Below are 72,089 nucleotides of genomic sequence, written 5' to 3' on the forward strand. Positions count from 1 at the left end.
TCCCAGTTTGAGCCAAGTTAGTTTCACAGCTTAGGAAATCCCAGGGCTGTGGCACACTAGGACAGCCAGTGTTCAAGGTCAGTATTTACATTAATCATTGAGTTGCCTGCTGATTGTTGTCATTGAGTGTGAATACCTTGAAGGTTGAAATTGTGTAAACTCAAAAAAAAAATGAGTTGCTGAAAAAAAATGAGAGTTTGAGTAAGTGAGTGAATAAACAGACCAAGATAATAAATAAATAGGGTTAATTAGTTTTCTAAAGCTATGATTTTAAAAGGTTAATTCATTTTTTTTTCTGTGAGGGAGAAGCAAGAGCCTTGTTCTTAAGTTTACTTAAATTAATTCCTCAGACCTAAAACAATAACCAGATTGAATGCTTGAAGATCAGACTGGAGGATGGTACTGGGATCACTACTGAAAAGTGAAAACTCCTACGGGAAAAAGATGTTGGAAGAGGTCAAGCAACCAGAGATGAATACAGAACGTTCCTTCCCCCTAAGCCAGAAGGATCAATGTTGTAGTTTCAGTCTATCATTTCAAGCCTGGGTCATGGAGACTCTGCCCTCACAAATGGATTAATGCTACCATGTCTCTCACCCTTACCTTGTCTTCCACCATGAGATATGAGAAGACACTCCTGACATACACTACATCACAGCTCCTGAATCTTGGATTTCCAAGTCTTTGGAACTGTGAGAAAGTGCATTTCAAATCATTTTAAATTATCTAGTCTGTGATAACTGTATTACTACAAGAGATCAGAATGCTGTTCCTGTAGAGCCCACCCACCCTCCTTTATTGCAGATTAGCCCACTGCATCATCAGAGAACTCTGATTAGTTAACCAGTGAATGCAAGAGGAAAATAAAGAGCATCTGGCATACTGTAGGAGGTATGGAGATCTGTTTAGTATAAGAGTCTTGACGACTAATGGCCTGAGTTTGAAATCTAGCACTTTCTCTGTGTCCAACTCTGTGTCATCGGGCAGGTTACAGAGTATCACTAATCCTCCACTGTCTCACCTATGGAATAACTGTCACATCATCTAGGTGACATCATTCTTTCAAGATAAATGAGATGCAGTATTTGGCTCAGCATGTGACTCATGCACAGTTCTTCATAAACAGTGGCTGCTGGCATTGCTTTGATTATTGCCAGAATAGAGTCTTTGGCATGCAAGAGCCATGCTGACATCTCATTGAAGAGTTTGATGCAAATGTAAATACTTTAACAAGCACCTAAATGCTACCGGCAATTTAGAAGACACAAAGAGATCTTATTCTGACCTAGGAAAATGTTTCGGCTAATTCAGACATTGGAACATTCAGATCATAAAACTAGGAATCAGCAAGGACTGGTGATGTAGAGATAATAAGTATGTTTCTGACTTTGTGAACTTGTAATTCCTTTAGTGTAGGGACATCTTAGACCTTCTTATACTCAACTCATTAGTGTGTGTGTGTGTGTGTGTGTGTGTGTGTGTGTGTAGAGGTACATCACAGAAAATTGAAATACAGCCATTAAAATATATCAGTGACCATAAATATTTTTTACTATTGGGTAAAGATCAAAGGAGGTTTGAGTGTGTCAACCCAAGTTCACATGCTGAGAACCAGGGCCTGAGGGAAGGTGTTTGATCCTGACTATCCAAGTTTCATTTTTTTATTGTCAGAATCTAGCATTATATAAACAGAGAGAATGTCTTTAAATTGTCCATATACATTTAATAATAAAGATAATCATATGAGAAACTCTGGAAATTATAATATACTACACTAAACAATTAGGCCTCTATTAGTTATAAATCTTCAGATTTTATAAGACCATATTTAATTGGAAAAAAAAACCACAAAATTTTATTAGGTTTACAAAGGCTTATCACTGACACTGAAATTATCCCAAGGACTATAGAGGGGTTCCTTTTAAATGAGGGTCACTTAAGAGATTCTTTTGCCAGGCCCAATAGTGCTCCCAGAGCATGCCCTCATACAATCTAGAAACCTGAAGCCCTTTTAGCAGCTAAAGTCTGGGTTGAAACTAGATTCAGCAGTTCTGCGTCTCCAGCAGTTCAGTTCCTTTGCCCTTGGGAAGCCTAGAGCAACAGCATACTAAATGACTGCTATGTTTAACATCCTTCAACTTCTATCAGTAAAACCAAGCGATATTTCCGGAGTTTGTTGAGACGAGTATGTGAGAATAGCTTAGATGGTCTCAGGCTCCCAGTCCTTCTGCCTCCCCCTTTTAAGTACTAAGATTATTGATGTGTACCCCAACTCCTACTCTTACTTTGATCCCTCAAAATATCTGCATTTCAGGGTATTAATGTTTTCTCTAGGCACAACCAGTTATTTTTCTAGAATTTTGGTAGAAAAGCTTTGGCATTATATTTAAACAAACACACATGTGCATTGTCATTTTCTTATAATAAATCTGGAAGCTAAAAATACATGGACCTCTTTTAGGCTATACCCAGCGCCCTAGTGTTCTGTGTTTACACTTCTCTTCTGCAACGTGGGTGGGATGTTTTGAGTACTCAATGTGATGACATTTTCCAATCGGCCAAACACACATACAAGTTCCATGACTTTGTGTTCTGAATTTGCACACATTTCTCTTGCCCTGCCAGCACATGGTCACACACAAAAGCAAACTCTAGCTATAACAAATGCAGGGCTCGCCCTCCCTTTCTCTCCACCCCCAGGTTCCAGACGTTTGCATTTCCTTCAGAGGGAATAAGATTGGGTCCTTATGCTTTTTCTTTTCCCTAGAGGCCCTGGAGCCTCCCGCAGTTATACAGAACAGCTGGTGATACTCTTAAGATTTTCTACAAGGCAAAATGCAGATGGTGATAACCAACCACACATTGTCATTTTTTCCCCAGACACTACCCTCCAGAGATAAAATTGGCACCAGTGAAATGAGCACATTTTCATGCCAGTAAAGAAGAGCCTGCTAAAAGGCATGGTGTTCTCTGAACTCTTTCTGTCTACCAAACTCACCCCCCAACATTGACACAGGTGACTAAGGCTTAAGGCCAAGTCTCAGAAATTTTTGATTACTAGGATGGAAAAAGACTTTTCTGGGTATTCAAGGTGACTGTAGCTCAGTAGAGGACACTGTTGAGACCACAAACTCTCAGAAAGCCCAGACATCTATCACTATGGTCCATACCAGGGAAGTATTAAGATTGAATTGAGCATCATAAGGGTGAAGACCCAATAAGTGAAAGGCTGGTGGACATTCTAGGAAGAGAGGTGGGACCTCAGGAAAGATACAATAGACATTTGTCACAATATGGTGTTCAGGGTTCCAGCACTCTCACCTGACTTATGTAACTCTATTAGCTTCTTCAGTTCCTCCATATACAAATTGGCATAACATTCATCTCAGAGGTGTTATGAGACCTAAACCATATTGTGTGGAAAATGTACAGCAAGTGCTACAGTGGTTTCTCACAAGTGGACTCCTGAAGAGAAGCTGAGCAACCCTGCCTTCCCTGAGTTACAGTGCTCAGGTTGAACGAAAGGAATGACATGGAAACAGGACTCTTCTCTGCATGAGATAACAACTCAACTGAAGCAATGCACATTAGTGACCCATTTGCTTGCCTTGACCTCACCCACTAGAAAGCTCTATGGAATAGATAAACCTGCTATTATTGTAGCAGCTCAGCTTCAGGTTATATCTAGAAAACAGTCAAGAATTGGTACAAAATATACTCCAGTGGGGTAAGATTATTTTCCAGTTGCTAATGAAAGAGCAATGTGCCAAAAACATAGTCTGAAAGATTAAGTGTGAGTTTACTTACCATAAGGAAGGTAAAACCATCCTTCTAAGGTCAAGGGAAAGTCAGAGTCCCTAACTTAAGAATCATTGGCCTCTTATATCTTACCTTGCAAACCTGAATAACAAATTTCAGGAGAACTGTAAGGATATGCAAGGATCCACCCAAAGAGATTTAACCCTTTTGGTTAAATCCTGACTGCTAGGGATTCAAGGAGTAGGTGTGAATCAGCATCCACACTGTGAATCTTCCACCCTAACACTCCCAAAATATTGCTGACAACAAGTCATTCCTGAGATCCTCTGTTCTCTGACCGTTGAATTGCTTTGTCTGGCATGCATTTTTTTCTTTGCTTCCCTTTATCTGTGTTTATATTCTTGCTCCCCCTAGATTAGTGGTTCTCAACCCCCCTGATGCTGTAACCCCTTAATGCAGTTCCTCATATTGTGCTGACCGCCAACCAAAAAATCATTTTGTTGCTACTTCATAACTGTAATTTTGCTATGGTTATGAACCCTAATGTAAATATCTGATATGCAGAATATCTGATATGTGACCCCCAAACTTGTCACAACTCACATGCTGAGAACTACTGCCCTACATTTATTACCATGGGCTCCTACTACCTGCATACATTTTTTGCTGCAACCACCTTAGTTTGACACTGCTAAAATGTTATGGCAACATTCTTCTATTCCTGTCACTAAAGTAAACACCTTTTTTCTCCTGATAGTCCATTTCTCCTTAGAGTGTGTTTTTATAGAAAGACTAATATGATTCAAAGGTACTCTGCTACCTGGGAGGAAATTAAAAGATTTTCCTTATTTGCTGAGATGAACCACATTTCAGAGGTTCATGAACCTGTGGTGCCTTCTTCTCCTGAGTGTTACCAACACCATCCAGTGGGTCTTACTGAACAGAATCATGAACTTTGTTGTCCCCATTCACAGGACTAGGACCTTCTAGGACACCATTTATGGCTAGTATCTTCTTGAATGAAAAGTAAATATTATGGACTTAAAGCAAAAAACAAAGAAGGCAAAGGGAAATATCAATGATCATACATTATGTTTGAACAAAGTAGTTTTTATAAATGTAAGTCAGTATGTTTAATTTGCCACCAGATAGTTATACATGAGAAGGGGGAAACAGGAACCACTCACACACCACAAGAGGGACAACTTTCTGCCTGGGTGACTTTCTAAACTGTGTGTGATAGGGAAGAGGAACCAGGCAGAGACTCCTGGTCTGCATCATTAAAGGAATCTAGAATAGTCAGGGCAGGGAGAGAGAAGAGAGAGAGAGAGAGAGAGAGAGAGAGAGAGAGAGAGAGAGAGAGAGAAAGACAGACATAATGAATGCACTCCAAATGTCTGCAGACTGTCCAACCTGAGCATTCATAAGGAAAGGAATAATGTATGAGTGTGAAGAAAGAAAGTCTCTGAGCTTATGAGCAAACAAAAAATGACAATAACTAAAAATGTCTACATATTACTGAGGAAAAAGAATATTTTTTTGCTCTAATCAGTTGAAATGGAAGGTAACATTCCCCAAGGGGTCACCTTCTGTGAGATAAATCCACCACATTGACACCATTGAAGACTTTATCGATGGCTGATAGCAGCATGGTGAACTTGCTCAAATTATGTTCCCCCAAGCCTTTACAGCCCTTTGTCTTCTATGCATAAGAACTACAGTTAGCTAGATAGAAACAGAAATACAGAAGCCAAAAACAAAGGTTAGTACATTTGGGGTCTTTCCTAGAACCATAGACGAGTTCTTCGGTCTTACTATGACTGCTGGTGGGGTGTGCTCGGTTTTAAATTCAGAATAATTCCTTTAACATGATATCAATTGTGTGAAGATCTGGTGAAGGAGGCTGTTACATGCTGATCATAGTACTCAGGGTGGAAATTCCTCAGTGGGGGAAAATTAACCTCAGATGTAGCTCAAATCTTGTCTAATAAAGTCTAAAAGTCATACCCAAAAGACTGAAGTGATCCAAATAACTAAATCACATTAAGAGAGAGCAATGATCAAAAGTAATTCCAAGAATAAAGGAAACCTAGTACCAAACAAGATAAAACTCATTTTTACCTGCCTCTCATAAAATTAAAATTCCCAGGCTTACAGAAAGTACAAAAACAAAAACAAACAATAACAACAACAAAACCAACCTACATGGGGATGAAAAGACATCAGTCAGCAGCAGAAAGCAACCCAGATGTGACCACACACCTGATAGAACTGGTAGGTGGGAAACTGGTTAACTCCAAGAGGTCCAATCAAGCACGTGTTAAATAGTAACACTGAAACTGTTACAGGGACCCAAACCGAAGATCTAAAAATGAAATCACACTTAATAAAATTTAAACTATATTATACAGTAGAGGGTAGATAGGAAAATTGAAACACAACAATAAAAAATTATACAAAGTACAGAGAAAAATGACTCCATTAAAAGAAAGGAACACAGAATCTGAATTCTGACTCAATTTCAAGTAGCTAAATACACATGAAATTCTGTCATCAGATGCATGAGGAAGGGATGGGGACCAAAAAACAATATTTAAACATATGCTAAGAGATGGCTCAGCAGTAACAAGCATTGGCCACTCTTGCATAGAACCCAAGTTTGATTCCCAGCACCCACATGGCTCACAGGCATTGGCAACTCCAGTTCTAAGGGATTTGACTCCCTTGTCTGTCCTCCGAGGATACCCATCATGCATGTTGTATATATAGGAGCAGGCAAAACACGCGCACAAACTTTACATATTTATACCAAGTTTAAAGAAAACAAACATTTTTTGTTTTCTGGCTACCACTACCTCATTCCCAGATACACACTGCAGCTGCTAGAGCCAGTTTCCATTGCAGCACCACACATGACCATAGACGTTTGCTCTAGGGGTCTTTAGAAGTAGCAAAATATCATTAGTGAGACACAAGAAAATATTCACAGCCACTAACCCATTTATGGTACTAGCCACATAGTACCTCTAGCACTCTGACTGTTGTCTTCATAACACACATCTGAGCCTCTGTTATCATCATTCTTTCATTGCCTTCAACTCTACTACAGTGTGTACTGTGACAGGTCATTTGCCATGACCTGAGAAGGGATGGGAGAGGGAGACAATACTGTGGTATCGGCTAGAAATAGAACCAACACTGAAAAATAAACTCCTGCTAAGTTAGGTCCTTTTATGACGGTCTCCCCAGAAAACAGTAAAGTTATAGGAGCCAACACAGGCACTGATTAATATGGTGAAAAGGTAATGTAGGAATTCCAAAAGAATATAAGAATGAAGAGAACATTCAAGGCCCAGGGGACATGATTAATTGAATGAATTTCCCAGTTTTTGAATACTCAAAAGGGAAAAGTCAAAGTACAGAAAAATGGAATAATAGTATAAATATTCTCTAATCTTCAGAAAGATATGCATATCAAGGTACATGAAACTTATGGGATCCTAAATTGATATAACTAAAAAAGATCTATGCCACAGCATATCATGGATTAACAATAGAAACAACACAGAAAAAAAAAAAAACCTTCTATTTTGTTTTTGATATCAGAGCCACAAACATTTTATTTATTTATTTATTTTGGATTTGAATTATTTTTAGTAGATATTTTCTTTATTTACATTTCAAATGTTATCCCCTTTCCTGGTTTCCCCTCTGAAAACCCCTATCCCATCTCCCCTTCCTCTGTTCCCCAACCCACCCACTCCTGCTTCCCTGTCCTGGCATTCCCCTACAATATGGCATTGAGCCTTCACATGACCAAAGGCCTCTCCTTCCATTGATGCATGACAAGGCCATCCTCTGCTACATATGCGGCTAAAGCCATGGGTCCCTACGTGTGTACTTTTTGGTTGATGGTTTAGTCCCTGGGAGCTCTGGGGGTAATGTTTGGTTGATGTTGTTCCTCCTATGGGACTGCAAGTCCCTTCAGCTCCTTCAGTCCTTTCTCTAGCTCCTCCACTTGGAACCTTGTGCTCAGTCCAATAGTTGGCTGAGAGCATCCACCTCTGTATTTGTCAGATACTGGCAGAGCAGAGACTGAAGGAAAGGCCATCCAGAGACTGCCCCACCTGGAAATCCATCTCTTATACAACCACCAAACCCAGAAACTAATGCATATGCCAGAAAGATTTTACTGACAGGACCCTGACATAGCTCTCTCTTGTGAGACTATGCCAATGCCTGGCAAATCCAGAAGTGGATGCTCGCAGTCATGTATTGGATAGAACACAGGGCCCCTAATGAAGGATCTAGAGAAAGTACCCAAGGAGCTGAAGGGGTCTGCAACCTATAGGAGGAATAACAATATGAACTAACCAGTACCCCCTAGAGCTATGTCTCTAGTTGCATATGTAGCAGAGGATGGCCTAGTCGGCTATCAATGGGAAGAGAGGCCCTTGGTCTTGCGAAGATCATATGCCCCAGTACAGGGGAATGGCAGGGCCAGGAAGCTGTAGTGGGTGGTTTGGGGAGCAGGGCGGGGGGAGGGAATAGAGGGCTTTAGGGATAGCATTTGAAATGTAAATGAAGAAAATATCTAATAAAAATGCCTTAAAAAAAAAAAGCAAAGGAAACAATCCACAATTTACTGAGAAGGAGAAGATGTGTGTATGTTCTACTCATCAGATATAGGGTTAACATCTAAAATGTGTAAAACACTTAAAAATAAATTTTAAAAATAAATAATGCAATGAAATGGACAAATGATCTGGATAGACACCTCTTAAAGAATAAATATAAATGACTGATGAATATGAAAACCCTGAATCAAAACTACAATGAAGGTTTCTGAAAGTGGAGGTAGGGTAAAGACAAGCAGCACTTTCCTACAACCTCACAAATCTAGAAGAAAACTTGCCCTTTTGGCTTGAAAGAGAATTAGGCTGTGTGGAAAGGCAAAAAAAAAAAAAAAAAAAAAAAAAAAAAAAAAAACAGGGTCACCATAAACAGCAGCCTGTGAGACAACTCATAACAATGACTATTTGATGTATAAAGAAAAGAACTGGACTGTAACATAGAATCTCAAGTAGAAGCCATAGGGAAAGATGAGATCTCTTCTCCTATATCTGACCCACAAACAATCTTTTCAAAAATGTAAAACTTCTAGAAGCATAGAAAAAAGAAAAGCCTGGATACCAGTCTAAGCAGCTGAATGAGTACTTTTCTGTGTCACTAATTACATTAGGCATGGGTACCATAGAGAGGATGTGGACCCTTAGAGAGGCTGAACAGTTAAACCACTCGCCCCAGAAGAGTGCGGAACACTGCACATTTGTGTTTTCCCCAAACTCCAGAGCCTCTATTCCATGATACAATCAGAGAACTATAGAACTACATGAACACCCTACAGAAGTATCATGTACTGTCACTCAAGGAAGCAAGCAGTCTCAGGTTGAGAACACAGTCTCAGACTTGGTGAGAAGTTTCCATTTGGGAAGGCAAATATTAACAGGGATGGAACCCAGGACATTGAAATCCAAGGAGAGCAATCTAGACACTTCAGAACACTCATAAAATCCCCATATATCCAGGTGGCAAGTTTCCTGAAGTAATGTCCCAATCTGTGGCTGGGTTGATGCCAAGGCAGCCATTCAACCTTACAGCACAACCATCTGATTTACACTGACATGATATCAGCCAGTCTATCAGTTTGGTCAAGCTGTTTTGAACTGCAGACACAGATGGCTGCTTTAGCACTTACAAAGTTAAATTCAGAAAAAAAAAAAAAAAGGAAAAATAAAAAACTCAGGAGGCAATATTTTCTGCCACTATAAAAAAAAAGAGATTTAATTCATGGTATATTTTATTGTATTTCACATTTAAAACAGAATTTACATTGCTCAATTAGGTAATATGGTTGTTTTATTTTTGTATCTATAGTTATATTTATTCTATGTAGTATCTGGGCCACTTTTCTTACCAAGAACATATATACTTCCTCTCATTTCTGGTTCATTTTCTTTTGCTTTATCCCACCTCCTCCATGTACTTAATTTATAATTTTCTATATTTTAATAATCCTTAATCTTATCCCAACTCCATAATCTATTTAACTATACTTGATCTATTATTTCTCTATTGTTCTTTTAATACTTTCTTTCCATTCTAACAATGTCACAGCATTACTTCATAGGACGTATAATAATGCTATGCCACTCATATTCCTGTGTTCCCTCATGGTTACTTAAAACATAGGTGAAACTGTTTCTAACTATTACTATATTTTCACAGTAGGTCCATCAATCATCTCTGGTTATTTCTACAGATAATAATCATGGGTTAGTGCTGTAGATTGTATCCAGTGTTCAGAGCATCTTGGTTCTCCCAGGATTATATACTGAACTACATACCCAGCCCAGAGGAAAAGAACAGTATCTTAACCCTATTACAGACTAGTGCGAGCAGACTACTGTAAAAACCTCAACTGAAAAAAATATGGGTCTTAAAAAGCCAGACAATCCCAAACACACATGCAAAAATACAAGAGATATTCCTAAGGCAACAGACTGTCAAAAATTACCAAAGTCATGGTAATTAATTATAAGGAAAGTGCATTAGGTGAATTATCAGCAGAGAATGACTATGACTTCAACAAAAAGGACAGAAATTAGTGGAATGAATTATAAAAGAATTCAAATAATAACTAAATTAAACAAAGACACCAATATAGCAGTGGTACCCAACCTTCCTAATGCTGTGACACTTTAATGGAGCTCCTCATGTTGTTGTGATTCCAACCAGAAAATTACATTCATTGATACTTTACAACTGTAATTTTGCTACAGTTATGAATTGTAATGCAAATCTCTGGTATACAGGATATCTGATATGTGACCCCTGTGAAAGGGTTATTCAACCCTCAAAGGAACATCTGCAATACAGGCTAAGAAAAAATTAATAAGGAGATAGAAATACTGAAAAAAATCCAAATGGATAATTCAAAGTGGAAAGCCCAATAAGATAAAGAAAAAGTTCAGTGAACTTCCATACCAATAGAACTTCCACATCAATTGAGGAGAAAACTGGATAAGGGTGCTTAAAAGAAAGTAGGCTAATTAGAACTCATACAACAAAAATAACAAAGTATGAACAAAACAACCAAGATCTGTGGGACACTGCTGAAGCAACAGATTTATGAATGAATTATGGATACAGAAGTATAATTAAAGCCATAAAGAGTATGTTTAATAAACACAGAGTAGAAAATTACTTCATAAAGAAATAGGCATTAGATACAGGACACAATCAAAATTCCAAACAGACAAAAACTACTAAAATAAAAAAGCCTACTCATGTCATTATATTCAAAACACTAAAATAAACAGAAAAAGTAACATTGAGCATCACATTGAGAGAAGCTTCAAGTCACATACAATGGCAAATCCATCAGAATTACAACAGATTTCACAGCAGAACCAGAAATCCAGGAGGGCAAGGAATAGTGTATTTCAAGCTTTTAAAGACAGTAACTGTCAGACAAAACGGCTATAGATCACAAAGCTATTCAAGATTGAGGAAGAAAAGTTCCCATTGTAGGCACAAACTAAAGAAATATATAACCTAAAGGGATCCTTCAAGCTTAATTAAACAAACAAACAAACAAACAAACAAGCAAAAAGGCTTCACAAGAATAACAAACAAATTGTAAAAAAGCTCCAACTCTTAAAACTACAAGACAGAATTCATTATACACTTCTCAATAACAACTATGAACAATTTGTTGCCTATAGGAAATGTAGCTCTTTGGCAAAAAAAAAAAAAAAAAAATAGGACTACCGGAGGATCCAGCAATACCTCTCCTGGGCATATATCCAGAAGATGCCCCAACAGGTAAGAAGGACACATGCTCCACTATGTTCATAGCAGCCTTATTTATAATAGCCAGAAGCTGGAAAGAACCTAGATGCCCCTCAACAGAGGAATGGATACAGAAAATGTGGTACATCTACACAATGGAGTACTACTCAGCTATTAAAAACAATGAATTTATGAAATTCCTAGCCAAATGGATGGACCTGGAGGGCATCATCCTGAGTGAGGTAACACATTCACAAAGAAACTCACACAATATGTATTCACTGATAAGTGGATATTAGCCCCAAACCTAGGATACCCAAGATATAAGATATAATTTGCTAAACACATGAAACTCAAGGAGAATGAAGACTGAAGTGTGGACACTATGCCCCTCCTTAGATTTGGGAACAAAACACCCATGGAAGGAGTTACAAAGACGGAGTTTGGAGCTGAGATGAAAGGATGGACCATGTAGAGACTGCCATAGCCAGGGATCCACCCCATAATCAGCATCCAAACGCTGACACCATTGCATACACTAGCAAGATTTTATTGAAAGGACGCAGATGTAGCTGTCTCTTGTGAGACTATGCCGGGGCCCAGCAAACACAGAAGTGGATGCTCACAGTCAGCTAATGGATGGATCACAGGGCTCCCAATGGAGGAGCTAGAGAAAGTAGCCAAGGAGCTAAAGGGATCTGCAACCCTATAGGTGGAACAACATTATGAGCTAACCAGTACCCCGGAGCTCTTGACTCTAGCTGCATATATATCAAAAGATGGCCTAGTCGGCCATCACTGGAAAGAGAGGCCCATTGGACTTGCAAACTTTATATGCCCCAGTACAGGGGAATACCAGGGCCAAAAAGGGGGAGTGGGTGGGCAGGGGAGTGGGGGTGGGTGGATATGGGGAACTTTTGGTATAGCATTGGAAATGTAAATGAGTTAAATACCTAATAAAAAATGGAAAAAAAAAAATAGGAAAGGGCACACCAGCAGTGATGGTTTGAATAAGAATGATCCCCTGCCCCACCCCCACCCCCAAACAGGTTTCTGTATTGAAATGTTTAGTCAGCAAGGAATGGCACTATTTGAGGAGAATTAGGAGGTATATCCTTGTTAGAAGTGTGTCCACACTTTGGTCTTCCTTCTTTAGTTTCATGTGTTTTTCAACTTGTATCTCAGGTATTCTCAGTTTCTGGGCTAATATCCACTTATCAATGAGTATATATTATGTGTGTTCTTTTGTGATTGGATTACCTCACTCAGGATGATATCCTCCAGATACATCCATTTGCCCAAGAATTTCATAAATTCATTGTTTTTAATAGCTGAGTAATACTCCATTGTGTAAATGTACCATATTTTCTGTATCCATTCCTCTGTTGAGGGCATCTGGGCTCATTCCAGCTTCTGGCTATTATAAATAAGGCTGTTATGAACATAGTGGAGCATATGTCCTTATTACAAGTTGTAACATCTTCTGGGTATATGCCTGCCACAGACCCTCAGGTTCCCTTTGTCTGCGTGGAATGTGTCTCCGGGGCAGGTGGGCAAAGTATCGGCAGGTGACAGACAGACCAACACGCGAGATTGTGTAGAATCTGAATGCATTGTCACAAAGTGTACCCCAGTCTTATATAGTACAGAAAATACAAGGGTCGGAAGTCACAGCAGGCAAGGTACATTGAAGTTACCAGGTACAAAACAAAGGAATGACTTCAAAGGGATTTACAGGAACCAGGTAAATGTTTACAGTAAGGATAAAGCAGTCCTGCCTAGGGTCAGCTTAGAGATAGTTAAGGATTTCACACTCTAGTGCTATACCTTTGAACCTTGTAAAGGCTAGCACCAGGGGGTTCTGCTCTTGGCAGGTCTCATGAATAATGCAATATCATAACCCCCCTAATTCCTAGGCCTTGCTAAATTCTTATATGAGTGTAACTTTTAAGTATCTGGAGAATCTCCATTTGTCAGAAGAATTTACCAACTTGCTTCCAATATGCAATGTAGCCTGTACTGAAGATTTCTATCTCAGTCAGATTCCCTGGCTCTATTTTGGTATTTTCTTGATTGGGTGCTATTAGCTACTGTCTTTGGTAGACCAGCTCTGAGCTACTGGCTCCGTCTTTTGTAATGCTTAATTAGTTATTGAATAGGTTAACTTCCTTATTGCATTTTTACAGGATTCTAAGCTCATAGGCTTCTGGGACCTTGGAACACTGGGGAGACATAACTATAACAGAATTTTTCCATACACTAGACTAACACAGGAATAGAGTATGAGTATATGGGTAAAGGAGAATACCAAAACTCCAGGAGGTGAGTTCCTGTGAAACTCTGCCTCACAAGTGGCTTTTAGGCTTCTCAGCCTATCAAGCAGACTTCACTGGAGTGTGTGTGTGTGTGTGGCATATGCCCAGGACAGGTATTGCGGGATCCTCTGGTAGGACTATGTCCAATTTTCTGAGGAACCGCCAGACTGATTTCCAGACTGAATTTTTGATCTTAGTCATTCTGACTGGTGTGAGGTGGAATCTCAGGGTTGTTTTGATTTGCATTTCTCTGATGATTAAGGATGTTGAACATGCCCTGAGTGGTCACCACTCCCTTTATTTCACTTAAACTTTCCTTTAAACTTTTTTATTTCCTCAAAGAGTGGACTTTGCTACCACTGTACATTTCGTGGTGCTCCTTTTATCCTCAAACTGTAAATTTTTGTATTTTTCCTTGCTCAGTTTGTTCCTTTTCATTATAGATCTCCATAAGAGTGACCACTATAATGATACAATGCAGTCATCATAATCTAGATTGTTCTCAGTACTACTGTCTTCCATGTTCCAACTTACGTGGCCCATTAAAGCGTTCAGCTACTTTTCTAACCTAAAAATCCTTAAATTCACTTTCTGCCAATGAGCAGCATGGTCAGGTCTATCAAAACAATACTCCAGTCCCTAATACCAACTTCTGTCTTATCCAGTGTTCTATTGTTGTGAAGAGACACCATGACCAAGGCAACTCTAATGAAAGAAAGCATTTAATTGGGTCTTGCTTGTAGTTTTAGATGTTTAGTCCTTTCTCATCATGGTTGGGAGCATGCTAATATACAGGCAGATATGGCGATGAAATGTAGCTGTAAGTTCTATATTTGGATCCATAGGCAGGAGGAAAAAAGAACCACTAGGCCTTGGCTGAGCTTTGGAAACTTCAAAGCTCATATGCAGTGACACACTTCTTCTTCTTCTTCTTCTTCTTCTTCTTCTTCTTCTTCTTCTTCTTCTTCTTCTTCTTCTTCTTCTTCTTCTTCTTCTTCTTCTTCTTCTTCTTCGATATTTTCTTCATTTACATTTCAAATTCCAAAAGTTCCCTATACCCTCCCCCTGCCCTGCTCCCCTACCCACCCACCCCCACTTCTTGGCCCTGGCGTTCCCCTGTACTGGGGCATATAAAGTTTGCAAGACCAAAGGGCCTCTCTTCCCAATGATGGCCAACTAGGCCATCTTCTGCTACATATGCAGCTAGAGACACGAGCTCTGGGGATACTGGTTAGTTCATATTGTTCTTCTACCTATAGGGTTGCAGACCCCTTCAACTCCTTGGATACTTTCTCTAGCTCCTCCATTGGGGGCCCTGTGTTCCATCCAATAGATGACTGTGAGCATCCACTTCTGGATTTGCCAGATACTGGCATAGCCTCACAAGAGACAGCTATATCATGGTCCTGTCAGCAAAATCTTTCTGGCATATGCAATAGTGTCTGGGTTTGGGAGTGGTTTATGTGATGAATCCCTGGGTGGTCCTTCCTTCTGTCTCAGCTATGAACTTTGTCTCTGTAACTCCTTCCATGGGTATTTTGTTCCCCATTCTAGTCTCTGAAGAAAGAAATTGAAGAAGTTCTCAGAAAATGGAAAGATCTACCATGCTCATGGAGTGGCAGGATTAATATAGTAAAAATGGCTATCTTGCCTAAAGCAATCTACAAATTCAATGCAATCCCCATCAAAATTCCAACTCAATTTTTTTACTGAGATAGAAAGGGCAATTTGCAAATTCATCTGGAAAAATAAAAAAAAAAAACCTAGGATAGCAAAAACTATTCTCAACAATAAAAGAATCAGGGCACGACCACACCCAGGTCAGCTTCTGACTTGTGAAAATAAATTTTTAAAAAAGCTTAAGCAGTGAAGGAAACCATCAAAGGAAACCATCAAAACTAGAAAGCTGATGCAAATAGAATTAGACAAGGGAGCAAAGTTCCACCCCCACCAAGCAGCAGAACTTGGCAGACTTGTCCACGTGGTTCTGATTTTAGAGTCAAGAATACAATAAAGGGGTTGTAGAAACTCCCTTTGTGGCTAAGAAAAGCCACTGAGGCCATGTGTATATCAGGGGTGTCCTTGAATGAAGGCCCAGAGAAGCAATTGCATGAAACTATGAAGGAAAAGCTTGGATGACCTTGGAAAGCCCAAGATGTCAAAGATTCCAGAGTTGTGGGCTACCTGCCAGGGAAAGTTACAGACCAAGTGTGGAACTATCACAAGAGAGAGAAGAGTATTGCTTTAGGACGAAATTTAATTAAAAGGGGCAGATTTTTTTCTCGCTCCCAAATAATTGAATTGGAGACCTATAGATTTCTACAACAAGCTTTAAGCACATTAACTGAGAAGTTATTCCTAACCCTCTATGTTATCTTAGCTATTTCTCAGCCACATGTTCCAAGCTACTTGCATTCAGTTCCTCTCACCTGTCTCTTGGCAAACTCCTACCTGGTTCTTCTAGGAACCTCTGGCTGGACCACTGGCTGCGATCAGAAGTCCAACCTTTCTATTTCCTCTGCTCAGTCACTGACTGTCCAAATTTTTATTCACTAATCAGAGATAATTCTTCATATCACACTGATACAGGAGATTCTTCAATATTTATGACAATGCCCATGCTCCGACTGTAATTAGATTTTGAGGCACAGAAATCAACATCTGAATATATAGAGCACAGGACCAACCCCCAACATATTGCAGTCAACAAAGCAGAAAAGAATTGGAGATCTGAAAAGCATCAGAGATTAAGATGCAGAAGTTGGAGTATTCCCTTCTGGTTTTTATTCTGGTTTTGGTCCAATATTTCCTCACAGTGCTCTCTTTTGGGATGATAATGAATATTCTGGGCCATTGTGTGTTGGAAGCATGTGATCTGCTTTATTTTGATTTTACAGGCTATTATAGTTAAAGGATCACTTTGGACTTTTTTGAAACAGTGTTGAGACTGTGATTGAAAATGAGGGCTTTTGAAGTTGAACTGAATGCAATGTTGCATTATGAAATAATAAGGCTATTAACCTATGGTAACCAGGGAGTGAAATGTGATCATTTGAATGTGAATGGCTCACGTATTTGAATGCTTAGTCATCAGGGAAAGGCACTAGAGAAGAACTAGTAGATGTGGCTTGTTAGAGGAAGTGTGTCACTGGGGAGGGGTGTTTGGGGGAGCTTTGAGGTTTCAAAAGCCCAAGCCAGGCCCAGTGGCTCTCCTTCTCTTTCTGCTACTTGTAGTTCTGTTAGTATAACTCTCAACTACTTTACAATATTATGTCTGCCTGTGTGCCTCCATGTTTCTACCCATGATAATAATGGACTAAACCTTGTATTAGAAATGCCTTGGTCATGGTATCACTTCACAGCAATAGAATACTGATTTAGACATCAACCAAATGAAATTAGACAAAAGGTTATAGCCATGCTTATAATTGACAAATTAGTCTTAGAATCAAAATAAAGAGATAAATTCAACTTATTTCATATTATTTTAGAAAATAACCCATAAAGAAGATACATGTGTATTGTTGAGCATCATTACACAAAGCTCATAAATGATTCTGGGCAGAAAATCAAACACCAACCTCAACACAATAATGGTACATATCTTTGGCACTTGACTCTCACCAACCACCTCAACAAAATATCATCAGAGAAACTACAGATTTAAGTGACATTATATAGCTATAGAATATTCTACTTAAATCCTGCAGAATACACATTCTCCTCAGCAACTCATGGTACATTCTCTGAAATACTTCATATTATCAAACACAGAGCAAGTTTTAACAACTACAAGAAAATTCAAATGATTTCCTGTATTCTATCTCGTTATAATGGAGTAAAGCTAGAATTCAAGAGAAGAAAGTTGACATGACATATGTAATTTCATTGAGATAGAACGATATACTACTGATTTATCAGTATGTCATCAAGAAACAGCAAGGAAATAGAAAAGTTCCTAGCACTGAATGATAAGGAAAATATAATATACCAGATACTGTGGGAAACAATGAATGCACTTATAAAAGTTTATACTTATAAAATGAATGCACTGAAATTTTAGTGTGATATTGTGGCTGGAGAGATAGCTCAGTCAGTCAGTTTGTGTTCCGCAAACACAAGGATCTGAGCTCAGATCTCTAGTACCACACAAAACCCAGGCATGGCAGCATGCATCTGAAACCCTCCCCCACCTCCCGCCAGTCTAAGGATGAAAAGACAGGAAGAATGGTATCTGGAATTTACTGTCCAGACAGTCTAGTGAATCAATGTGCTCTGGGTTCAGTAAAAGACCTTATCTCAGAATGTTAGGTGAAGAGTGATTGAGGGAGAGACTGAACATCAACCTCTGCCTCACGTGTATACATTGATAGAAGAGGTCCCAAATAACTTGATGGTGCATCTCAGGTTCCAAGGAAAAAAACAGAACAAGCCAAGTTCAAAACCAGTAGATGGGTGGGTAGTATGGTGCTTTGAAGAAAAGGAACCCAATCAGCACTATTAGGAGATAAAGCCTTCTTGGAGAAAGTGTGTCGCTATCTCTTCCTGCTGCCTGTGAATCCAAATGTAGACTTCTCAGCTCCTTTCCAGCACCAAGTTTGCCTGCATGCTCCCTACCATGGTGATAATGGACTACCCCACAAACTGTAAGCCAGCCCCAATTAAATGCTTTCCTTTATAAGAGTCAACATGGTCATGGTGTCTCTTCACAGCAATAGAACCCAAGCTAAGTCAGGGGTGTAATAAAAAGCAGGGCAAACAGATCAATGAAATTGAAACAAGTAAACACACAAAAACAAACAAGAAAACAGAGTTAGTTGATTTAAAAAAAAAAACCTGACAAACATGTGAACTAAGCAAAATAAAGGGTGAGAAGTCAACCAGTTAAATTCTAGATTACAGCCCATCACTGTGGGGAAGCCAAAGGGGTGAGCCTTTAAAGCAGCTAGTCATAGCCATGCTCAAAGAATGACTGCATACACGTCACACCAATACTCAGCTTGCTCTTTCCATTCAGTCCAAACCCTAGCCCATGAAATGGAAGTATCTTTCCACTTCAGTTAACCCAATTAAGAAAATCCCTCACAGACCTGCCTGCCTGCAAACCCCTGGCAGTCAAGCTCTCATCTAGTCAACTCTACAATGAGACTGTCTTCCCAGGTGATTCTACATGGTGTCAGGTTGACAACTAAAACCAATAATCCGAGAAATCTTGAGCAAAAAGGCCAATGCTAGGGATATCACCATATCTGATTTCAGGATGAACAGAATGGAACTGGCACAAAATCAGAACTGTAGAGCAGTGAAACAAAGGACCCAAATATAAGCCCACACGACTGCCACCAGCTGAGTTTTTGGCAAAGATACTAAAAGCATATATTGGAAAAAAAATACAGCCTCTTCAATAAGTGGTGCTACAAAAACTGGATATTCACAGGTAGAAGAATAAAAGCACTTTCTCATATCTCATTCTCCATACAAAAAATAATTTTAAATGGATCAAAGGCCATAGTACATGACAGTCTGAAACTGTCAGAAGCAACACTGTAAGGTAATAGCATGAACCAGGACTACTGAAAATGACTCCAATGGCTCAGGAAACAAAACTAAGAACAGAAAGGCAGGAATTCATAAAAGTGAAAAGCTGCCGCGTAGCAAAAAAAAGCAATCCAGCCAAAGGAGATCCTAGAGAATGGAAGAAAAACCCTGCTAACTATACATCAGACAAAAGATTAATATCTAGAGTGCATAAAATTTTAGAAGACTACATACCCAGAAACCAAATAATCCAATCAGTAAATTAGCTGTTAAATTAAACAGTTTTCTTTTTTTTTTTTTTTTCCATTTTTTATTAGGTATTTAGCTCATTTACATTTCCAATGCTATACCAAAAGTCCCCCTTACCCACCCACCCCCACTCCCCTACCCACCCACTCCCCCCCTTTGGCCCTGGCGTTCCCCTGTACCGGGGCACACAAAGTCTGCGTGTCCAATGGGCCTCTCTTTCCAGTGATGGCCGACTAGGCCATCTTTTGATACATATGCAGCTAGAGTCAAGAGCTCAGGGGTACTGGTTAGTTCATAATGTTTTTCCACCTATAGGGTTGAAGATCCCTTTAGCTCCTTGGATACTTTCTCTAGCTCCTCCATTGGGAGCCCTGTGATCCATCCATTAGCTGACTGTGAGCATCCACTTCTGTGTTTGCTAGGCCCCGGGATAGTCTCACAAGAGACAGCTACATCTGGGTCCTTTCGATAAAATCTTGCTAGTATATGCAATGGTGTCAGCGTTTGGATGCTGATTATGGGGTGGATCCCTGGATATGGCAGTCTCTACATGGTCCATCCTTTCATCTCAGCTCCAAACTTTGTTTCTGTAACTCCTTCCATGGGTGTTTTGTTCCCACTTCTAAGGAGGGGCATAGTGTCCACACTTCAGTCTTCGTTTTTCTTGAGTTTCATGTGTTTAGGAAATTGTATCTTATATCGTGGGTATCCTAGGTTTTGGGCTAGTATCCACTTATCAGTGAGTACATATTGTGTGAGTTCCTTTGTGATTGTGTTACCTCACTCAGGATGATGCTCTCCAGGTCCATCCATTTGGCTAGGAATTTCATAAATTCATTCTTTTTAATAGCTGAGTAGTACTCCATTGTGTAGATGTACCACATTTTCTGTATCCATTCCTCTGTTGAGGGGCATCTGGGTTCTTTCCAGTTTCTGTCTATTATAAATAAGGCTGCTATGAACATAGTGGAGCATGTGTCCTTCTTACCAGTTGGGGCTTCTTCTGGATATATGCCCAGGAGAGGTATTGCTGGATCCTCCGGTAGTACTATGTCCAATTTTCTGAGGAACCGCCAGACTGATTTCCAGAGTGGTTGTACAAGCCTGCACTCCCACCAACAATGGAGGAGTGTTCCTCTTTCTCCACATCCTCGCCAGCATCTGCTGTCACCTGAATTTTTGATCTTAGCCATTCTCACTGGTGTGAGGTGGAATCTCAGGGTTGTTTTGATTTGCATTTCCCTGATGATTAAGGATGTTGAACATTTTTTCAGGTGCTTCTCTGCCATTCGGTATTCCTCAGGTGAGAATTCTTTGTTCAGTTCTGAGCCCCATTTTTTAAGGGGGTTATTTGATTTTCTGAGGTCCACCTTCTTGAGTTCTTTATATATGTTGGATATTAGTCCCCTATCTGATTTAGGATAGGTAAAGATCCTTTCCCAGTCTGTTGGTGGTCTTTTTGTCTTATAGACAGTGTCTTTTGCCTTGCAGAAACTTTGGAGTTTCATTAGGTCCCATTTGTCAATTCTCGATCTTACAGCACAAGCCATTGCTGTTCTGTTCAGGAATTTTTCCCCTGTGCCCATATCTTCAAGGCTTTTCCCCACTTTCTCCTCTATAAGTTTCAGTGTCTCTGGTTTTATGTGAAGTTCCTTGATCCACTTAGATTTGACCTTAGTACAAGGAGATAAGTATGGATCGATTCGCATTCTTCTACATGATAACAACCAGTTGTGCCAGCACCAATTGTTGAAAATGCTGTCTTTCTTCCACTGGATGGTTTTGGCTCCCTTGTCGAAGATCAAGTGACCATAGGTGTGTGGGTTCATTTCTGGGTCTTCAATTCTATTCCATTGGTCCACTTGTCTGTCTCTATACCAGTACCATGCAGTTTTTATCACAATTGCTCTGTAGTAAAGCTTTAGGTCAGGCATGGTGATTCCACCAGAGGTTCTTTTATCCTTGAGAAGAGTTTTTGCTATCCTCGGTTTTTTGTTATTCCAGATGAATTTGCAAATTGCTCCTTCTAATTCGTTCAAGAATTGAGTTGGAATTTTAATGGGGATTGCATTGAATCTGTAGATTGCTTTTGGCAAGATAGCCATTTTTACAATGTTGGTCCTGCCAATCCATGAGCATGGGAGATCTTTCCATCTTCTGAGATCTTCTTTAATTTCTTTCTTCAGGGACTTGAAGTTTTTATCATACAGATCTTTCACTTCCTTCGTTAGAGTCACGCCGAGATATTTTATATTATTTGTGGCTATTGAGAAGGGTGTTGTTTCCCTAATTTCTTTCTCAGCCTGTTTATTCTTTGTGTAGAGAAAGGCCATTGACTTGTTTGAGTTAATTTTATATCCAGCTACTTCACCGAAGCTGTTTATCAGGTTTAGGAGTTCTCTGGTGGAATTTTTAGGGTCACTTATATATACTATCATATCATCTGCAAAAAGTGATATTTTGACTTCCTCTTTTCCAATTTGTATCCCCTTGATCTCCTTTTGTTGTCGAATTGCTCTGGCTAATACTTCAAGTACTATGTTGAAAAGGTAGGGAGAAAGTGGGCAGCCTTGTCTAGTCCCTGATTTTAGTGGGATTGCTTCCAGCTTCTCTCCATTTACTTTGATGTTGGCTACTGGTTTGCTGTAGATTGCTTTTATCATGTTTAGGTATTGGCCTTGAATTCCTGATCTTTCCAGAACTTTTATCATGAATGGGTGTTGGATCTTGTCAAATGCTTTTTCTGCATCTAACGAGATGATCATGTGGTTTTTGTCTTTGAGTTTGTTTATATAATGGATTACATTGATGGATTTTCGTATATTAAACCATCCCTGCATCCCTGGAATAAAACCTACTTGGTCAGGATGGATGATTGCTTTAATGTGTTTAATAAATCACTTAAAGAAATACAGGAGAACACTGCTAAAGAGTTACAAGTCCTTAAAGAAAAACAGGAAAACACAATCAAACAGGTAGAAGTCCTTACAGAAAAAGAGGAAAAAACATACAAACAGGTGATGGAAATGAACAAAACCATACTAGACCTAAAAAGGGAAGTAGACACAATAAAGAAAACTCAAAGCGAGGCAACACTAGAGATAGAAACCCTAGGAAAGAAATCTGGAACCATAGATTTGAGCATCAGCAACAGAATACAAGAGATGGAAGAGAGAATCTCAGGTGCAGAGGATTCCATAGAGAACATCGGCACAACAATCAAAGAAAATGGAAAATGCAAAAAGATCCTAACTCAAAATATCCAGGAAATCCAGGACACAATAAGAAGACCAAACGTACGGATAATAGGAGTGGATGAGAATGAAGATTTTCAACTCAAAGGTCCAGCAAACATCTTCAACAAAATTATTGAAGAAAACTTCCCAAATCTAAAGAATGAGATGCATATGAACATACAAGAAGCCTACAGAACTCCAAATAGACTGGACCAGAAAAGAAATTCCTCCCGACACATAATAATCAGAACATCAAATGCACTAAATAAAGATAGAATACTAAAAGCAGTAAGGGAAAAAGGTCAAGTAACATATAAAGGCAAGCCTATCAGAATCACACCAGATTTTTCACCAGAGACTATGAAAGCCAGAAGAGCCTGGACAGATGTTATACAGACACTAAGAGAACACAAACTGCAGCCCAGGCTACTATACCCAGCCAAACTCTCAATTATCATAGAGGGAGAAACCAAAGTATTCCACGACAAAACCAAATTCACGCATTATCTCTCCACGAATCCAGCCCTTCAAAGGATAATAACAGAAAAAAACCAATACAAGAACGGGAACAACGCCCTAGAAAAAACAAGAAGGTAATCCCTCAACAAACCTAAAAGAAGACAGCCACAAGAACAGAATGCCACCTTTAACAACTAAAATAACAGGAAGCAACAATTACTTTTCCTTAATATCTCTTAACATCAATGGTCTCAACTCGCCAATAAAAAGACATAGACTAACAAACTGGCTACACAAACAAGACCCAACATTTTGCTGCTTACAGGAAACTCATCTCAGAGAAAAAGATAGACACTACCTCAGAATGAAAGGCTGGAAAACAATTTTCCAAGCAAATGGTATGAAGAAACAAGCAGGAGTAGCCATCCTAATATCTGATAAGATTGACTTCCAACCCAAAGTCATCAAAAAAGACAAGGAGGGACACTTCATTCTCATCAAAGGTAAAATCCTCCAAGAGGAACTCTCAATTCTGAATATCTATGCTCCAAATACAAGAGCAGCCACATTCACTAAAGAAACTTTAGTAAAGCTCAAAGCACACATTGCGCCTCACACAATAATAGTGGGAGACTTCAACACACCACTTTCACCAATGGACAGATCATGGAAACAGAAACTAAACAGGGACACACTGAAACTAACAGAAGTGATGAAACAAATGGATCTGACAGATATCTACAGAACATTTTACCCTAAAACAAAAGGATATACCTTCTTCTCAGCACCTCATGGTACCTTCTCCAAAATTGACCACATAATAGGTCACAAATCAGGCCTCAACAGATTCAAAAATATTGAAATTGTCCCATGTATCCTATCAGATCACCATGCACTAAGGCTGATCTTCAATAACAAAATAAATAACAGAAAGCCAACATTCACATGGAAACTGAACAACACTCTTCTCAATGATACCTTGGTCAAGGAAGGAATAAAGAAAGAAATTAAAGACTTTTTAGAGTTTAATGAAAATGAAGCCACAACGTACCCAAACCTTTGGGACACAATGAAAGCATTTCTAAGAGGGAAACTCATAGCTATGAGTGCCTTCAAGAAAAAACGGGAGAGAGCACATACTAGCAGCTTGACAACACATCTAAAAGCTCTAGAAAAAAAGGAAGCAAATTCACCCAAGAGGAGTAGACGGCAGGAAATAATCAAACTCAGGGGTGAAATCAACCAAGTGGAAACAAGAAGAACTATTCAAAGAATTAACCAAACGAGGAGTTGGTTCTTTGAGAAAATCAACAAGATAGATAAACCCTTAGCTAGACTCACTAAAGGGCACAGGGACAAAATCCTAATTAACAAAATCAGAAATGAAAAGGGAGACATAACAACAGATCCTGAAGAAATCCAAAACACCATCAGATCCTTCTACAAAAGGCTATACTCAACAAAACTGGAAAACCTGGACGAAATGGACAAATTTCTGGACAGATACCAGGTACCAAAGTTGAATCAGGATCAAGTTGACCTTCTAAACAGTCCCATATCCCCTAAAGAAATAGAAGCAGTTATTAATAGTCTCCCAGCCAAAAAAAGCCCAGGACCAGACGGGTTTAGTGCAGAGTTCTATCAGACCTTCAAAGAAGATCTAACTCCAGTTCTGCACAAACTTTTTCACAAGATAGAAGTAGAAGGTATTCTACCCAACTCATTTTATGAAGCCACTATTACTCTGATACCTAAACCACAGAAAGATCCAACAAAGATAGAGAACTTCAGACCAATTTCTCTTATGAACATCGATGCAAAAATCCTTAATAAAATTCTCGCTAACCGAATCCAAGAACACATTAAAGCAATCATCCATCCTGACCAAGTAGGTTTTAAACAGTTTTCAAACTATGAATCACAAATTGCCAATGAATTAATGAATCATTGCAATAAATTTTCATCATCAGGGATATATAAATTAAAATAACACTGATATTCTATTTCATCTCACTCAGAAATGCTATAATTACAAAAGTAACCAACAAAATTAAAGGAGAAGGAAGTCCATATAAACTTCTAGAAGGATATAGACCAGGCAAACCATTGTCAATATCAATATGGAGATTCCTCTAAAAACTAGGGTGTGCCATGTGACCCACTTATAATACTTTTGGATACACACACTACAGATGCTCAATCAGCCCACCACAGAATTGGTTACTGTGTTCACATAGCTGAGCTAGGGTATCTGCCTCAGTGTCCATCAGCAGGTGAATGGATTAAAAAACAAAACAAAACAAAATGAAACAAAAAAACCAAAAAAAAAAAACAAAAACTGATATATTTACTCATGGATTTATATTCAGTCATAAAGAAAGGAATTACACCTTTTAAAAGAAAGTGGATACAATCAAACAGCATCTAATTTAATGAAGTAAGATCCAGAAAGACAAATATCACATATTCATAATGGATTATAGATTTTATATGTAGATATATAAAATCACATTAAGCTTAGAGGACATAAAAATAGAAGCAAGATTATCTTGGGGAATTAATAAAATGCTGAGAGGAAAACCAGATGTAGGGCAGGATGTCATTGAAGTCTCCTACATTAGCATTATAGGGTTAATTTATATTCATTCAAATGAAAAATGCTTATGTAGGAGACTGATCTTTATTGTTATTGACTTGATTGGTATGTATTCATTGTACATAAAGATATTTCACAAAGGCATTTCATAAAAATGTATCATGTACTTCAAGGAAGTCATGCCTATACTTACTTTGCAACAGTGCTCCCCTGAAAATCAGTCTACCACATGACCCCACTGCCCTGGGCATGAGTGATTATCCAAATGAACTGAAAGGAGTTACCAGCCGTGGTGCCTACCTTCTCTTGACCATTTTGGCACTGTTCACAATTAACTTATAGAACAAAAAGAATATACCACATATAGCCAGATAATATTCTGTATATAAGAAAGAAGGAAGTATAACTTGCAGCAAAAATTGATGTCACTGGAGAATTTTACATTTAAGACTATAGGTATACACACAAATAAGTATCAATTGTGCTATCTCTTATGGAAAACCTTGCTAATCTGACTGGACAATAATAATGAGGAGATTGGACTCAATCAGTACACACTATATACAAGCGCTATGTACAATAAATATATGGTAATAAAATTAAAAAATTATACTGAAGGTTAAATATTTAAATACCAGAAAAAAAACATACAGAATAAGAAAATCCAACTTTATTCTGTGACCCATAGAATTATCTTTCAAAAGTAAAAGTAGAATAAAAAACCTTTTAGAAATCATAAAGAATTTATGACAAGCAGACCACACATGAGATGTATTTAAAATAAAATAATTCAGACAGGAAATATCTGATACCAGGACAAAATTTGGTTTTACAAGAAGGTATAATGAGTATTTCTAAAAATTCTTTGGGCAAGGATATATATGTTTTATCTCCATTACTGAATCTCTCTGAAAGCTAATTGAGTATTCAATGAAAATGACAACATATTGTGGGTCTTAGTAAATTCTTTAGTCAATTTAATATGTACTTGGAAACATGAAAACAGTAGACACTAATTTCCTGATACCACTGAGATATAATTATGAAATATCTTACTAAACAATAAATAAAACTTCATATATTTGTTTCCTAGAACTGCTGGAACAAGTACTCCGAGGTACGTAACTTGAAACAAAAGCAATTTATTTTCTCTCAGTTCTAGAGGTTAGAAGAGCAAGGTGTTGACAAGGTCATGTTCTCACTGAAATTCATAGAGTAATCCTTGCCACTTCTTAATGCCTGCTTGTCAGAAATGTGTGGCTTACCTTGACTCGCAACTGCATACTGGCTTTTAAGTCCACACTAACCCAGTTAGCCTTATTGTAAATACATTGTATATACAATATCCATATTCGTAACAAATGCATGCTCGTTAGGACTTCAGCAGCCCCTTTAGGGGGAATATATAATTCAACTCATGTCAGTGTTTATTCTTTAAATGTTTCCTTATTTTTTGAATCCTGATGACTTTAGAAGATGAAGATGTACATAACAATAAACTATTTTTTGTTAGGTATTTTCTTCATTTACATTTCCAATGCTATTCCAAAAGTCCCCCATACCCTACCCCGCCCCCCAGATTGCAAGCTTGTACAACCACACTGGAAATCAATCTGGTGGTTCCTCAGAAAATTGGACATAGTACTACCGGAGGATCCAGCAATACCTCTCCTGGGCATATATCCAGAAGATGTCCCAACCGGTAAGAAAGACACATGCTCCACTATGTTCATAGCAGCCTTATTTATAATAACAATAAACTATTTAGTAGGCATATAAATTAACTTGGAATGAGAGTTACTTATGCCCCCCTCTCCCCAAAGCACATCAGAAAGACAGGATTCACTATTGACCTTAACATTTGTGGCTCCCTTAGATTCCAAGAACCTCTGAACAATTTTTAATAAAAATATCAACTTCATAAAAGCTGCATCCCATACTGAGCTTCTCTACTTTTATGGACAGTGGACAACTAAACCATCAGTCTCCAATCTAGTGATAATCTAGTAATAAACTACCATTTTGAAATATCAATATATTATATTTGATAAGATGGGAAATTGTGGAAGGGCCCTTGCAGTCTGTGTAGCAGGCAGGGAAAGTGATTAGAATAAGGTAAGAATGAAACTTGGATCAGCCTGGTTTTAGTAACTGGTGTTGGGCCAAGACTTCTTGGAATCTTACCCAGATCATTTTACTTCAGGAATAGTTAAGCACAGCACAATTTGGGGGTAGAGGGAAAGAGAATATTCAGATGATAATTAACTGAGCCCCATGAGTATAACTAAGCTTAAGACATGTTTACACTGAGATTCTTTACAAAAAGCATTTGGTTTCTTTCACAAGAACTAGTACTTTTGACTCAGTAATAGTGCCCAAGATTTAGGGCACAGGGAGATTGAGGGAGGTTAACACAATGCCTGGCCCCAAGAGAGTCCAGAAGTCACTTAGGTTGCTGTAAAGTACAAATGACATCACTCACAAGGATAAATTTTATGGCCCAGAAGCAGTGCTCAGGGTCTTAAGGGGAGAGGGTCTGCGATAAGTGAAACTTAAATTCTGAAGGACACAGGCAGAGGATGAGAACACAAGACAAAACCAAGATGCAGTTACTAGCTTTTTCATATAAATTTAAAAACATGCTGAGAAAGAAATCAGAGGGAAAGAAATCTCTTTTATAATGTCTTCAAAAAATAGAGTGTCTGGGAATAAACTAACAAGATAAAAAAGTCTCTAGAGGTGGAAAGCTCTTCCTTGTTTGTTGGTCATAATTAATATAGTGGAAATGGCTACATTACCTGAAGTGGTCTAAAAAAAGTGCACTCCCCAATAAACAGAAAAATATTCATAACGAGAAAAATAATAAATTCATGTGTATACATACAAAGTTAGCTTAAGCAATAAATCAAGACTGTAGATGTCACCTAAAAGCCAATCTCAAAGCAAACTATAGAGCCCTGGAATCAAAACGAGCACACTACTGAGACAAAACAAATATCTATTTTAACAGGAGAAAAGAACCAGAAATAAAGCCAGCATTGAAAGGATATTTAAGAAATATGTAATGAAACATATTACTTTGTCATTAAATTTAAAGTAAATAAATGGCTGAAGAGAGGAAGAAACAAGAGGACCCAAATTTGCTTTCTACCACCCAGACCAAAAATGGCTTATATCCAACCAACAGTATTCTCAATGCAGGGTATCCAATGCCCACTTCTGGCCTCCATGGTCACCTGAACACACATGTTTGACACATATAAATCCACACAGGCACATACATATTCACTCACAAATAAATACATATTTTGAAAGTTAATAATATAGTTTAACATTATATTTTAAATAAGAATAAAAGGGAGACAAACACATGAATTTTTATTAAAAATAAAAAGGTGATGTTCAAATAAATTAGGGACATGGTAAAGAAACTACTGAAATGGAACTAATAACAGAAATATTTTGCAAAAATAAAACAAATTTAAATTGAATGCAAACATAAAGAGGCAAAGATGGATGAAATTAAAATGAAAGCCTTAGGGAACTAAGAATTTAGAAAGTAAAGAGTTTTACTAAGGACAATTATTTAAAAATATTGGTGAACTTAGAAATGAACACAAGAATTCTTACAGGTGTATTCATCTTCATCTTTGAACTTTGTAGAAGGATGTTAATTCACTGCCATATCAGGTCTGAGTTTTTATATTGAGTGAATTTTTTTTAACAAATACACCAATGATTGGAAAATTATTAGCAATTAGTATATAAGGTCAGGAAAACACATTGTTTTGTTGCTAGGATTTACTTCAGTACTAGTAACATTTGTTTTAGTTTTTGAAAAATGGTATTTGTAAAATGAATACTGGCTAGGGTTTTTGTGAGTTACAAACAGTAATAAGAATAACTTATGAAAATCACAACTTTATTTTAGAAATGTAAACTTTAAAGGCAAATGCTGGGAGTGAGATATACAGAGGTATGTTTTGTAAAATGCAGATAGTAGGGATCTATCCAAAGATCCTGTGTGAGTCTAGGAAATCCTTTATGTCTAAGATGGGTCATGACCTCTTACCTCTTGCCCATCTTGGATTTCTGCATAAGCAGGAAGTGAAGGGTAGGCAGTGTTTTGAACTGTTGAAGTGGTATTGACACAAAACATACACATACACACACACACACAGTCAGCAAAGACTTGTAGATCACTGGTCAATGGTTCTGAAGGCAATCTCATTTCATTCATTATCTGACCACTAGGGTGAAAGAAATCACTGACCACATGGATACCAGAGAATATAGACTATGGAGTTACTCTAATGAAGTCACAAACTAAACAACAGAAGGAATAATAATAGCAGAGAAGCAGCACACTCTAAGATGGGAAGAGGGGAATGTGGCCTCCAGGGCTGTCACAGGATGTTGTTATCAACAACAAACACATGAAATGTGCCAAAAAGCAAGAAAATCTATTCTGCTAAAAGGAAAAGGTAGAAAATAAAACTCTCTTTGAGGAAGCGGCTACATGGACTCATGGAACCCAGGCTCTAAATCAGCTCTTTCACCAGTGAACCAAGCAAGGAGAGCAGAACTCAAGGGTGGTGTCCACGTGTAACAGCGTCAAAAGACAGAATACAGTTTCAACAGAAATCCCACAGGTTAAAGTGTAACTGAACTGCCAGCCTGGTGTCAGAGAACATTTAAGCAGGCAGAATAAAAGAAAGAAAAAAAAGAAAGACAGTAAACAGACAGATAAGATCATTTAATAGTCAACTTGAGGACCAGAAAACAGAAGAATATTAATCTGTGGGATACTGGGTATATTATAGGGAGAAACGTGAAGAAGGTCATAAGAAAAGGTGCTAGAAACAGTACTTAAAGGAGTAATTTGAAGGTCTATGGAGCTCCATAAGCCAATCGGTCAAATAAAAGGCAACCTTTCTAGTACTGAGGTGTGAATTTGCTAGCAAATGATGCATGACATGCCCACTGGTACCATAGTGGGAAGAACATGGTGAGAGTAACCAGGTACTTTCTGATTGGACTTTAGGTTCCATTCCACAAGATGAACTCATACCTGGGATCATTATCAACCAAGAACTTGTGACTAGACAGTTCCTAGGTCCTAATGGGGAAGCTACTGTTATGCTGCTCAATAGATACAATATTAAACTGACTCCTAATGACATGATTATATGTATAAATTAATATATCTCCTTAACTTCAGCAGAGAATCTTATATTTGTATTGTTTGGTATTTAACAGTGACCTACAGCTAGGCAAGATACGGAGAGACACCGTGGAGTACTCAGACTGAAGTGAGATGTCTATGCACATACCTTCCCTCAAACCTGAAAAGGCATAGAAAGACTGTTAAAGCCAGAAGTAGTGGATAGTTACAAGGAAACAGTATTAGCACATACAGTCTGGCAATTGAACATATAAACCCACAGAAGCATGCATATGACAGCAAGCATAAGACCTGTGTAGGTCAGGCCAACAAAAACCTCATCATGGACAAGACAGGGTAGATGTAAAGCTACCCCCTCCCCCCCCCCAAGCTGAGAACCTATGGCATTTAATGGCTGCTGGTCAAAGAATCAGTTTTCTTTAAGGGTGTAACCCTAGTAGGTTAACCATGCTCCAGGGCAGGCCCCACACCAAAGAGCATTTAGGCAACACACATTGGACTTAATGAGAGAGATGTGGGAAGTAGAATGTGAAGTTGGGTTGGGTAAGGAGGCAGGGTCAATCTGAGATGAGTTGGGGAGGTTCACATGATTCAAATGCATGGTTTGATGTTCTCAAACAATTAATAAAATACAATAACATTTTCCCAAAATTATTTTTGAAAAACTTAGACACACACACACACACACACACACACAGCCCTTCAATGAGCTCTAAGTAGAATATACACAAAAGAAGATAAACACCTAAGACAGACATGAAGCACACACCTGTAATCCCAGCATTAAGGAGGCAGAGTCAGGACTATTATGAGTTTGAGGATCGTCTGAGCTACATATTGTATGTGGCCCTGAAGCAAAGAAATAAAAAGACCTACACCTAGAAACATTACTCAGACTTGAAAACCAAACACAAAGAGATAACCTGGATGCATTTATCATCTTAGAAAACACGGCTCTTTCAAGTGCTCTTAGATGTATCTCAGACAGGTACATAAAGCCCAGAACACTGGAAAACAGGCTATCTTTACTACAGAAGAGCAAAGAGTTTGGCAGAATTATTCTTTCTGTTAAAGGAGAAGGTGAAATTTGTAAAGTGATTAATTTGGACATGTCGCAGAAAGGACTAAACAAACTGAGGTGACTCTGATGGTTTCTCTTTACTGTTCTGAGTAAAATATAAGAGGAAGAGGTAAACTAAGGGATGCATCATTTGAGGAGTAGCAACCAATATTTGGTGATTTGGAACATTTTCAACACCCCAGATGACGCAGTCTAGGACTACGTGGTTGGGGGAATCTCCACAGAATCCAGAAAACTCTATTGCCTGGTCGCTTCATTTCATGTATCACCTGAGCAACATCCAAATGTCTTAGAATTGCATGCTAACAGAAATTGCTGGCCTGGCAAGAAAGAGACTGGGCCGATGTACAATGAATTAATAACTACTTCAAGAAAAGAACCAAAGGGTCCTATCTGAAAGAGTCTGAAAGAAGGAAGGGTTCCAAGGATCAGAGGAGAGTGTACTTCTGCCACATCTTCCATTTCAGACTTCTAACTTCTAAAAATGTAGACAAGCATACCTTTGTATTGGTAAGTCCTGTATTTGGGGTCATTAGGAAACAAATTTAATTCAATTTGGAAGGTATGTTTTAATAACTATTTGAAATATTCAGATAACTATGGAAAAACTAAAATTTGATCCTACCCCACTCCATCTACGAAATTAATTCAAACTTGATCATAGACCTGCATGTAAGGTGTAAAGCAATTAATCCCATAGAAGAAAACAAAACATCCTTGACTATGAAATTGGCAACTGTGTCTTGTCCATGAAACAAAAAGCACACAAGGCAGAGCAACTTCAGCCAAATTTCCAAGCTGAAATTTGTCTTCAAAAATACTGTCAAGGGTATAAAAGAGAAGAATAGAAAATGTTTGCAAGTCATGGAAGGAACTTTCACCATGCGCGCACACGCACACACACACACACACACACACAGGCACACACACACACACAGGCACACACACACCTTACAACTTAAAGATAAAGGACAACATAATTCATAATTTTAGAAGACAATTTGAAAACACGTCTCTTAAAACTATAGTTTTAAAAAATGTATGGGCTGCCTGATTATGCTCATAATCAATAGTCATTTTCGACTTGCAAATCAGTGCTCTAGCAGAGGAAGAGAAGCAGGGTCGGGGTGGGCATGAACAGTAGAGCACTGGGGTAAATGGGAGCAAACTGAAACTCTGGTTCTGCAAGTTGGCAGATGAAATACCATAGTCCTTTGGGAAAACAGTCTGACATCTCCATAAAAGGTAAAAATCATGTCACCACATGAGTCACACATTTTACGCCTAACTCTATACGCAAGAGCATTAAAAATATGTCAACATCAGCCTGTGTCATCATTTGTTCTTTTGACCTTAGTCCATCTAACTTGGCTGAGATAAAAATTTCAAAGTTGGTTTAATTTGCATTTCCCTGATGTTTGAAGATGTTGAACATTTCTTTAACTGTTCCTTAACTATGTGTGTCTTGGGCTGGTCTGGATCTGGTGAAAAGAGAACACTAGTTCACTGATGAACAGAAAGCAAACTGATATAGCCAAAATGAAAATAAGTGTGGAAGTTCTGCATAAAGCTAAAATTGGATGTCTCACGTGATTCAGCTATACCATAAGTTGGTATATACCCTCAGGACTCAGCTTCCTACAATACAGATATTTGTTTGTCCATGTTCACTGTTGCTCTACTCATAATTGTGAGAAAATGGTAACAGCTAGATGTCCATCAGCTGGTGAATACACAATGAAAATATGACATATTTGCACAATGGACTATTATTTGAAAAGTAAATTTGGAGATAAATGGATAGAGATGGAAACAGCCATTCTTATTGAGGTAACCCAGACCCAGAAAGGCAAACATCAAATGTTTTCTCTCATCTGTGGGTGTGAGCTTTGAATCTTCAGATGTTTATGTTTCATCTGGAATACCCAGAGAGGTCAGGGAATTGCTACATTGTACTGGGGAGGTTCTTTCAAGGCAGGGAAGGAAGATCACTGGTCTAAAAGGTTAAACAGTACTGCATCAGGAAGGTTAAACTATGGGGAGGAAGCAGAGGGCAGGGTAAAGGAAAGAATATGGGTTGGAGAGTAATAACAGTATAAAGCTTTCAATAAAAGTCATGTGGAAATCTACTATTATAGAAGATTCCGTATATAAATATGTGTGTGTGTGTGTGTGTGTGTGTGTGTGTGTGTGTGTGTGTGTGTATGTATTATGTAAAGAGCTTAAATTGAGTGACATCCAAAAATCCCAAAGAGGGATTTTTGTCAAATGAAGTACTCCACTTCCTCCCTCAAACATGACAGACTATTGCCATTGTTATTCATTACCCTCCAGAACATAGCAGTAAGACTCAACTGCTGAAGACATTATATACTTGAGTCAAAAAAAAAAAAATGGAGCATCAAGCCAACTCTCCCCTGAAAGCCTCATCCTAACTGGCTAGACTTCATGATGCTAGAAGTTTCTGTGAAACAACGAGAGGAGAAAAGTAATCAGAAACCATACCCAGTCATGAACTCTAAAAGCTACAGTAAATGACTGGCCTAGCAAGGTATGCATACTTGTACAATAGGGGCACAAATATTATGGAGGGAGACAACCACCATGCGAATGAATTTAAGTCCCTTTTCATATCTAGCACTATTACCAGGCCTAGACTCTATGGCTTGACTGGTCATAGATCAGAGGGGAGAACCTACTACTATTATTCTGCTAAGTGGACACAGTATTAAACCACGCCCCAATGGCTTACCATTGTACCATAGATTAGTGTATTAGCTGAACCTCATCAGAGAAGCTTCTTTTTACTATACACTGTGAAACCTTTCCATGATGTGTTGGATAAATATTGCCCAGGTTCCACTGCCAAGAATGTGCTGTGTAGATGCCTGTTTAATGTTCATGGATGAAACTCCACTTTTATATTTGGTTTTGGCTATATGTATAGAATGTCATGATTAGTCATAGTAGTGGCAGTAGTCAGACATTGAAATGGCAGAGAGAAAAATGTACATGTGAAATAAACTCAGTATTTTAACAGAAAGAGAGATTGTGGATCTAATGAATGGATATAATAAATAAGGGGCTGGGGATGGTGGCATACACCCTTAATTCCAGTGCTGGGGTAGAGAGGATGAGACAAAAGAGAGCAGATCTATGTGAACTAAAGGCTATCCTGTCCTGCAAAGCCAGTTTCAGACCATATAGAGCTACATAGTGAGATCCTGCCTCAAAATAAGTAACTAAATATGTAAACAAGTAAATGGAGAATTTTATGGTTATATGATTTCACAATGTAGCATCATTTTGAAAATGCTAGAATGGCTTATGTAAAACCTACTGTGTAACTTGCATGTTTTACCTTGTTTCTAAATAAAAGGGATAATAGAGCAATGAAGTACTGGTTTTCCCCTTGTGCTTTCCAGCTCTTTACTTCCTACTGAGTGGCTAGGTAAGTATTCTTTAATACATACTATAACCGATCACAGGTCTCATGCTGAAAAATCTGAGGGAAAGTAGTATAAGGAAAACCCAGTCATTTCCTGTAACACTCTTCAGACTCTTTATCAAGACATTCTAGTGGCTCCATATCCAGTACCTTTGTGGTCTCTCTGGGCAATGAAGCTGCATGGGGAAAGCAAGGTGGCCTTCAAAAGACCTCTGCTCTTTTTGTTCCCTGTAACCACAGATTTTTAAGGGGCAAACAGGAATTTGGAAGCTTTGCACCCAAGACTCATAGCTATCAAAGTTCTGGGAATAAGAAAATTTTGTGGCCTCAGTCCCAAATAGAACACTTATATAAACCCCCCAAAGGTCCAGGGAATAACAAAGAAGAGGAGTCAGAAAGAGTGTCAGATACTGTACTGTAAACATGACTGCTAAGTTCTAGGGACCAGTGTTTTGTTTTCTTTAGAAATTTCATAGAAGAATACAATGTAAAACAGCAGTCAGATTTACAGTACAGTGTCTGACAACCAACAAAATAACTATTCACCCTCTCAAATGAAGAAACAGGCAGGCTTTGGCCACCAGCATTTTAGGGCACAGGTTTTGGAGAAACCTAAGTAGTGACCTAAGTAGTGTCACTGTGGCAGTGAAGAGCTCTCTTGATCTTTTCACATTTTAGTCATTCATTTATGTTTTAGATTAAAATCATGCCAAACTCATAGAACTCTTGTCAGAACTAAATATGACATGCAATGGTCAAAATGACCACCTCACATGTGGTGCTTTCTAAATGTGTTTTATTTTGAAATTATTATTCCGAATGAGAAGATTCCTTAAAGAAGAGCTTGCTGTTGTTTGAGGAAGACAGCTACCTGGCCCCACCATCATGCAGCACACAGTCCTTCTCAAATTCTAAAATGATAGAGGAAAGTTTAGAAATAAATAATGTGAAATTAAATATAGTTTGCCCATATGTCTTAGTCAGGGTTTCTATTCCTGCACAAACATCATGACCAAGAACCAAGTTGGGAAGGAAAGGGTTTATTCAGACTACACTTTGCACATTGCTGTTGATCACCAAAGGATGTCAAGACTGGAACTCAAGCAGGTCGGGAAGCAGGAGATGATGCAGAGGCCATGAAGGAATGTTTCTTGTTGACTTGCTTCCCCTGGCTTGTTCAGCCTGCTCTCTTATAGAACTCAAGACTACCAGTCCAGGGATGGCACCATCCACAAGGGGCCCTTCCACCTTGATCACTAATTGAGAAAATGTCTTACAACTGGATCTCATGGAGGCACTTCCCCAACTGAATCTCCTTTATCTGTAATAATTCCAGCCTGTGTCAAGTTGACATACAAAACCAGCCAGTACAATTGACCCCTTTGTCATCTTGACACACAAACATGTCACTATTACACCTCAACATTTACTTTCTTATTCAACACTAAGATCTAAATAACTTTAAAAGCCCCACAGTCTTGAATATTAAAAGTTCAATCCCTTTAAAATATCTAATATCTTTTAAATTTTAAGGTCAAAGTCTCTCAACTGTGGGCTCCACTAAAGTATCTTCTTCCTTCAAGAGGGAAAAATATCAGGGCACAGTCACAATCAAAGGCAAAATCAAACTCCAACAATTCAATGGCTGGGATCCTCTCATGATCTTCTGGATTCCTCCAAGGGCTTGAATCACTTCTCCAGCTTTGCCCTTTGTAGCCCACACCTTGTCTTCTAGGCTCCAGCTGCCTGTACTCCACTCCTGCTGCTGTTCTTGTTGGTCATTTATCGTACTGGCATCTCCAAAACACTGATGTCTTCTGCTGTAACTATGCTTCACCAATAGCCTTTCATAGGCTCTCTTCATGATGCCAAGCCTAAACTCCTTTGCATGACCCCTTCAAGTCCTGGGTCATCAATTGCAACTGCGGCTTCACCTTCACCAATGACCTTCCATGGCCTCTCACAGTGCCCAGCCTCAGATGTTATTCATGACCCCTTCATGCCTTCAAAACTAGTACCACCAACATGACTCTTACACATTAACAAGTCCTGCTGCAGCACAAAGTACAACCTTGCCTATCTCTGCACTACAGCCTCTTTGTGCTCTCAGAAAACGTTTCCCAGAAGTTGTCACCTCAATGCTGCTGGTCTCTTCTTTTTTTTTTTTTAATATTTTTATTAGGTATTTTCCTCATTTACATTTCCAATGCTATCCCAAAAGTCCCCCATACCCTCCTCCCCCACACCCCTACCCACCCACTCCCACTTTTTGGTCCTGGCATTCCCCTGTACTGGGGCATATAAAGTTTGCAAGTCCAATGGACCTCTCTTTCCAGTGATGGCCAACTAGGCCATCTTTTGATACATATGCAGCTAGAGTCAAGAGCTCCAGGGTACTGGTTAGTTCATAATGTTGTTCCACCTATAGGGTTGCAGATCCCTTTAGCTCCTTGGGTACTTTCTCTAGCTCCTCCATTGGGAGCCCTGTGATCCATCCAATAGCTGACTATGAGCATCCACTTCTGTGTTTGCTAGGCCCCGGCCTAGTCTCACAAGAGACAGCTATATCTGGGTCCTTTCAGCAAAATCTTGCTAGTGTATGCAATGGTGTCAGCGTTTGGAAGCTGATAATGGGGTGGATCCCTGGATATGGCAGTTTCTAGATGGTCCATCCTTTTGTCACAGCTCCAAACTTTGTCTCTGTAACTCCTTCCATGGGTGTTTTGTTCCCAATTCTAAGAAGGGGCACAGTGTCCACACTTTGGTCTTTATTATTCTAGAGTTTCATGCGTTTAGCAAATTGTATCTTATATCTTGGTATATAAGATACAATTTGCTAAATGCTGGTCTCTTCTTATCACCGCTAATTTCTTAGCTCCATCTAACCAGCATCAATAGCCCCAGTAATGCAAAGGTTTCGCTTTAGTAGTTCCGATATCTTGTTAATCATAGTTTATTCTTCAGCCCCAGCTAACCAGAACCACATAATATTCACAATCAAAATAGCAATGGCCCCGATAAAAGTCTTTAATTTTCCCTCTGAAATTTCACAAGCCAGGCCTTCATCTTCTGCACTGTTCTCAACATTATCTTCCAAGCTCCTACACAACATCCACAGAGCTCTTAACAGCAAATGGATCTTCTAGCCCAAAGTTCCAAAGTTCTTCCACAGTCCTTCCCAAAACATGGTCAGGTTGTCACAGGAATACCCCACTTTGCAGGTACAAATTTGTCTTAGTCAGGGTTTCTATTCCCGCACAAACATCATGACCAAGAAACAAGTTGGGAAGGAAAGGGTTTATTCAGCTTACACTTCCATGTTGCTCTTCATCACCAAAGGAAGTCAGGACTAGAACTCAAGAAAGCCAGTAAGAAACAGCCCTCCCTGGCCTCTGCATCAGCTCCTTCTTCCTGAGCTTCTTGAGTTCCAGTCCTGACTTCCTTTGGTGATCAACAGCAGCGTGGAAGTGTAAGCCAAATAAACCCTTCCCTCCCCAACTTGTTTCTTGGTCATGAAGTTTGTGCAGGAATAGAAACCCTGACTAAGACACCCATACCTTCCATGATTCAATAGCACTATGTTTTTCCACTAAAAATTCAATATAAAAATGCCATTTGGCCACAATTTGTAAATGACATTGACCAACCAATGCATTGAACATGCTTAGGAAAGACAGAAAACTTACCTTTGCAGCTAAAGAACAAGACAAAAGTCCACCCCTAACCCCTGCAAGAATGACAGATAAGAACTCAAACTTTGTATTTAGCTACCCTAAGTTTCTTTTAAAACCTCATACCCCTCACAGCCTATTTGTAATGACTATAGAAGATCCTGGTAAAGACAGTTTCTCTTCTATCTGTACCTACATGTTATTTTATAATCTGAATCACGATGCACTTGTGGTATATGCAGAACTAGTCTTATGCCATCTTGGTGTATCCTCGCTGTTTTGTCATACTTACAATGCCAGAGCCTACAGGCTCTTCTGAGTGGCTCACAGAACCTAGCAGTAGTAAGTACTAATTTCCTTCTTAGCATTGAGCTTAATATGTGTATTAAACTGTCTAAAGCATTTATTATTAGCCTTACTGATTGTCCCCAGTAATTTCATGTTTGTCTTTTTTTTTTTTTTTTGGCAAGGTCAATTCTATTTCTAAAGTGAAATAGACATAAAAGTCTCCTGAGTAAATGCAAACCATAACTGAGGGAAATTTAAAAACAGCAGAGGAGCTTTAGATAGCAAACACGAGGAACCACAGTCAGGTTTGGGACAGGGTCAAAATCCTGAAGGTACCCCTAGAGGACTTGCTTCTAAGCATCCACGACTACTGTTTGCTTGGAACTTGAAATGCCTCCCTCTACATCATGAGATTTATTTTTTTCACTAGTGCTACTGCTTTGGGAGATCATTGAGCATTTGGCAGATGAGACTTAAAAGAAAAGGCAGGTGCTTGGAGTGGACCTTTGAAGATTATACCTGTCCATGCTTCTACTGTTGTTCTCTGTGTGCTTTGGTAGTGATGCAGAGAGAGTCTTCTGTCACACCCTTCCACCACCGTGCTTACTCTACATGAGGGACTGAACCTACTCTGAACCCATGAGCCAAAATAAAGGTTTCCTTCATTAAAGTGTTTCTGTCAGTCACAGCAGTACCAAAGTAACTAATACAACTACCTTGAATCACTGGCTGAATTTGAGACCACCCTCTAAATGAGGTTGTTTTGCCAGCCAGGTTCGATTCGATCTGATTTCATAAGCAAAGCAGAGGGACAAGCAGTAATCTTTAGCTGGCACCAATAACTACCATCAATGTAGACCCACGTGCAATGGAACATTCTCGATAAAAGGAAGTGAGTAAGCTTTACACAAAAATATGAGGTATAAGAGTAGATGATATTTCCCAAATGACTGAGAGTCTCCATGAATTTTAATAATAATATTCCTCTTTATAGGATTTTGTAACTATGAAATCGGAAGAATAATCTCATCGCTTATTCTGAAAACCCACCAGTTCTGTATTATTGAAGCCTTTTCACAAATGAGGTCACAGGTGCAGTTCTCATGATCATGTATCTTTTACATGTTTAAGTCATGACACATATAATGCAATCAGCATATTCACTACATATATATCACTGAAGAAATGAAGATGTTTCTGTATGGAATCATATGAATATCATCTCTGTGACACAGTTTCACAAATTAAAGGGTTATTTTAAATGCTAGTCTACCACCTTTATTTTAAAATATAGGAAACAAACCAGGAATTGAAATGAGTCCTACAAGGCAAGACAAATGAGAGCAGAATTCTCTACTGAAGCTCAGTGTCTCACTCTTAACCTATATAGGTTTCATTTTCCATGCCCCCTCCTATAGTCACTGCCATTTAAAAACCAAATAGAAGCACAATGCAGTCTGTGTTTTGGGAGTTGAAAGCCAGTGTGATTTGTATAGTGGGCAAGGCATGAAGGACTTTTAGAATGTTTTGACTTTTACTCAAAACTGATGACTTCTGAACTTCCTTTTCCTTGGTGTTATATTTCTAGAAACCCTGCCTTCTGAGTGACACTGCCGCTGGGATGCCATTGAGCCCAAAGAACTCTCTTTCCACCATAATTCTCTTCTCTTATTATCTGTTTACTCAACCACTAAAGACATATTGGAATATTCACTCAAAATCTGTTCTCAAAATCTGAAGCCATGAGGCCAAGAGTGAGTAGAAGTTCCAAGTGTAAAGTGATAACTGTATATTTTCTCTGATAGCAATAAGAGATATGTCCTTAATTGAAACATGTTCCATAACAGCAGCCATCTAGAGTCTAATGGTGACTCACTCTCTGCAACTATTTGAGCTGTGCTTAAGTACAGTATTTTTGTACAGCAAGGCCTGGCTACCACAGCAATTAATGCTCTCAGCTATAAGTGTTGGACCATACAACTAAATGTGCATCAATCTTAAAAAATTAGTTATATCCAGTTGAACACTCATACATGTAATATTTGCCATTTCTAGTAAGAATATATGCCCACCGTGGTTAGTAGCAAGCTCTTAACAGTTACTGAATAGAATCTGAGAGAGCTGCTCCATCAATTCCCACAGCAATTCCCAACAACATCACAAGACAGGAAAGCAACAGATCAGAAGTTAACTCAGCAGCTGGAAAATACTGTCAACAATGCAGTCTGTTCTATGTGTTTTGGTCTTCATGCTAGCTATTCATCTCAGGTGTGGCTCTTCATGGTGTCAAGGAGGCTGCTGCTGCCCAGTCAGCAAGTCCTGCACAAACCAAAACACAGCAAAGATCGTTGCCCATAGCAATGCCTGAGTTATTTCACTAAGGCAACCATCCTGCTCTCCCTTCTCTCTACCCTGGATGAAGACTGAGTGAAATTCTCTTTTTAGTTGCAAACTGGAAGAAACACATTACATATCCTTTCACATATGTGGAACAGATGTATGAGACACAAAAGCAGAAAGGAGACTATTCAGGGAGAGGCAAGGGACAAATGGGAAGGGGAAGGAGAAATGAGAAGGTGATGAAGGGGGGTGAATATTCTCAAATATAATGATTTAGGTATGAAATGTCATAAAAATTCATTGTTCATACACTTAAATAAGAAAGTTAATAAAAGAAAAACATTGTTAAAAGCATTTCTAAAATACGGATGTGAGCTAGATCTCATATAAATATATATATGATATATATATTTATCTTAGATATATAAATATATGATATTATCTCGTGTATGTGTGTGTGTGTGTGTGTGTGTGTGTGTATTTATGTATGTATGTATGAGAGAGGTGGGGGAGCAAGAGAGAGTATGGACCACATGCTCCATCTCTAGTCCTAACCCCTGTCAATCTATTAGGTATGTAATCTCAAACAGGTCACTTAACCTGTAGCTTCTTTATCTAGGAACAGAGGTAATTTTATAAAATACTCTCAAAGTTCCTTTCTTGCCAAAGGAATAAGAGGTCAAAATAATAAGGCTACCCTGGCTTATTATTATTAACATACCTGGTCTGAATTCTTTGCACACAAGTATACCCAATACAAAGAAGTCTACTAGCTCTTGCATATTTAGAACAGTTATATAAAACAAGGTGGGAAAGGAAGTTACCCGTGGCCAAACAACAACCACTTACATGATACTGTCATACATCTCCAAAGATAGGTCTGGGTCAGGCAAGCAGAAATTAAGAAAAGCAGAAGGAAAGGAAGAAAACCTAATCTTCCAGAGGTGAGCATGCTAGTACTAGAAAGAAGGACTCTTAGGAGATTCTTAGAAGCAGAAACATTTCCTCTTAGATGTAATTTAATTACTTCATTGCAATCTGATATCCAATTTGTTTATTTTCAAAGATACACATTCATAACTCGAAGTAAACGTTTCACCTTTGTTTATGTGAGTCTTGCATTCATGGAAGAGATGTGAGACTATGCGTGGTACAAGTAAAGCTGGAGGTTGATCGCAGAGAAATTGAATGTGGTCACCAGACAAGTCATGTAGCTGAGGACATGGTGGACAAATATGATCTCTACTGAATTCTTTCTACTAATAATCTGGGTTGGTTCCTGTGCCAGCCTTAATTAAGGGTCTTTATCACCATCTCCTACAACAATCCTGAGTTGCCACCTTTCCCTTCCTCCACCTCCTGCCCTGGCCTTACACACACACTAACAGGAGGATATTTATGTCCAGAAGCATCTTTACTGCTTTTCTAAATCAGTGCTGGGAATGAGAATCTTGCACATCTAAAATAGCGCGGAAAACTGTCACTTCTCCCTGACCTCCATGAGGCAGTACCCTGTCTCCCACATGCCTAGTTCTGCCCTGTGCTGCTCATAGCTATACCATGCTGCAAAGAAAGCTATCATGAAAATCTTCCAAATAACGACCCCTGAAAAAAACCAAACCCAGCCAAACCAAACACCAAAGAAATGCAACCAGTGTCTCCCATGATCTATCTAAGGGTAGCCCTGTTGAGTGCTTGCATTCTTCCTTCATCTCTTGAAAGACTAAAATAAGCAATCAGAACACTAAGAGCAGGGCTATTAATAAACTGAATAGACAAATTCAACTAGAAAAAGAAATTTCATTACTTTGGGGCAGGGGAATCCTTTAATTTACTTGTCTATATTTCTGTCTAGGAAAGTATTAAAAATAAAAGTGAATTCTCTTTTCTTATGGAGCACTTGCCAGTCACTGGGGACTCTTCTAACCTTCAGGCTTTCTAGCTCTCAGTGGCAAACCCTAGAGATGTAGATGAGGCTTCACATCATCTGTATTGCTTTCAGGTTTCCTGGGAATACTTGTGGCTGCTACATCTCTCTTGTGATAGTTCTGCAAGAGATGGGCACAAGGATTCCCAGCTACCCAAGATTTGACTACGCACCAGAGTACTTCAAACTGCAAATAGAGCCCTTTGATTTAAAAAGAACTCAGTAGACCTCACTTCCATTCTCAGGCCTCTTCTATGGTGGTTAAATAGAAATGTTTCAGAGGGATTCTTTCCTGTTAGTTTAACACCAAATCAATACAGTGCAATTCCGGGGCAGGCTTGCTTGTTCAACTTGTCTCCATGCTTCTAGAAACTCACTTTCTTGATTTAGGATGGGTAAATACACTTGAAGATGACGTGTGTCCTGGCAGTCCAATTAAAGTCACAGGGACAAAACAGAATCCACTGCAGAGTGGGTATCTTATTTTAGTGTCTGCCAACTACAAATAGCTCAGAAATGTTACCTCCCCAGTGGGGACATTTAATTTACAATATAACTTTCTATTTTTAATGACAGTGTTTGCACTGCTTTTATAATCCAAGCACCTAAGGAGATAAACCAGTGAGTCAGAAGTTTGGATCGAAGCCACAGACACGTATGAGTACCATTTGTTCTTTCTTTCTCTCAGTCTGCCTTAACTTTAAGGAGCTCAGTTCACTTGAGTTCCTCTAGTACTTCTGGTACCTACTCATCTTGAAACAGTATTATTCACCTCATCCTGCTTCAAAACTCTTCATCTCTGGTCTTAGAAGCCCAGAGGTCTCCCTGTGTTTATTCTTTGGGCTAACTACAGCATTGTGGTTACAGAGCTGAGACTTGTGAGCATGTGGGCTTGTGCCTTTAAATAGGCACACCCTCATTAAGCACGGGTTATATTTTATAGACAAAATGTTAGCATGAGGAAAATTATGTTATCTGCCTAAAGAGCTAGAAGATATATGCTCATATTTAAACCCCAAATACTCATAATTTTGAAAGTTATGCATTTAATCGTTCTGTGAACTGGTCCAAAAAGCCCCAGATAAAGAATAAGGTGTGTAAGTTGCAGGGTAGGTTAAGACAGGGCCAACACTATGGGATGGGCCTAGCTGTATGGTTGATATTATATGTGAACTTCACCTCTCAAAGTCACATGCATTGCTTTTAACTCTTTTTCCAATGAATTTTCACCAGGCCACTGACTTGGGCAAACTCCACTCAATTATTTCCTCAATGGAACGATTGTGGTTATATAGCACAAATTGTAAAGAGAGCCTCACATTGTATTTTAAAGGAATTCATTTCCAGTACAACGTGTCAACGTTTATTAAATTCCTGAGGGAGAATTATAATGGGAAAGGCAGAAGAGGAAGAAAATTCTGCGGAGCAGAGATGTCCAACCACTGGCCACTATCCTCGTGCAACTCCTCATTGCAATGAACATACCCCAGTGAAAAGCATAAACTCATTCAAACCATGAGTTTTTGTGAAGTTTTTTTTGTAATTATACTGTGTGGTCCTCATGCATGGGTTTTGTAGATGATATCTGAATGGCAAAAAGGTTGGATATGCCTAAGGATGAGAGACACTTTCATGTATAAAGTTACAACTTATATACAAAACATACTTATTTTGAGTTTCATGGAGTCAATATGCATGTTATTTGTGCAAAAAAAAATGATTTACCATACTCCTCCAGGTGCCCCAGAAATTACAGAATAAAGCTGCTTGGAATATTTAGAAAGCACTTAGGGCTAAATGTAAATAGTTGTCTGAGTGATTGCTTGGCCTATAAAATCTAACTGCTCAGAATTCTTGCCCACTAAATATTGGATATGTGAAGAAGAGATATTATGGCTCAGTGCCCCAGGCTCACAATATACTCCTCTTCCTCCTCCCCCTCCTCCTCCTTTCAATCCTCATCTTCCTCCTCCTCTTCCTCCTCCTCCTTCTCCTCTTCCTCCTCCCCCTCCTCCTCCTTCTCCTCTTCCTCCTCCTCTTCCTCCTTCCCCTCCTCCTTTTAATCCTCTTCCTTCTCCTCCTCTTCCTCCTCTCCCTCCTCCTCCTCCTTCTCCTCATGGCAACAGAGTAATTAGCAACATTTCTAATCAGCTGCAATTCAATAAGACTATTACTTATTGAGCAGTTGTACTCTTGTACAAGCCAAGAGTGTCAAAGTAGTGAGAAACAGATATGCAATCCATGCCCAGATTGTTATCATCAACTTAACAAACATATTGTTTTCATAGTTCCATGACTAAGGTTGAACTAAGGGGCTATTTCAAGCTAAGAAACTTAGAAATAACAGAAGCCATCAGTGAACTTATCATACTTCTTGCAAAGCACTAGAGGGGAGAGTATGGATTGGCATTGGCCTCCCAGACTATAAAGCAGTTCTTAGTTTTCATAAAATCCAGTTCTGCTCTAGCTCAAAGACATCATGACACCGACTAAAGACAGGATTCTATTGAAGTGTTTGGGCAGTAGAGTCAAATGTTAAGACCCTCTGAAGCAAAGGAAGACCATGTTCTCCTAACTGTCAGTACTGAACATCAGATTTTATCCCACCAGCTGAATGAGAACGGCCAATGCCAGAGGAATGAGGTAGGAAAGTTGCCTGGCATACCATCCTCATCCATATGAGTCTCTTGCTGTAGCAAAGGTGGCCCAAGCTGAGTCTTCCTTCTTGAAACAACAAAAGGAAAGGCCTTGGGGAAGAAAGGCTGATGATTCTGAATTAGCCTTAGAACGCATCATCAAGCATTAGTATCCCCTTCCCTACAGCCCTGTCAAGGATGGATGAGATATTGCCAGACAGTAGAGAAGGTGGCATTTCTTAACCTCCACTGCAAACAACGATTAGAACCAAAAGGTTATATGAGGTTTGGGGTCAGAAATTATTAGTCATCATTTCATCTATTCCAAGAAAGAGTAAAAAACATTCCCCTTGGTTGCTCCTCAGAGAAAATGAGCCAACGGGCATCTGAAACAGCCTCTGGCACAGCTGTGTTTCCTCTTGGCATCCTGTCCTCAAGAAAGCAGGTGATTCTGGCACTCGTGAGGCAGACAGGGACATGCAGGGTGCAACTCAGGTCACAGGTTTTATATGTACACTGCAGGAGCCAATCTCAAGGTAAGAATATGGATGAGAAATTGCTATACAACTGGCTTCAGAGATAATTTAAAGGTTTATTAGTCGAATATACCATTTTCTCTACCTGAAATTGAAGATGCTCAATTTCCTTCTACCTCTGCAGATAAAATGGAGAGCCCTGGCTCTCCTGAATCACACCATGTAGACCATGCTGATCTACTTGCCTCTGCCCCCTCAGTGTTGGGATTAAAGATCTGGATGTGGATAGTGAAGCTAAGAAACTACTGGGACTAGGACAGAAACATCTGGTGATGGGTGACATTCTAGCAACTGTTAATGCATTCCAGGAAGCAGTTAGTCTTTTAGGTAAAAAGTATGGAAAAACAGCTAATGAGTGTGGAGAAGCATTCTTTTATTTATGGGAAATCACTTCAGGAGTTGGCCAGAATGAAGACTGGAGTGTTGGGAAATGTCTTAGAAGGAGTGCATATAGAAGAGGAAGAAGGAGAAAAAAACAGAAGATGAATCTTTGGTCGAAAATAATAATAATGTAGATGAAACTGAAGGCTCAGAGGAAGAAGACAAAGAAAATGACAAGGCTGAAGAAACAACAAATAAACCAGTTCTTGAAAAAAAATTCTCCTCAAGAAAATGAAGAGGAAGAGATTGGGAATTTAGAACTTGCCTGGGATATGCTGGATTTAGCCAAGATCATTTTTAAGAGGCAAGAAACAAAAGAAGCCCAGTTTTATGCTGCACAAACCCATCTTAAACTTAGAGAAGTTAGTGTTGAATCTGAGAATTATATCCAAAGAGGAGGATAGTTTCAGGCTTGCTGAAGCCTAAAAGAACAATATTTGGAAGCTCACGATTGTCTCCTTGCAGAGACTCACTACCAGTTGGGTTTGGCCAATGGTTACAGCTCTCAGTGTAATGAGGCAGTAGCACAGTTTGGCAAATCTATTGAAGTCGTTGAGAAGAGGATTGCTGTACTACACGAGCAGATGAGGAGGCTAAAGGAACATTTACTGAATATGAGAAAGAAATTGAGGAGCTGAAAGAACTGCTACCTGAAATTCAAAGGAAGATAGAAGATGCAAAGGAATCTCAGTGGAGTAGGGATGGAGCTGAACTGGCCTACATCCTCAGGGAATGAAAACTACTCTGGTGGGGAGCTCTACTTCGGGTTTCACTCCTAGTGGAGCCTGTGCTTCAGTATCCATGATAGCCAGTAGAAAACCAACAGATGGCACTTCCTCATCAAACTGTGTGATTGATATTTCCCATCTTGTCAGAAAGAAGAGGAAACCAGGGGAAGAGAGTGCCCGACAAGATGATACAAAGAAAGCTAAACAAGAGCCAGAGGTGACTGGAGGCAGTGGGGATGCTGTCTCCAGGGGAAATGAAGTTTCAGAAAACATGGAGGCTGAAACTGAGAACAGGCTGAGAGCCAGACAACAGAAGGGGATGGGAGCAGTGGAGTCTAAAGCTACAATGAAAAGCACTGCATATTAAGAGGCAAGCAGAACCTTCTTCCTGAGGGAAAGTGGGTTTGTATATAATATATTTTTTCACTTTTGGGGTTCTTTTTGTTTAACTCCAATAACAATTGTGGACAACAAAAAATGTGTACTGTCATAGAATCAGGCTTCTATGGAAGGGGCATACTTTTTTTTTTTTTTTTTTTTTTTTTTTTTTTTAATATGAGGACTACTGACTCATGGTGGTGGCTCCCTATTTCTTCATTGGCACTCAGTGGCATCCTTTGAACATGAGTTTCTATGTGGCTGGTCAGACATTGACTATACCCTAAAGTCACCTGGGAGCCTTTGAAAACTCCTGACACCGAGTCTCTTGCAACCATGAGATCAAATTCTTTAGGGCAGAGTCCAGATTCACTTAGTTTTTCAATCTTCTTGGGTGACTCTGTCTATCACTGAGAGTCAAACCACATTGAAGTGAGGTGGTTTCAGCTGATTAATGCTAACCTATTGCCTGATTGATATAATAGCTAACGAGAAAGGCTTCTATTTTAGTAGAAAACCCTGAATTTATGGGCAAGGGTTTTGTCAGAAATCATGTTTCTCTCTACAGCCAGAGCAGGCATGTCTTACTTAGTATGGCTGGGTCTAAAGAGATGAGCAGAGGCACAGTTAGGCCAAGTGGATCTCCAAGGGCTTTTCTTCTACTGACTAACTCTCCAATCTCCAGAAAATTCTTTGCTCTCCTTGGACTTGACTTGCCTCACATCTAACATGAAGTTAATGAGACACACCAAGGAAGAAGCAGAATAAGATGCGGGATGGGATGGCAGCCTGAACTCAAATCACAGCTGAGTTTAATCTCCATAACACCACTGATTAGGCTAGTAACCTTGGATAAACTTCTTACATTTCTTGAGTGTGTGTTCTCAATTATTATTGGAAATTATTGATCAAAAGCATAATGCTAACTTCATAAGCTTTTGCAAGATTAAGTACCTAATCCACCTGAAGCAGTTAGAATATTATCAGACTTAAATGAGTCCTCAAAAAGCATTATCAATTGCAAAAACACACAGGTCTAACAAGCACTGTAGACATGGAGTAATTAGTAACTGCCATTAGCAAGTTTACGGGCATGTAATTATTTTTGCCTCTGTTTTAAGAGAAGATTCTCTATGGTGTTTTGAATAGGAATTCCACAGACCCTCCAAGGATGTGCTTCAAACAGGAGTCTGTGCAGTTAATACTTAGAAAAGTGCTTGAGTTCTAGCATGCCAGCACTCTTATAACACCAAACATATGTGCTGAGAGACAGCTGAGGAGGCTATGTTTCCCTAAACACCTGTGAATAAGGATGTTTAGCAAACATGTATGTGCTGCACAGATATGCAAACCACAGGGACAGGAAGCAGATCCTGCTGTCAAGGCACCTTTCTGTGACAGTGGACACCAGATATGGCAAAGGCACTTGGAAGTATTTTCACAGAAGAGCATGAAGAACAATTTGGCCCCAAGCCTCATTTGAAATGTGCGAGGCTCAGTACTCTGGAGTCAATTAGACTCGATGTCGTTCTGCAGCTTATATGCTTATGAAGAATATACTTGTCACAAGTTACTACTAAGTCACTGATTTTGAACATCTCTTAGTTTAAGATTAATTTCACATTACATGGAGAAAGTGGTTTGAATGTGTTAGGTTTCCCATTTATTGCTATCTTTTTTTTTCCCTGTGTTATATAGATTGATACTATCCCTGTGCTTTGTCATTATAAATGAACCTCTCTACCTCAAGGTTGATTTCTGTCTTCAAATACATATCATCTGGCAAGCACACGGATAAACTGATTTTATTGGGTTAATATTTGATTTGTGTGGGTTTTTTACCACTTCATTTTTAATTCTGAATGTAATATATCCATGAACGTTAGATCTGTGTTCTCTAAACACATGTATCTAGACTCGCTTTTAAAATGTACTTAAAATTTACATGTTTAGTTAATGTGCATGTTTTTCAAGTAAGCAACATTAAAAATAAAACCATATTAACATTTTATATCCACATAGTATATAATTTAATTTCCCCCACACACTAATATTTTACTCAGCTTCTGTAGAAGTGAAATTAGCAATTCCAAATACTCTCTGGTACCCCTGTGTGTTTTTGTAGTTTTGGTGTTGTGTGACTATTGATCCTGGCCCATAGACTTACCTCTCATCCTTGACAGCTACTTACATGCCTCCCACCTCTACTGCTTTTCATGCTGTGGACAGTCAGTGTGAGTGGAAACATAGATGTGCAATTGTTTTTCTGTCCAGCTTCTTTCAATTGCCTCAATGACCTTGAGTTTCATCTATGTTGTACTCTGTGTTTCATATTATTCTCTGGGTTGAGGGGCAGCATGTCATAAAATGTGCATATTGTGCTGTGTTTATCCATGTGTTTGTTTACCATAATGTGTATATAACATGTGCCTTTGTGTACAAGAGTTTTGAATATATCCCTAGGAATAGAATTGCTGGATCATATTGTAATTCTATGCTTAAGTTTGTGAAAAATGCAAAGCTGACCCCGACAACATTTGTATAGATATGTGCTTAGCAGTGTGAGAGTTTCAATTTTACCACTTGCATTTTCATTGAGCTTCAAAATAAATTATCTATTTTACATGTATGGGAATTTTGCCTGCATATGCTACATTACATGCTTAAAGTGCCTGTAGAGGCCACCAGATGCTGCTGAGTCCCTGTGGCTGTAGTTGCAGATGTATGTGAGTGGCCATGTGGGTGCTGTGGAAGAGCAGTCAAAGCTCTTACCTGGTAAGTCTCTCCAGCCCCTTCCTTGACTCTTCAAAACTCTCATGCTTTGTAGCCTCAGTAAAAGGTCTGAATAGGTATCTGATTATTGCTGGTTATATTTTAGTTCTCTAATGATCAATGATAAAGGAAATAAATTTTTTCAGGAGCCAATTATTGATTTGGGGGTTTGTTGTTGTTGATTGTTTTAATTTCTTGCAGTTTTAGAATTGGCTTTAGTCTCTGGATAAAACTGTGTAGTCAGGCTTATATAGCAATTACAGTGTATCAGTGGGTGACTTGGGAAATACTATAATCTTAAGAATAAGTGATCTAACAAAAATTAGGGATGTTTCTATTTATCTCTGCCTCTTTAACTTCTCTTAGCAATGTTCTTTAATTTTCATTGTGCACAGTTTTCATAGTTTTATCTTTTTCTTTCAGATAGTTTTGACTTTCGTTTCTTTTTCTTGTCCAATTGTTCTGGCTAGAGCTCCAGGTACAATGCAAAGTAGACATACCCTTGCCAAGCTCCAGATAAGGAGAAACCATTAGTGTTTTGCTGTCTAGGATAACATTAGTTGCTGGCTTTTGTTACTGCCCTCCATCAGGTGGAGAAGCCCCCTTTGCCTTTGCCGACTTTTAATCATTATAAGTTGTTGAGTTTGGTATACACTTTTCCTGTGCCAATTCAAATGACTCTGTGGGTTTTCTTTATCTTATTCCATGTTAGAACACACTGATGATATTTTTAACTGTTAGACTCCAAACAGAATATCTCTGAATAATAGCTGTCTCCAGTTTTCTAGTGAACTGCTGAGAATGGTGTGCCTACATTCACAAAGAATATTTGTGTCTAGTTTTTCTTTTGGCCTTTATTTCATTTGGGTATGACCCTAAGGCTGCCTGCATGCCCTAGGGTTAACCATGCTTCCCTTCATACTGAGGTTGAGAGTGGCCTACTCCACAGCTTCATTGCCAGTAGCTAGCCTACCTTAAGTCCCTCATTTTATGCTTGCCAGACTTCTCTTTAAACACTCACGACCCTGGCTGGGCAGTGGTGGTGCACGCCTTTAATCTCAGTACTCAGGAGGCAGAGGCAGGTGGATTTCTGAGTTCGAGGCTAGACTGGTATACAGCGTATATACAGAGAAACCCTGTCTCGAAAAAACCAAAAAAAAACAAAAAACAAAAAACAAAAAACAAAAACAAAAACAAAAACCAAAAAACAAAAACAAAAAACAAAACAACACCCAGGACCCTAACCACACATCCTATTTATGTTTTAGAGAACAAACACTTCAGTGAGTCCCACTACCCTGCCTTTCTGTTTCAATACTGTTTAACCAAAATATACATATAATATTTTTATACACCCATATGTTTCCATTTTCCATTTTTATATTTATCCCTCATTGCCATGTGTTTGTAGCCGAGCTGTGATTGAGATGCAAACTCAAATATGATAGTTCTTAAAATACAAGAACAAACCAAAATAAAGTTTCAAAAGCATGTGCCATACGTATGCTAAATGTAAGTGTTCCCTAATAATAGTATGAGATCTAATTTCTATGAAGCTCAGTCACTTTCTGTCACCTCTAGCTTAGTTAAAACTTCTATTCATGGGTAATTGTCATAAGGCATGTTTAGTCTTCATTTCACTGCCCCAAAAGTGAACACAGATCACAGTTGTTCACTGTTATTCCCTTCAATGATCAGTACCTAAAACATATAGATAAGTTCTCTTCATGTACAGCTTCTTTCAAAAAGCCATCCAATAACTTGTATAGAAAACCTTAGCAGATATTGTTTGTGCGCCTTTGTATAGGCATGACTGTATATGTGCCTACACAAATGTTACATGCATGTCACCATTTCTTCCCTCTCTCCTCTCTATACACCAGTTGAGCTTTCTGTCATCTATAGACCTCTTGCTGACCTCTTGATAGAATTCCCAAACGTTCTGAAACCTGCAATAAATTTCTTCTGTTTTGTCGATTTTTTCCACCTGACACAAGCTGAAAATTACTGAAACACAGCCCATAAATGACCTAGAGACTGTCAACCAATCAATGCTGATAGCCATTCCCAGGACAAAGAAAAAAGTTTAACAAAAATCACAGTGATTTAACTATGCATAACACACCTTAGATCCTCATCCAGGTGGAATGAAATGAAAATTCAACGTATGACAAAAATGGAACTCAAAATCCAGCATACATTGCATAAAATATTACTCTGCAAATACTTGCTGTTCATTTGGAAGAAATTAGACCAGTCTTTTGTTTCTTCCAGCAGACAATGCCCCTTTCCATCTATAACCCGATAGAAAGAACACTCAGTGTCATAGAACTATGGCTTGCTATAATCTCCATATTCAATTCTAGCTTTTTGATGGGTACTTTAGAAATGAAAGTGGAGTTACCTTTTAATCCGTAAAAGCTAGTTACACCTATTGTAGTCCTCATCACACACCAATTACTGTTTAACTGGAACTCTTCCCAATACTCACTTGTAATAAACAGATGAAATGAGCAGGGAATGCAGCCCCTGGGATAGATGGCTGTGAGGTTTAAGTATGAGGTTCATCTTTCTGTGATTGCAGTAAATATCATCTAAATCTATTCTAAATTAAAATCACAGATTGCTTATAGATAAATATAGAGAGGAATACAACAAAATACAAATGAGATAAAAACAGACAGATTGCTAACATTCAAATATAAAGAATATATAGTTGGGGCAACAGATCAGGTAGAAAAATTTGGACTCCTCTTATTAAAAGAGGTTTTTAAATGGGCTAATAATACTTAGAATTTTTGCTTTATCATCTCATCTCCTCTGTTATCACATTCTTATTTACTAATCAGAGACAACTATTTGAAAAGCCTTCACATTCTTGTTCCATTCATAAACTTTATATAAAACCATGTAAAAAACAGACCTTATATCCATTCCTTTATCTGTTATGAACACCACAAGCGATAGTCCCTGCAGCTTTTTCATTAGCCTCATTCCCTTGACAATACAGTTCATATGTTGACTTCAAAAGTAATTGGAGACTGATCAGAGCACATTGTAATTTTGGATTTATATTTACATAAATCATTACACCCACTGTGCAACTTATTGCTTCAATTAAAACCGTATCAAACCACATTATATTGAAGTGTGCGCTGTAGCAAGGTCTCTAATTTGCATCACAAATATAATCAGAGAACTCCACCTCTTTGCCTTATTGCTAACAACAATGTGTGATACTAAAGAACAGCCCCTACAATCCTTCACATGTATAAAATCATAAAATAACCTTTCTCAGAATTGCTTCAGTGGTTTTGTCCACTCATATGTATTTTTCAGCTTTTCTGTAAATTTTTTCTTAAAATTTTTTCTCCACTAATATTTTAGTCAGCTATTCAGTTGTTTTCTATGCTTTCAATTTCAAGCCTATGTACTTTAGTATTTTTGATATTTTTACTACTTAGATTTATTTATTTTATGATTTTTTGAACCACATGCATACCTAGTGCTCAGAAGTAAATAATAAGGCATCATATCCCTGGAATCTAGAGTGCAATGTGTGGGAAGCACCACCATGTGGATGCTGGGAACCAAACCAGGTCCTCTGCAAGAACAAGTACTCTTAATCACTGACCCATGCTGCTAGCCACATAAGCACATTAATTTTTTTTAATCTTCTCTGTCTTTTTACTCTTTCACCATACATTTCTAACTTTCTTTTCTTTTCATTATTAATTAATTATCTTATTTATTTACATCCCATATGTTGCCCCCTCCTGGTTCCCCCTTGCAGAGATCTATCCCCCATCTCCCATCCTCTTTGTCTCTGAGAAGGTTCCCCACCCCCAAGTCATCCTCCCTCACTGGAGCATCAAGTCACATCCTGTCCCAAGGAAGCCAGACAACTTAGTCTTCTGCTACACATGTGCTGTGGGGGGGTGGGGGTGTCTCAGAAAGCCCCATGGTTGGTGGCTTAGTCTCTGGGAGCTCCTAGGGGTTCAGGTTATTGTAACTGTCGATCTTCCTATGGGGTTGCCATCCCCTTCAGTACCTTCAATACGTCCCCTAAGTCCTCCAGAAGAGTCCATGACCCCAGTCCAATGCTTGGCTGTGAATATTATATACATACTAAGGAATTATATAGGAAACACAAACTAAAAATAAGGGAAGATAAATATAAACAAGAGACAAAAATGCTAAGTGGACAATTCTCAAAAGAATACACATAGTCTATAGGTGTATGAATAAATGTTCAACATCACCAATCATCATGTAAAAAATAACTTAAAATAACACTGACAGTCACCTTCCATGTGTTAGAACAGTTTATCAAAAAGGCAAAGGATAATGGTAAGGACATGGAGAAAATGCAACCTCAGGTCACACAGGGATGGAGGGAACTAAAGTTATTACCACCAGTATGGAAAATAGTATGGAAGTTCCCCAGAAAACTAAAGAATATAGACTTACCACATAACTCAGAAATCCCACCTCTAGGTATACACGTAAGGAATTAAAATCAGTATGATTTAGAGACCATTGCACTCTTATGCTGAGTGTTCCATCCAATACCTAAGATGTGGAAGCAACCTAGGCTTTAATCATGAAAGAAGTGAATGACACAAAATGTGTGTAGTGCTTTGATTGAGAATGGGTCCCACAGGCTCATATTTGAATTGTGCCTGTTGGTGGAACTCTTTGAGTGAGAATAGGTCCTTTGGCCCTATTGGAGGAAGTATGTCACCGGGGATAAGCTTTGCAGTTTCAAAAGAATTATGCCATTCTCAGTGTGCTTTGCCTGCCTCCTGTCCTGCTTGCAGTCAGATGTGAGCTCACAGGCATTCCTGGAGTCATGCCTTTACTATGCCATCATGGACTGTAACCCTTGTGAACTGTAAACCCAATTAAATATTTCCTTCTGTTTAAACACAGCTCTCTCTCCCTTCCTTTCTTCCTTCTTCCCTCCCTCCTTCTCCTCTTTCTCTCTCTCTCTCTCAATCATATTTATTTTTTAGTCCTCCAATGTCTGCCTCTCCTACTCTTCTCTTCTCTTCTCTTCTCTTCTCTTCTCTTCTCTTCTCTTCTCTTCTCTTCTCTTCTCTTCTCTTCTCTTCTCTTCTCTTCTCTTCTCTCCCCCCTCTCTCTCCTTCTCTCTCCCTCTCCCTCCATCTCTCTCTCTCTCTCATGTGTGTGGTGAAATGCGGGAAGCGGGTGCAGCTACATGGGCCAAGACGGTGCCCTGGCCCATTGCCAGGCCCCGTGAACCCCACATGTTTTACTGCCTTGCCCGAGCATGCACAGTGAGGCTGCATGTGTGGGCTGTCTGCCAGGCTAGACTGTTCCTCGTGATCTGGACCTGTCAGCCTATCAGTGACCAACCTGAGCTCGTGCCTGGAGCATATGTGATTTCTGATTGGATGAGGTGGGGTGGAGCGAGATGAGGTCTGTCGGTGCGAGTATAGGAGGGTTGTTGTTGTTGCCCTTGCTCTGTGTGGAGAGAGCTGTAAGAGAAAGCTGTAAGTAAAAGAAGAAGCTGTTGTGTGAACCCAACTTGGTGTCCCTGTCGTTCTTATCTCTGCAGGTCAGAGACTACAGCAAGTGGTGGCCCTTACGAGGAACTCATCACATTGGTCCGCAACGGTAAGTAAAGAAAGTACAGGCCTTTGAAAATTTTAGTAAGCGGCGGTAAGGAAATTTAGGTAAGCAGTGGTAAGGAAATTTTAGTAAGCAGTAGTAAGGAAATTTAGGTAAGTGGCCAGTTTAGAACTGCTTTACTTAAACTGTAAGAGTCTGTGGCTACCTCTAAATTCTGTGTTTTTATCTAAACAGTACTGAGAACATACCACTGCCGATTATTTGGAATTTTAACGTACAAAAATTATTCTACTCTGTCAGAGGTACATATCAACAGTTATTGTAGTTATCTTAAATGTTCCCTGTTAATTCATTTTCTCCTAAGTTTTTTTTTTTGTTGTTGTTGTGTTTAGTTCTGTTTGATACAGGGTTTCACCACATAGGCAAAAATGTATTGACTACTCGGTGAGAAGTCTGCAAAGATGTATAAAATTCTTCCTGTTCTCAAAGAAAATGTAAAGATGATGTAATGAAAGTTTCATTTTGGAGAACCCAGATCCCCCCCCAAAAGTCTCTGTACTGATCCCTTTTGGTCTTATCTTCTGAGCTTTGTGCTCTGCATTTACATAAGTATTGAATATTCCACTTTGCTGCAGTGTATCCCACTTCTTAAGTATTTTCTGAAGACTTTTTTTTAGAGCTTCTCTTAAAATCAGTACAGTGAATGATGGTCCCTGTGTGCTGGTACCTGTGCTGACATAGGTGCATACACACAGGAGAGAGAGGATCTGGTCCTTTGTTACAACATACAGTGTGCCCCTGCAGCAGGTGCTTCTAGTTGTCTTTATTAATAAACATTCTAAGTGATTGTCTCTCTTCATGAAGGAGAAAATCAGAAAGGTTCCTGGGAAAAAAGGGATGAAGCATTAAGGTTCTCAGGTATGGAGACGAAGGTAAGGTTCCTGGGGGGAAAAAGGGACGCAGCATTAAGGATCTCAGGTATAGAGATGAAGGGAAGGTTCCCGGGAAAAAGGGGGATGGAGGGCTAAGGTTCTCAGGAATAGAGACGAAGGGAATTTCAGCAACATGGGTTCAACTGCAACTAAAATGGAAGTAAAAATGTTAGCCATCTGGAACTTGGTCAGGGCGTGCTTGACGGACGCCAGTGAAAAGTACAGTGCTGAAATAGAGGAAGGAGTGACAGCGCTTGAGGAGGCTAAGGAGATTGCTTCTCAGGCTAGCTGCTGCAAACCTAAATAGCTTAGACAACAAACCAAAGATAAGAAAGAGAAGAAGGAATCTAGCTCTGAGGGATCTACTAGTGACAGCAACGGGACTGATAGCGACAGTGACGTCTGTAGTCAGATGGCCCACTGCAGTTTGAGGCGCGGTAGGCCGCCCGAACCATGAGCCCCTCCGTTGACTTCTCCTCCCCCCTATAAAGATGAGGGAGACAAAAGGGGAAAGTGTAGTCTTCACGCAAAAGTCTGGAAAAATGTGTCTGCTGTTGCGGGGGCCCTTCCCAGTATTTCAGAACCAACAGGGGCAACTGTATCATGAACCCCTGGAATGGAAGGTTGTACAAAGATTGAAGGAGTCAGTTTCGACTTATGGGGTCCAGGCTGCCTTTATAAAATCTCGAACATGCGTTTAAACTCTGATAAATGCAGTAAGAGTTAAGGTTAGGTACTTTTTGAGCAATTTCCTCAAAGATAAAACATTGCAACCTGCAGGAAAGCTCCTGAAGACTCAGTAGTAGAAACTTGAGCCATTAAAGGAGAATGATTTAAATGAAAGAAAAAGAGAAAAGATGGGAGGACTAGCCAATAGTATTAGAAGGAAAACAAGACTATGAAAGGGACCATTGTTTTGTGTAAGATAAAAACACTTAAAGTTCTTAGGTATGTATATGTATGCTCTATGTAAATATGTTACAAATTTATGTCTATAAAACCTGTATTTCAGCAAGCATTGAAAAGATGTGGAAAAGCCATTTAGTGAACAGGCAGGGAACAGAAGGTAGTGTGATATGTGGGTATAGAACAGAATATAGCCAAGTTTTAATAAAAGGTTTTTCTTTATGAACTTCTGTGTTTTGAAAGTTATAAGAGGTTCACAAAAATAAGATCATGCTTTCCTCCCCCAGAGGGGTGTCTGCCTTTTCCCCTGGAGATAGAATTGTTCAAATTTTCCTTTTGCCTAGTTACCATGCTAGCTTCCTTTCAAGGGGACTGAAAAGAGGAAATTGGAGCTTTGGCTCCACTGGAATACAAATTTGAAAGCTGGTATCCTTATGGTTAACCAAAGAGTGGATTGGTTGCAGGAACAGATGAATATTTTGGAGCAGTTAGTATTTGCTTCCTGCATTACTCATATGTCAGGAATGGGTGTAACCTCTGTTCAGTATTGGAATTTTTCCAAAGCTGCAAATCTGTTGCGTGTAATTGGTGTGATGCTGCTAGGAAATTGGAGTCATGATCTCAACACAAAGATTCTTTAAAAATTGGGGAGGGATGGCCTTTTGAGTGCTCCTGCTGACTTTGTGTGGAGGAATGCTTTGGTGGATTGCATGTGTGCGAAGGCAGCACAGGGCTGATAAATGAGCCTTAGTGCAGGCTATGGCAGCCTTGGAAACAGGAACATCCCTCCAATGTTGGCTCAACATGCTAGGTCAGTAATCAATGACGAGTAAGACCCTCACATGCGCATACCAACCTAAGACAAGATAGCGAAAGTGAGTTTGTCACTCCCATGACAGGTAAGGATGTGGCACAGATGGGGGCAACCTAAGACAGATGCTGATAACAGAGCTACTAATAAAACAAAAAGGGGGAGATTCTGGGAGCGGGTGCAGCCGCATGGGTCAAGATGTTGCTCTGGCCCATTGCCAGGCCTTGTGAACTCCACATGTTTACTGCCTTGCCCAAGCATGCACAGTGAGGCTGCATGCGTGGGCTGCCTGCCAGGCTGGACTGTTCCTCGTGATCTGGACCTGTCAGCCTATCAGTGACCAACCTGAGCTCGTGCCTGGAGCATATGTGATTTCTGATTGGATGAGGTTGGGTAGAGCAAGATGAGGTCAGTCAGCGTGAGTATAGGAGGGTTGTTGTTGTTGTTGCCCTTGCCCTGGGTGGAGAGAGCTGTAAGAAAAAATCTGCAAGTAGAAGAAGCTGTTGTGTGAACCTGACTTGGTGTCCATGTCGTTCTTGTCTCTGCGGTTCAGAGACTGCGGCAGTAAAATATCATCCAACATATAGAGAAGGAAAATCTGCCATTTGTGGAAACATGAATAAACCCAAAGGACATTATGCTAAGTGCAATAATCTGTGCATAGAAAGATAAGCCACATGATCACTTATAAGTCAAATCAAAACGTTGGTCCCTTAGGAGTTGAAAGGTAGAAAACTGAGGTCCAGTGAGATGAATTAATGACTAAAGGCAATTCCTCCAAACATTAAAATACTGAGTGACATTTCTCAGAGCCTGCCTGGTAGAATGTGCAAATCAACTGTGGCAAGCAGCCCTCTGATCTCCATATAGGTGATAGCCTTGGTGTGCTCACATGCAAATATACACATATACACACAAAAGAAACAGAGAAATGCTATTTTTACATTTTTAAATTTTACATTTTTTAAAAGAAGTACAGAACAGATGTGGGGAAAGAAGGGAAATGAAAAAAAGGGGGACATGCTAATCAAAGAGAGTGTAGTTTCAGTGAGACATGGGGAATACAACTCAATAATTCTTGCAGTGTCCACTATAATAAATAATGGTGCATTATAATTAAAAGCTGTTTTTATTTTTTCTCTTTATGTTACAAGGTCCTACTTGAAATTCATTGTGTAGACAGGCCATGTCTTAGATTTACAGAGATCTCCCTGGCTTATAAACCCAGCAACATCAGATTAAAAGTGTGCCCAACCAAGTCTGACCTTTCAAAACCACTGAAGCAGAGATTCTACCACAAAAGAGATAAATAATTGAGGTGATAGATTTGGCAATTATTCTGATTTAATAATATATCATTAGAAGTACATATTAAAACATTATTTTCTACTCCATAAACATGCATAATCATAATTCATCTATTTTAAGAGAATCTTTTAAGGTCTCTGTGTAATGATATGGAAGACTCTAAAAGATCTTTTGGAAGTGCATCAAAGAACCTTGAGAAAAAGAATGCCACAGACTGGGTGGCTGAAACAACAAACGTTGATCACAGGTCCAGAGGCAGCCACTGAAGCCAGATGAAAATTGATAGCACTGGATGTACATATGAAAGAGGAAGATCTAAAATCAGTAATGAGCTTCCACCTTAGCACCAAATGATGGGCGGGCAGATTACATTCACAAATGTGAGGTACAAAATGCAAATTAGAAATCCATGGAATTGCAATGAGAACAACACGGAGAAAATCAATGAGGATAACAGATGGCTCTTAGAAAAGATCAATAGAATCAATGAAGTCTCACCAAGCTAGCAGCGAAGAAGAGAAGGATGACACAAAGTACAGTGGAGTGAGTGAGGAGGAAGTATAACCAAGGAGCCCATGGACACCAAAGGTCAATAGAGCTCCTATTTGAAAACTTAGATAAAAAATTTCCAATCCATCAAAAACCATAGTGCACTATGATCAAAAAACACAACCTGTACAGGCTCATACCTGCACAAGGTGTATATGCAAGGGCTAAGAAGGAAAAAGTACAGGGAGAAGATACTTTCACTGCTATACCATTTAAATAAGAAGGAACCAGCTCTCTAATGATTGATGTCTTATAGAAGATTAGAGAAATCACTCCCTACCTTATCCTTAAGGACCATCACTACCCAAACTCTAACGCCAGTCAAACATATTGCAATAACAGAAAGGTACAGTCAGTACTCCTCATACACATGGATCCAAACCTGCTTGAGTCAAGTCCAGCAGCACGTGGGGATTATATACCATGACCAAGCTGGATTTATTATAAATATACTAGGCTAATTCCTCATTTATATCAAGTGACTTGATTGAGGTGAAACATTCACAAAGGGAAAAGGGAGTATTATAAATACTTAAAAGTTAGTAGATTATATGAAAATGTCACTGTTCAGGAAAATGGAAATTTTAACCTATCTAAAATTTAAAATAAAAGCAGTAGAGTTTAAGAGGTAATAGCAGTATATTTAAAGTAGGTGAGTATTGATTGAGAAAAAAATGTGTCTAGTATTCATTTCATAAAACAAAGTTTGCTTATATCAAGCAGTAGCACCCTTTGATTATAGCAGGTCTCTGTATCAGGAAGTGTGAGACCTGGTCCCTCCAAAAACACAAAGATCTGGTCAAATCAAATGGCAAGGCATCCCTCTGGTCTGGGTGCTTCACTATGAAGCAGTAGTGACATTCTTACCTCACTTACCACACGATTTCATACCTCCAGCAATCTTCAAAATTGTGTTTTCTGTGAAAGATCATATACCAATATTCCCTATGCATTCATAAATAAGTTACCATTTGAAACAAAGAAATAAAACGAAATGAAATATCACTACACAGCTTAGACACAAAGACTCCATTCTGAAGATTCATACTCTGTTCAAAAACTAATTTTTTTTTCCCCATAGGGAGTAGGGGTGGAGAAGCTCAAGGAGTCTGAATGGTTGGTGGAAGGACATGTCATGGAGTGTCCCTCATGTGATCTGTTTTGCTGTTTTGTCCCAGGAAGTGATGGAGATGAGAGAGGGAGAGGAAAAAGAAGAGGGAGAGGGAGAGCAATGAATAAGGATTGTTTGAATAAATGGATGGAGGTGGGTATTATAGAATCTAGGAAGAGCTGAACTTTGCACATTAACATATAAAAACCAATTTTTAAAATTACATTAAGTCAAAGTGTAGTCTGATAACAATCCCAGTTAGATAGGAGCAAATATCTAATTCTTCCTCCACTACCCATACTAAAACTGGGAAATTAAGGATCAAGAAGGAGAATGAAGTCATTGCTGGCATTCAGGACATTATGAAATAAAGAGCCTTGTTAAAAGTGGCTCCTCAGGGAGACACAAACTGCAATAGTCAGAGATTCCTGTGACGGTACCACCATATGCCAATCACATGACACAAAGTCTTTCAAAATAAACTGAAAGCATCTACAAGCACGTCCATGGAAAGGCCTAAGGGAAAGAATTAGCCACATAACTAAGAACTCACAGAATTCAGAAGCATTTGTGCCCTTTCTCTCCCCCGCCCCCCCGCCTTTCTTGTCCACTTACAGAAAACAGATAGAAATCACAGGTTTCTACCCATGGAGGAAAAATGCCAGTTGCCAATGAGAAAGATCCTAAGCTTTCAGCTCTCAGTAAATAACAGTTGCCCCAAGTAAATCAACTTTTCAACATTCCAAAGCCCTTTTAGGTATGTGATTCTTCCATTTATCTCTCCCAAACCATCTGCTGACAACTATGAGAAAGGATTTACAAAACCTATGCTTCCCATCTTCTCTAAAAATGCCTCTCCAGTGGAGTGCTTGTGACTTGAGTAATGGGCAGAAGGAAGACACATAGAAGGCAATCAAGAGAAGGGAACACTGACAGATGTAACCAAGCTTGTGGTTGTAGGATATGTACTTCTGACATCCCTTTGGGTCTCAGCACTTCTGACCACTTGCCAAGATCTAGGAGAGGTTCCAGTATTTTCTACTCTCACTGTTACCATCTTCTCACTTATCACAAAATATTGTATGCCCAAGAAAGAAAAGCTAGAGTCCTCTACTTTATACAAGCCTAGACATCAGACCACAGGCTTCTTTCTGTACATATAGACCTTGTGGCCTATAATGTGTTCCTAATGTTACTTTGTGAAATGCACTACTCAAAAACAGAGAGGTTTTTTTTTATTTATCACATACACACATGGAGAATAGTCCCTTTGTATCAAACATAAATTGAGACAGAGAAAAGCTAAAAGGTAATATCAAAAACTAAGTTATCTGAACATACTCAAATAATAACAGAGATTCTTCTATTAATATTAGCCCCAAGAAACTACTCAGTCCATTGAGCAGTGATTTCATTATAACAGTATTTGCTGCTGTCATCTTGATGCCTTTTCTTCTCTTAAAGTGAAATTCTCCCTGCCTACTGCTTATGGAAACCTTTATAATTATATTTACAGCCTACTTTGACATGAACAGAATAACTCCCAATTCAAGAACCTTAATCATATCTGTATTCTGGGATTTCAAAAATTAGGACATGGGAATCTTTGAGATCCACTGTTCAGATCGTCAGAGCTTTCTCACTGCATTAACATAAAAGTGCTGTGTCCTTCAGGGTCAGCTCCATGCCAAGATACTGAACTAAAGTGCAAGCATGCCGGTCCTGACACTGGGCAATTGTTTCTCAATATATTTTTATCTAATATAGGCAGCTATCTTATTTTATTGATCAAAAAATCTGCCTGTGTTTATTGGAGAGCTAGAAGAGTTGTGGTTATGTTATCTAATAAGACATAAGTCAACCATGGAATTCAAAGTCTCCCTTTTTCCTTATTTATCAAAACCCCTGCTGTATCTGTAATAAAGACAACAACCTGACCTTGTTCAGTCTCTTCCATTTATTTCTTCCCAGACTGGAGAAATCTCTAGTGATTATTCTACTTAATTGATACATTGTTTCATGGGAGAAGTCCATTAAATTCAGGGTGTAAGCAAGCATAGAAAGGCTCAGGAAGTACGTGAAACTTAGACTGCTCTGGAAGTTTCTGAAATGTACAAGGTTCATGAGGCCACTCTCCAAGTATCAGTGGCTGCCTACAGGTTGTTCATGGAGTTCCAGAGATACAGCTTTTGAGTAATCATGAGCCATCCTAAGGTGGGTTTATGGTGATACACTCTTTAAGTTACCCATCTTCTATGAAATCCTTCATCCATACTCCTATAGTCAACCTCAGTAAACTCACCGGCCCACCAAGGCAGACTTGGGTGGAATAATTTTTTTGGTCTGTTGTTGGTGCCTCCTCTTGAATGAAAACAGATACCTGCTTATGTCTCCTTCAAAAAGTCATTCACTCTGCTTTTCTACACCATACCAGGTATGCCACAAGCATTGAAGTTTCCCAGAGGCAACTGTAGTCAAAGACTCAGCTGCCAGCTGGCTTTCCCTCCTATTTAAACTTCTACCCAGTCATACCCTTAGGAATATCTATTCCTAGCCTAGATTTTCCACCCAGAGTCCACTTTGTTGGCCTACATTGAGGCTCCTTTTTCTGTTCTGACTCAGAACCTTTCTATTCCAACCCCACCCCATCCTCATCCCTTCTTCCCAGCATGGTAGAAGCCCTCTGAGGCAGTGCAATGTTTCCTGGCATTTGCATTGCATCAGTTTGACCCTTAACAGTACTGTTCTGTGGGGAAGAAGAGAACACTACAGAGCTGGCACCTCATGTGTTCTATTGCTTTCACCATTCCATTGAGTGCATATAGCTACGTTATTACTTTTAGAAAGACCATTGTAAATTGTCACTGTAACTCCTGCATGTTTCACATAATCTAAAAAATCTGTCCTTTGTCATTTATACATTCAATGTCTATTTATTTATTTTTTTAGTTCCCAATCTGATTTCCACCAGATAGTTCCTATCTTCATTCCTCTAATGTGCTTATGATTTTTTTCCTCTATAGTTTATTGCTGAATTGTACAAAGGATTGTTTCTATTTGTTTTATGGAATTTAGTCTTGCTATCCTAAAAGGAGTTTTTTTTTTTCTTGTAAAAATCTATATATTTGTCTTGTAAAACTATATATTGTCAAGTATCTTTAATGGAAATTCCAAAAAGAAAGTACTTGATTGCACAATTTATAGGTATTAATTATAGAGTAATTGACTGATTATAGCCACTACCTAGGAATGTAGAGGATAGAATATGGATACATTACAACCACAAAGCAGTGGTCATTTACAGAGATACTGAGGGCCAGACAAAAACCATCAATCAAGAAATCTCCTCCCTAAATTTCTACTAAGGTTTTATCATTTCGTTTTAGAAAAAAATTACCTTTGTTTGATTTCTCCCCTAATGTCTCAGCTGCATGTATAAACAGAGTACAATTTTAAATGACTACTAAAAAGAATTTCACAAATAAAGAAGAAAAATACCAGATAAATCATATACCATAGCTATGTGAACTATAATTAAAAAAAAAGAAAAGAAAAGTGAAGTGACCAATTACATTGTTTAAAATTTTTTTATATTCAACCCAGAAGAAGCTCCACTCCCAGGCTCTCTAACATGCCCAAGATCATAGGATCATGGTGAGGAAAACACAACATCTATTCCAACACCTCTTGGAGTAACTGGGGCCAGCAGAATCCAGGGACACAGGAACCCCATCTGACCAGGGGCTTGAGTTCCTTCCAGTCTGCTCCAGTTTACCTTGGGCACAAACTCCTCAGCCTGTCTCACAATGCCCAGAGGAGGCTCCACTCCCAGGTGCTCTAACACACCCAGAATCACAGAACCACAGAATCACAGGATCTCAGGAGTTTGGTCATACCAGGATCTCAGGGTCCCAGAAGCAGTTTGACTCCCAGGAACTCTGACACACCCAGGATCTCAGGATCACAGGATTCTGGAATCATAGGACAGCTGGACTTTGAGGAGTTCTGACACAACCAGGATCACAGGAAGGTCAGATATAGTAAATGTAGGTAGCACTAGAGATAATCAGATGGTGGGAGGCAAACATAAGAACAGAAGCAACAGAAACCAAGGTTACTTGGAATCATCAGAACCCAATTCTCCCATCATATCAAGACCCTGATATACCATCACACCAGAAACACAATATTTGGATCTAAAATCACTTCTCATGACAATGATAGAGAACTTCAAGAAGGACATAAATAACTCCCTTAAAGAAATACGGAGGAACACAGGTAAACAGCTCTTAAGGTAGAAGCTCTTAAAGAGGAAACACAAAAAATCCTTAAAGAATTACAGGAAAGCACAATCAAACAGACAAAGGAAATGAAAAAAAGATCCAAGATCTAAAAATGGAAATAGCAACAATAGAGAAATCACAAAGTGAGACAACCCTGGAGTCAGGAAACCTAGGAAAGAGAACAGGAGTCATATATGCAAGCATCACCAACAGAATACAAGAGATGGAAGAGAGAATCTCAGGTGCAGAAGACACCATAGAAAACATAGACACAACAGTCAATTAAAATGCAAAGTGCTAAAAGCTCCTAACACAAAACATGCAGGAAATCCAGGACACAATGAGAAGACCAAACCTAAGGATAATAGGTGTAGAAAGAGAGTGAAGATTCCCAAATTAAAGGGCCAGTAAATATCTTCAACAAAATTATAGAAAAAACTTCCCTAACCCAAAGAAAGGGATGTCATGAATATACAAGAAACCTACAGAACTCCAAATAGACTCGACCAGAAAAGAAACTCCTCCCATCAAAACACCAAATTCACTAAACAAAGAAAATATTAAAAGCAATAAGGGAAAAAGGTCAAGTAACATATAAAGACAGACTTATCAGAATTTCACCAGACTTCTCATCAGAGACTATGGAAGCCAGAAGATCCTGGACATATGTCATATAGACCCTAAGAAAATATAAATGCCAGTCCAAGCTACTATACCCAGCCAAATTCTCAGTTACCATAGACAGACAAAACCAATATATTGTCACAAATGTTTTTTCCACAAACCCAGTCCTACAAAGGATAATAGAAGGAAAACACCAACAAAATGAGGGAAACTGTAGTTTCCTAGGGTGTACCCTAGGAAAAGCAAGAAAGTAATATTTCAACGAATCTGAAAGAAGATAGCCACCAAAACATAATTCTGCCTCTAATAACAAAAATAACAGAAAGTAACAATCGGACAGGTGGAAGCAACACAGTTTCTGGGACAGGCCCTGTTTCAGCCCTTCATCTTCTGCCAGGAGGCAGGTCCGAACGCCAGATATCTGTGCAACTTCCCTGCAAGAGGAGAGCTTGCCTGCAGAGAGTGTTCTGACCACTGAAACTCAGGAGAGATCTAGTCTCCCAGGTCTGTTGATAGAGGCTAACATAATCACCTGAGGAACAAGCTCTAACCAGAGACAACTATAACAACTAACTCCAGAAATTACCAGACGGGGAAAGGCAAACGTAAGAATCTTATTAACAGAAACCAAGAACACTCACCATCATCAGAACCAAGCACTCCTACCTCAGCAAGTCCTGGATACCCCAACACATCAGAAAAGCTAGACCCGGATTTAAAAGCATATCTCATGATGATGGTAGAGGACATTAAGAAGGACTTTAATAACTCGCTTAAAGAAATACAGGAGAACACTGCTAAAGAGGTCCAAGTCCTTAAAGAAAAACAGGAAAACACAATCAAACAGGTAGAATTCCTTAAAGAAAAACAGGAAAACACAACCAAACAGGTGATGAAATTGAACAAAACCATACTAGACCTAAAAAGGGAAGTAGACACAACAAAGATAACCCAAAGTGAGGCAACACTGGAGATAGAAACCCTAGGAAAGAAATCTGGAACCATAGATAGGAGCATCAACAAGAGAATACAAGAGATGGAAGAGAGACTCTCAAGTACAGAAGATTCCATAGGGAACATGGGCACAACAATCAAAGAAAATGCAAAATGCAAAAAGATCCTAACTCAAGACATCAAGGAAATCCAGGACACAATGAGAAGACCAAACATACAGGTAAAAGGAGTAGAAGAGAATGAAGATTTTCAACTTAAAGGGCCAGCAAATATCTTCAACAAAAACTATAGAAGAAACTTCCCAAACCTAAAGAAAGAGATGCCCATGAACATACAAGAAGCCTACAGAACTCCAAATACACTGGACCAGAAAAGAAATTCCTCCCAACACATAATAATCAGAACAACAAATGCACTAAATAAAGATAGAATATTAAAAGCAGTAAAGGAAAAAGGTCAAGTAACATATAAAGGCAGGCCTATTAGAATTACACCAGACTTTTCACCAGAGACTATGAAAGCCAGAAGATCCTGGACAGATGTTATACAAAAATAAGATAAGATGTTATAAAAATAAATAAGATGTTATAAGAGAACATAAATGCCAGCCCAGGCTACTATACCCAGCCAAACTTTCAATTACCATAGATGGGGAAACCAAAGTATACCATGACAAAACCAAATTCACACAATATCTTTCCATGAATCCAGCCCTTCAAAGGATAATAACAGAAAAAAAAAATACAAGGATGGAAACTATGCCCTAGAAAAAGCAAGAAAGGAATCCTTCAACAAACGTAAAAGAAGTCAGCCACAAGAACAGAATGCCAACTCTAACAACAAAATAATAGGAAGCAACAATTACTTTTCCTTAATATCTCTTAATATCAATAGACTCAATTCCCCAATAAAAAGACATAGACTAACAGACTGGCTACACAAACATGACCCAACATTTTGCTCTTACAGGAAACCCATCTCAGGGAAAAAGACAGACTTTACTTCAGAGTGAAAGGCTGGAAAACAATTTTCCAAGCAAATGGTCTGAAGAAACAAGCTGGAGTAGACATTCTAATATGGAATACAATCGACTTTCAACCCAAAGTTATCAAAAAGGACAAGGAAGGGCACTTCATACCAATCAAAGGTAAAATCTTCCAAGAGGAACTCTCAATTCTGAATATCTATGCTCCAAATGCAAGGGCAGCCACATTCATTAAAGACACTTTAGTAAAGCTCAAAGCACACATTGCACCTCACACAATAATAGTGGGAGACTTCACCACACCACTTTCATCAATGGACAGACCATGGAAACAGAAACTAAACAGGGTCACAGGAAACTAACAGGAGTTATGAAACAAATGGATTTAACAGATATCTATAGAACATTTTATCCTAAAACAAAAGGATATACCTTCTTTTCAGCACCTCATGGTACCTTCTCCAAAACTGACCATATAATTGGTCACAAAACAGGCCTCAAGAGATACAAAAATATTGAAATTGTTCCATGCATCCTATCAGATCACCATGGACTAAGGCTGATCTTCAATAACAATATAAATAATAGAAAGACAACATTCACATGGAAACTGAACAACACTCTTCTCAATGATAACTTGGTCAAGGAAGGAATAAAGAAAGAAATTAAAGACTTTTTAGAGTTTGATGAAAATGAAGCCAGAACATGCTCATACTTATGGGACACAATGAAAGCATTTCTAAGAGAAAAACTCATAGCTGTGAGTGCCTCCAAAAAGAAACTAGAGAGAGCACACACTAGCAGCTTGACAACACACCTAAAAGCTCTAGAAAAAAAAGGAAGCAAATTCACCAAGAGGAGTACATGTCAGGAAATAATCAAACTCAGGAGCGAAATCAACCAAGTGGAAACAAGAAGAACTATTCAAAGAATCAACCAATCGAGGAGCTGGTTCTTTGAGAAAATCAACAAGATAGATAAACCCTTAGCCAGACTCACTAGAGGGCACAGGGACAGTATCCTAAATAACAAAATCAGAAATGAAAAGGGAGACATAAGAACAGATCCTGAAGAAATCCAAAACACCATCAGATCCTTCTACAAAAGGCTATACTCAACAAAACTGGAGAACCTGGATGAAATGGACAAATTTCTAGACAGATACCAGGTACCAAAGTTAAATCAGGATCAGATTAATGATCTAAACAGCCCTATATCCCCTAAAGAAATAGAAGCAGTCATTAATAGTCTCCCAACCAAAAAATGCCCAGGACCAGATGGGTTTAGTGCAGAGTTCTATCAGACCTTCAAAGAAGATCTAATTCCAGTTCTTTACAAACTATTCCACAAAATAGAAGCAGAAGGTACTCTACTCAATTCATTATATGAAACCAAAATTACTCTGATACCTAAACGACAGAAAGACCCAACAAAGATAGAGAACTTCAGACCAAGAATCGATGCAAAAATACTCAATAAAATTTTTGCTACCAGAATCCAGGAGCAAATCAAAAAAATCATCCATCCTGACCAATTAGGTTTAATTCCAGAGATGCAGGGATGGTTTAATATATGGAAACCCATCAACGTCATCAACTATGTAAACAAACTCAAAGACAAAAACCACTTGATTATCTCGTTAGATACAGAGAAAGCATTTGACAAAATTCAACACCTATTCATGATAAAAGTCTTGGAAAGATCAGGAATTTGAGGCCCATACCTAAACATGATAAAAGCAATCTGCAACAAACCAGTAGCCAACACTAAAGTAAATGGTCTGAAGCTGGAAGCAATCCCAATAAAATCAGGGACTAGACAAGGCTGCCCACTTTCTCCCTACCTTTTCAACATTGTACTTGAAGTCTTAGCCAGAGCAATTTGACAACAAAAGGAGATCAAGGGGATACAAATTGGAAAGGAAGAAGTAAATATCACTTTTAAAAGATGATATGTTAGTATATATAAGTGACCCTAAAAATTCCACCAGAGAACTCCTAAACCAGATAAACAGCTTCACTGAAGTAGCTGGATAGAAAATTAACTCAAACAAGTCAATGGCCTTTCTGTACACAAAGAGTAAACAGGCTGAGAGAGAAATTAGGGAAACAACACCCTTCTCAATAGTCACAAATAATATAAAATACATTGGTGTGACTCTAACTATGGAAGTGAAAGATCTGTATGATATGAACTTCAAGTCTCTGAAGAAAGAAATTGAAGAAGATCTCAGAAGATGGAAAGATCTCCCATGCTCATGGATTGGCAGGATCAATATAGTAAAAACGGCTATCTTGCCAAAAGCAATCAACAGATTCAATGCAATCCCCATCAAAATTCCAACTCAATTCTTCAACGAATTAGAATGGGCAATTTGCAAATTCATCTGGAATAACAAAAAACCTAGGATAGCAAAAACTCTTCTCAAGGATAAAAGAACCTCTGTTGGAATCACCATGCCTGACCTAAAGCTGTACTACAGAGCAATTGTGATAAAAACTGCATGGTACTGGTATAGCGACAGACAAGTAGACCAATGGAATAGAATTGAAGACCCAGAAATGAACCCACACACCTATGGTCACTTGATCTTTGACAAGGGAGCTAAAACCATCCAGTGGAAAAAAGACAGCATTTTCAACAAATGGTGCTGG

At 38.9% G+C, this 72,089-nt stretch overlaps 1 pseudogene; it reads left to right on the forward strand.

Moving 5' to 3' along the window:
* Positions 47,325–48,588, forward strand: Gm6986 (predicted gene 6986; annotated as a pseudogene).

This window comes from Mus musculus, chromosome 14 (genome assembly GCF_000001635.26).
Source record: "Mus musculus strain C57BL/6J chromosome 14, GRCm38.p6 C57BL/6J".
Classification (NCBI taxonomy): Eukaryota; Metazoa; Chordata; class Mammalia; order Rodentia; family Muridae; genus Mus; species Mus musculus.